The sequence below is a fragment of the Bidens hawaiensis genome, unplaced genomic scaffold, assembly GCF_021521415.1.
Source record: "Bidens hawaiensis isolate Kalapana, Puna unplaced genomic scaffold, B.hawaiensis_p1.1 tig00016566_1, whole genome shotgun sequence".
Classification (NCBI taxonomy): Eukaryota; Viridiplantae; Streptophyta; class Magnoliopsida; order Asterales; family Asteraceae; genus Bidens; species Bidens hawaiensis.
In genome coordinates, this window is record NW_027492521.1 from 358,727 (window position 1) to 430,815 (window position 72,089).

At 36.6% G+C, this 72,089-nt stretch overlaps 2 protein-coding genes and 1 pseudogene across 2 annotated transcripts; all 3 read right to left on the reverse strand.

The window, feature by feature from the left end:
* Positions 1-25,448: 25,448 nt before the first annotated feature.
* LOC143551788 (uncharacterized) lies at positions 25,449-26,274 on the reverse strand. The gene is made up of 2 exons (XM_077042145.1): positions 26,116-26,274; positions 25,449-25,655 (listed from the first exon to the last, which is right to left on the reverse strand). The coding sequence occupies exons 1-2, from the start codon at positions 26,272-26,274 to the stop codon at positions 25,449-25,451; spliced, it is 366 nt and encodes a 121-aa protein (XP_076898260.1).
* Positions 26,275-38,876: 12,602 nt separating this feature from the next.
* LOC143551795 (pectinesterase inhibitor 3 pseudogene) lies at positions 38,877-39,629 on the reverse strand (annotated as a pseudogene).
* An 835-nt stretch (positions 39,630-40,464) lies between these two features.
* LOC143551797 (respiratory burst oxidase homolog protein E-like) lies at positions 40,465-45,527 on the reverse strand. The gene is made up of 13 exons (XM_077042147.1): positions 44,757-45,527; positions 44,450-44,609; positions 43,483-43,531; positions 43,277-43,390; positions 42,766-43,188; positions 42,311-42,694; positions 42,124-42,219; positions 41,927-42,042; positions 41,654-41,824; positions 41,215-41,566; positions 41,002-41,130; positions 40,829-40,907; positions 40,465-40,748 (listed from the first exon to the last, which is right to left on the reverse strand). The coding sequence occupies exons 1-13, from the start codon at positions 45,337-45,339 to the stop codon at positions 40,639-40,641; spliced, it is 2,766 nt and encodes a 921-aa protein (XP_076898262.1). The 5' UTR covers positions 45,340-45,527; the 3' UTR covers positions 40,465-40,638.
* Positions 45,528-72,089: the final 26,562 nt, after the last annotated feature.

The following is a 72,089-nucleotide window of genomic DNA, read 5'->3' on the forward strand; positions in this document are numbered from 1 at the left end:
GAAAGTTGATGAGGTTGTGTATGTTGAGCAACCTCCGGGTTTTCCTGACCCAGACTTTCCAGATCACGTGTACAGGTTGAGCAAGGCGTTGTATGGATTACATCAGGCACCTCGTGCCTGGTATTCAACTTTATCGGATTACTTGCTCGAGAATGGTTTTGAAAGAGGGAAAATTGATAGCACGTTGTTCTTCAAAAGAGATGGAAGCGACTTCCTGCTGGTACAAGTCTACGTGGATGACATTATATTTGCTGCGTCAAAAGTCTCCATGTGTCAGGAGTTTGAAGCTGTCATGAAGAAAATGTTTGAAATGAGTGCTATGGGTGAACTAACTTTCTTTCTAGGATTGCAGGTTGATCAGATGAAGGACGGGATGTTCATTCATCAGACGAAGTATGTTCATGATGTGCTCAAGCGCTTCAAGATGGAGGACAGTTCTCCATATGATACTCCAATCTGCGTCAATCACAAATTGGGTGCTGAAGTAGACGGTGATGCAGATGTGGACCCAACTCAATATCGGGCAATAATAGGTTCTTTAATGTACTTAACTGCATCTAGGCCTGATATAATATTTGCTGTTTGTCTTTGTGCACGTTTTCAGGCAAATCCAAAAGAATCTCATTTGAAAGGTGCAAAGAGGATACTGCGGTATCTCAAGGGCAAGCCGAAGCTGGGGTTGTGGTACCCGAGAGGAGGAGACTTGGAGCTGGTCGCTTACACAGATTCTGATTATGGAGGGTGCAATCAGAGTCGGAAGTCAACAACTGGAGGATGTCAGTTTCTTGGTGGCAGATTGGTGTCGTGGCAATGCAAGAAGCAGACTTCAGTCGCAATTTTAACCTGTGAGGCAGAATACATGGCAGCATCCAACTGCTGCTCTCAGGTTCTTTGGATTCAACAACAGTTGCACGACTATGGTCTGAATTTCTTACTTACTCCTATTTGCATTGATAACACAGCTGCTATCTCAGTAGCAAACAATCCCGTGAAACATAGTAAAACTAAACACATTGACATACGTCATCATTTCATACGGGATTGTGCTGAGAAGAAACTGATAATGCTTGAAAAGGTGGATACGCTTGATAATTTCGCTGATTTATATACTAAAGCATTTGACAAATCCAGATTTCAAAAACTTATTGAATTGAATGGGATGATCAATCCCGAGTAACCATGCTTTTCTTGTGATTTTAAAAAAAAAAAAAAAAAACGTCACTAATCGCTTAAAAATATGTCGGTTACATCAGTTTGAAGGACTTGTCTTCGGATATGTTTTGGTCCTCATTTTCCACTTGTGGATTTTGAGGATAGCCATTAACCAGATTACTGATAGTGACCGGAGCGGTTTATGATGAGTTTTTCATTCTTTCGCTTAAAATTAGTCGATCATACTTAGTTAGAAGGACACATACTAGTATGTGGTCGGTCCAGCTGATCCATTGGATCTTCGGGATAGCCGTTTACCTGAAGACTTTGTTTTGGTCGGGGCGATTAATGTTAAAATTTTGAAAGAAAAGGGAAATGAAATTATTTTTCAAGTCTGTTACTTCGTAAGAAGTTCGTTAGCTATGTTTAACAGAAAATTGATCCAACCTTGGAAAATGATAGATATACTAACTTTGTGTGCTTAACTAGTGAAGTTATTAGGCTTAAAAGGCTTTAGGACAGTCATTGTATGTCATGGTAACTTTTTATGGTGCGTAAAAGTAGACGTGATACAAACTAAATCTACTTGATTTTATGTGGAAACTCCTTAAGAGTTTTGCATGTCTTCATATATATCTTTCCGAATGATAGGCAGAAAAGCGATTACCCAGTCATACACGAGCCCATGTGTGTTCTGATTCCCGTGAAGATAGTGTCTCAAGATACTGCAGTGATCCAGATTCGGGACTTGCAGTTAATTTCTACTTTGAAGTCTATGTATTGTGTAAAAAAAAATATTTGGAGTTATTGAAACATATTAGAGATGACAAAATCAATACTTCACAATCATTGAGTAAGAGAGAAGAACGGGAAGCAGATCAAGAATACTTACAACTTAATTAGACACTATGGGTCGAAGTCAATTCGGGGTGACTTGGGGAAAGCCAAATATGCTTTGAGGAGAGATAGGAGGCATCAATATTTCTGAGTTGTTGCCCACTTAAATTTTGAGGCATAATCAAACCTAACTCGTATCACAGAAACGATGAAAACCACTTTAAGTTATACCTGCTTACAACCTGTCTCTATATGTCATAATACAGCTAAACACAGATCTATGTGACAGTCACGTAATTAGTATGATTCCTGTTCGGATCTTTTCTAAAACGTGGCAGCCCCTAACTAGACTGAAATTTGATCCCTTATACTTTAAACTTTTAAAAGTTTTTGTACTTAGATAGTTTTATGATTTTTTAACTGGTTACTTAGAATTGATCATGTCATTTATTTCTTAAAGGGAAGTTTTAAAGAGTTAATTGAAAAATGTTCAAATTATAAGGTTTGATTTTGTAAATATAGGCGATGTCTGTATAACTTCGCCCCTATATAAGGGTTTTCAAGAGTCACAACAGTTCATTATTTGAAAAACCAGCGAAGTTATCCTTGTTTATCCAGCGAACTTATATTATTCGTTTACACAGCGAACTTATACTGATCCTACGTGTTATCTTGTTCTTCGATTTCAAACCGATCTAAAGGTTGTTTGGGTTAGTTTATCACATGTTAAACACTTTGATGTTAATCTAAGGTTGTTTCAACAACCGGTTAATAACCTCGAACAACCGACCTTTAAACCCGAGTTCAAAACTTGTTTTACATGTTCATGAGTAAACTGGTCGTTTAGTTATCCTTAATATCATGTGTTTGAGCCTCCTCAATCGTCAAAGTTAATCGAAACACCGGTTTTCCGGAGTTCGATTAAACTTACTGTCGCCGTTTCAGATTTAGGCGAAGTTATCCGTAACTTCGCCTGAAACTTAAATTCGCCTGAGGTGATGTTGTGGTGAGGCGAACTTAAAGATGAAGCGAAGTTGTTCCCAACTTCGCCCCAATCTTTAACTTCGCCTGGAACCTTTTTAACTTAATAATTTTTAGTCGAACTTAAGGCTTAAGCGAAGTTGTTCCCAACTTCGCTCAAACTTTAACTTCGCCTATACAGTCTTTATCACAACTTCGCTCATGGTAACAAAGCGAACTTGTGCTATGTCTTTATGTTGTTCTAACTTGGTTCGTTTGATTGCAGATATGGCAGCAGTAGCTGGTGCTGGAGGTGCAGGAGGAGACGATGGTGACAATCAGAGACAATTTTTCCCGGGTCACAATATGTACATCACTTTAGACCCGGAGGCGAGCGGTGTGGACGATTACCGCGAGATCATAACTTTCCTCCTACGCTCAAGGATTTTTCATGCCATCACAAACACTCTGCCGATATCCTTACCAAATATCGAAGACTTCTGGCAGACGGTCGAATACGACTGTTGTGTTGAGCCCCCGGTCATGCGAGCGACTGTGAACAATCAACAAGTTCAGTTCAATTCTGAACAGATTCGGGTGGCATTACGGTTTGGAGAAGAGACGAGGGACGACCCAACTGAGTTTGTGGCTCCGTTTCGTGATGGAGCGTTTCTCCGAATGGGCTATTCTGGTCCATTAGACGATACACAAAGACGGAAGGGTTTTCTGCTTGATCAGTGGCGCTTCCTTATGCACGTCATGATAGTTTGCATGTCAGGAAGGAAGGCGGGCACGGATGGTATGGGTGCGACCATGCAGTCTGCAATGACTGCACTGACTTACAATAAACGCTACAGTTTCAGTCAGATGGTCTTTTACGAGATAGACAGACAGAGAAGGGCGATGTCTCGGGAGCGGTTCATTATGTACCCACGTTTCATCCAGATGATATTGAACCATGTGGCTCCGAATCTACCTCAGAGACGACCGATAAGATACGTGGAATCTGTGAGCAAACGTATCTTTGCTCAATACCGCACTTCGAGTGCGAGGAGCAACCCTGAACGTCGTCCAAGGCATACTCCACTGTTTGGGTTTTTAATCAACCCAGAGTATGTTCCTGCTGGTGGGGACGAGTTCAGAGATCCTCAACCGCGACAGGCAAGAGCAACTCAAGCTCCACCTGCTGTGCCTACTGTGTCGGCTGCAGAGGATATAGATCTTGATGCTGTCTTTGGAGGTCAAGGTTATTTTGATATGGATCAAGTTGAAGAGGTGCAGGTCTCTGCTGCACAGGGTTCGGTTATGAGTGTTACTAGAGCAGCTACGTCGATGGCTGACTCATATTTGGATGAGATCATGGATGAGGGGAGACGGTTGATGGTGTCTCGAGAGAGAACTTTTGGGAAGAGAAAGAGAACGGAAGATGATGATGAGTCAGAAGAGGAAGAAGATATACATAAGCTGATAAGAAGATCAAGACGGGAAAGGACATGTGATGGCATGGGAGCTGGAGAGACTTCAAGGATGGTACGTTTTGCTCCGGCCTCACTGTCTGGTATGTCTATCTTTCCTACTTCTGTACAGGTTACAAGTACAAGCGCTGCGGATGTTCCCGAGGTGGCTACATCATCTGCTGGCATTCCATCTACCACTACCATCCAGACGTCGACTCCGGAGATTGTGTCTCTACCACCTCCAACGCTTACTCAGTAGGTGGTAGCTGCACGATTTGTAGAGTCAACGGTCGTCACTACTGCAGGGTTATCAGGTATGGTACCACCTGCGGTTACGCCTGCTTCTGATGTCTCGCCTTCGCCTATGTCAGACTCATAGAGAATAGCTTCACTAGAGCGGATCGTGGCAGAGCAATCGAAGACTATTCAACGCCTAGTGGAAGCAAATCAACTACAGTCATCCATCCTGGTTGAGCATGGGAAAATTATAGATGCCTTGAAGGAGTTCTTGGCATCTCAGGGGGAGATGAGCTGTAAGGGCGACGAGCTCAGGACGAAAAGAAGAAATGACCGAGACGATGATCCCAATGCATCGAAAGATGCAGGTGGTGAGCTGCCAAGAACTTCTCAAGCTCTTGGTACTTCCACAGCTGAGGGGGAGTCTGCCGACGCGGCTGGTGGTTCTGGTGGTGATGATGTGGTGTTGGTTGATGATGACGTGATTGATGCGTTGAAGGAACTTGACGATGATATGTTCAGTGACGATGTGTTATTTGATGAGGATGTGCTGCCGTGTGAGGAGATTGAGAAGATTGGCGCACAGATTGTGATTGAAGATGGGATAGAAGAGGGGGAGATAGTAGAAGAAGACGTTGAACACGAGATCCCAGATGTTGAGAAAGCCGACATGGGTACTGAGATGGATGAGACTGAGTGGGAGGAGCAGCCTAGGTGGAAGGAAGGCTGTGCTCATTGGTTTATTAAGACCAAGAAGCCTGCTGTTCCAGCCATGTTCAAGAAGAGTTATAACATCAAAGGCTATGCTGAGTCGAAGAAGGGAATTATCTGTTGGATATATGATGAACAGATAAAGTTGTTTGTGGTGAAGCGTTATGATGGTATTCAATACTTCAAAAGAACCCTGAGATCTCTCAATACGTTGCCGGAATGTAAAGTGAAGGATTTGGCCAGGTTGGGCCTGATAAATAGAAGTGACGACAACATGGCAAGAGTGATTGGGAAGATCGTGTGGAAAGAAAGCATAAAAGAGAAGAAGTTTGAATTATTAAAGCCACAGAAGGGAAAGCTCGTGAAGGATACAGAAAGGGGAATGAGAGCAGATGGCAAGCCATGGATGGTGATAAAGTACAAACAGATCCGATGCATCAAGTAGGTTCCAATGAAGACTATGCCTCAAGATGTGTTGAAGAATCTAAAATGGTGGTACGTTGATTGCCAGACTGCTGAAGCCGTGATGGAAGACGAAGATGAACAAGAAGTGCTGAGGGTGTATGATCCGATGCATCTTGTTAACTTATCGAAAGCTGATCTGCAAGTGTTGAATGAAAAGAAGATATTCTATATTCCTGCTTGGAAGGATGAAGCAAGGAAATATCAGCGAGTAGTCACGGTATGTGTTAGAAAAGGAGTGCACGCGTGAAGATACAGGATTACGAGACAAGAGCTGAAAGATCAAGATATGAAGCTACTGCCAAGGGGGAGTCTGTTGGTGCATAAATGTCAGTAGTTCATATGTCTAATGTCTGTAATCGAGTCTGTAATATTGTTTATGTATTTGTTTGTTTAAAGCGAAGTTGTTGACAAGTTTGCTTAGGCGAACTTGTTAACCAAGCGAAGTTGTTGACAAGTTCGCCTAGGCGAACTTGTTGAACAAGCGAAGTTATGGACAACTTCGCCTGAGGCGAAGTTGTCGTGTATTTATATAGGTTACGGTTACTGTTACGGGGTTGGTTTTTAGAGTTCAAGTTACGTGTAATTCAGTGAGTCAAGTGACGTGAGGTCGAGAGTCTGTAAGTATCACATGTTGAGTTATTAATATAACGTGTGTTTGTTCGTATCGTATTCGTGTGTTTGTGTTCTACGTCCGTAACGATCTACACAGGGATTCCGCACCTGTGTATATCGGGATATCTCGTGTGATCCGTCCAGGGAACCTACAATTTTTACAAAAATGTATAGATATAATATAAATAGAAATGTAAATTGAAAATGAATAATTTACTAATCAATTACAAATATTAGGATTAATTAAAATCTTAGTTTTGGAAGGAAAATAATTGTGAAAATTAACCAAAACATGGCAATTGTCTACAATTATTTTGCTTTATTATAATACTAGGGTATAGCCCGTGTTACACACGGGTGGAAAAACATGTCAACAAACATAATAAATTTAAACAACAAATTCAAGCAACACAAAACTTCTTCAAACTTTCGGACCAAAACGTTAACCATTTACATTGTCTAGATATTAAAAGTTAAAAGTTACAATAAGTTAATGTACATCAAACAACCAAAAAACATCAACAAAAGACATAAACATGTTCTTTCATATTAAACCACCATCAACTTTTTCAAACATTCTATCAAAAGAAACTCATTTTGCTTCACCACCTGAAAATATAATAAAACAATAGCATCCAAATTAAATATACCATAATAACATATTTAATAATGAATAACATTTGAACCTTAATAAAGTTGTTTTTATTAAAACAAATGACAACATAAAACATCTTTCTAACTTAAAAAACTTATTAGTTAAAATGAGTGAAAATATAATACGTGTTTATTATACATTATTGAGAAATTTAGTTGCATTAACCTTTGTGAAATGTATATTAATAATTCGTTGAAAAAATTACATGGTTGTAGCAAAAATATTGAAATTTGGAAGTAGTTATGATGGAATATCTATGAAAAATACAATATCGAATGGTAAACTTATAAGTGACCGAAATATAAATTTAAATTTGGTCTTCCATGTAAAGATAGAAATAATTTAAAATATCTTGATTCATGGGAATAAAAATATTAATAAATTATTGAAAGTTTTCATATTTAATAATATTCACTAAATCATATGTGCCGAATAATATTTATAAATGATGATAAAACGGTTATTTAATTTATGATATATTAAGTATTGATTATTATAAATTATGTCAATTTGAATATTGTGTTCTAAAATAACACGGTTATTATTTTAGTATTACTTAATAATTAATATTCACGTAAATTAAAGTAAGATTACATAACAATTATGGCAAGTATTTTTAGTTTGACATTCAGTTTTTTTAATATTAAAATGATAACTTATTCTAGTTAATGCCAAATCACAAAAATTAAAATAAAATCGGTTCTAGTTTTACTAATGACTAATTAATTTAGAAATAATTACAAAAATGAAAATCAAATCGGTTTATTTGAAAACTTAAAAAAATAATAAAAGGATTTTGAAATGAGTTTAAAATTATGGAGAGTATTAAAACCTTTAAAACTCTGTTGAAAGATTGGTCAATTTCCGAATTTAAAAGGAGTTTAAATATGTTAATTAAATTTTACAGTTTTAAGTTTAAATATGGTCTTCCATGTAAAGACAGAAATAATTTGAAATATCTTGCTTCATGGGAATAATAATATTAATAAATTATGAAGAGTTGTCATGTTTAATAATATTCACTAAATCACATGTGCTGAATAATATTTATAAATGATGATAAAACGGTTATTTAGTTTATGATATATTAAGTATTGATTATTAGATATTATGTCAATTTGAATATTGTGTTCTAAAATAGCGCGGTCATTATTTTATTATTAATTAATAATTAATATTCACTTAAATTAAAGTAAGATTACATTACAATTATGGCAAGTATTTTTAGTTTGAAAATCAGTTTTTTTAAATATTAAAATGATAACTTATTTTAGTTAATGCCAAATGACAAAAATTAAAATCAAATCTGTTCTAATTTTACTAATATAACTAATTAATTTAAAAATAATTACAAAAATGAAAATCAAATCGGTTAATTTGAAAACTTAAAAAAATAATGGAAGGATTTTGAAATGAGTTTAAAATTATTGAGAGTATTAAAACCTTTAAAACTTTGTTGAAAGATTGACCAATTTTCAAATTTTACAGGAGTTTAAATATGTTAATTAAATTTTGCAATTTTAAGTTTAAATATGGTATTCCATGTAAAGATAGAAATAATTTGAAATATCTTGATTCATGCGAATAATAATATTAATAAATTATGAAGAGTTATCATGTTTAATAATATTCACTAAATCACATGTGCCGAATAATATTTATAAATGATAATAAAATGGTTATTTAATTTATGATATATTAAGTATTGATTATTATAAATTATGTCAATTTGAATATTGTGTTCTAAAATAACGCGGTCATTATTTTATTATTAATTAATAATTAATATTCACGTAAATTAAAGTAAGATTACATTACAATTATGGCAAGTATTTTTAGTTTGACAATCAGTTTTTTAAATATTAAAATGATAACTAATTTTAGTTAATGCCAAAAGACAAAAATTAAAATCAAATATGTTCTAATTTTACTAATATGACTAATTAATTTAGAAATAATTACAAAAATGAAAATCAAATCGGTTAATTTGAAATTCAAAAAATTATGAAAAGTTCTTGAAATGAGTTTAAAATTATGGAGAGTATTAAAACCTTTAAAACTTTGTTGAAAGATTGGTCAAATTTCGAATTTAAAAAGAGTTTAAATATATTAATTAAATTGTATTAAAACCATTAATACAATTTATTGAGTTTAACTATCCTTATTAAAATAACTAATAAGGATAGTTAAACTCAATAAATTGTATTAATGAGATACTTAAACCTTGTTGCAAGTAAGACTCGGAAATTTATTAAGTTATAAATTATTCATTCGGTTTTTTTAATAAATAAGGAAAGTTAAAACATATAAATTGTAATAATGGGATAATTAGGTTATTATTTCGGTCAAATCACAAATTAAAGAATGCGTTTTTAAAAATGAAAAAAAAATAAAAACATAAAAAGGGGTTGTTTGTTCGGTTTTATTAAAAAAATAAGGAATGTAAAACTTTATAAAGTGCCATAATGGAATTCTTAAATGTGTATAAATCTAAAAATATAAACTAATATGATGGTCAAAAAAGATTTAATATGAATGGTCAAATACTTAAATCGGTCGGAAATTTATTTAAGTTATAACTTATTTATTCGGTCTTTTTAACAAATAAGGAAAGTCAAAAAATATAAATTGTAATAATGGGATAATTAAATTTTAATTTCGGTCAAACCACAAATTAAGGAATGAGTTTATAAAAATGGAAAAAATTAAAAACAGGGTTGTTAATTCAGTTTTTAAAAAAAATAAGGAATGTCAAACTCTATAAATTGTATTAATGAGATTCTTCAATGTGTATAAATCTAAAAATATAAACTAATATAAGATTGGAAATTATAATGAGATTTTAAATTAGACGGAATATTTGTCACTTAATTGGAAGTTGACAACAACAATAGAATAATGATTATATTAATATAGGTAATTTAATGTACATTATAATCTTACAAATAAGAAATATGCATGAACATTAAAAAAAATATACATCAATATTAAAAAAATTAAAAAAAATGCATCTTATTAACTAATGTTCAATCCATGCAATTAGTTTATATGAGTCGGAACAATAACCTGAAATGATAAAGTCAAATATTAATAGTCATATTATGGAAATTTTAATTATAATTTTATAACCAGAAAATTTGAATGATCTTACCGGAAAAACGAAATAGTGATAATGACGACTGTATTCGCTTTTTATTTGGTAAAATGAAATATTCCGACATCAATCGGGACAATAACCTGAAATAATAAAGTTTTGTTATAACATTGATATTATGGAAGATTTGAATTATAATTTATAACCGGAAAATTTAAATTGGCCTTACCAGAAAAATAATAATGATAATGTCCATGGATGAAGCTGATTTTTATTTAGAACCTAGAAGCAATGTTTTAAAAACCGGTATTTTACTTATACCGGATTGGACTAAAAATTGGTACAACCGGTTGAACCGGGTTATACCGGGAGGTTCAACTGTTGAATATGTTACCTTATAATTTCCTATAAATTCAACTTCAACTCCAAAAATAACTCAAAAGTTAGTGATTCTATAACAAAAAATAATCCAAAAGTTAATATATATTAAAAAAATAATACAAAGGCACTTGGTTTAAAAAAATAGTCCTAGAGTTTACACGTTTGAATGTTAATTGTTGGGTTAAAGGTAATTGTGGAAAACTATGGGCCACAAATATAAAAAATTTCTCGTACTTAAAACCGATTTTCCAGTAAAAACCGTTATTTTAGAAAAAAAACCGCTGGTACGATGTTTAAGCAAACCGGCCAAAAATACCGGGCTCTAAATACCGACCTGTTGTGCAAAATTCGGTTAAACCGGTTCAACCGGCCGGTTTGAACCGGTTTTTAAAACACTGCCTAGAAGAACAACATGTAAAAGAAAAAAACAGGAAAAATATAAAACTTCAAATAAATATTAAACAACCATCGTTATAGGTATTGTTCCAATATAACACATGAACGGAAAAACTTACCGGAAAAACGTAAATACCTAGAAATATTAGCTTCATCGTTGTTTTTGATTTAGAACCTAAACTACAATGAAAATAAATATAAAAAGATTAGGGGTGTGTTTGGCAAAGGGCTTTTAGAAGCTTTTTAGGGGCTTTAAGCTACAAGCTTTTAGAAAAAGCTCCTATATAATAAAAAGTATTGTTTGGTAAGAGGAGCTTAAAGCTTTTAGAGGATGAGAAAAAGCTCTAAATTGAAACGCTACTATTGGTAGCGTTTGAAAAAAAGCTCTACAAGCTTTTACATTTGAATTTACAATTTTGGTACTTGAACTTATATCAATTTTTGTTAATTTATATAATAGTTACATATTCAACCCTTATTCAAAACTAACTACCCCCATGACTTTTTTAGGAGCTATAACTTTTTCACACGTTAATAATTTTTTAAACAAATTACATCATAAAAACGAGCTTTATTCTCTTTAATTTGAGTATGATATTGGTATACTTCTTTAACTTTAAAAAATTAACATCCTACGTGATTATCGGTTATGATCGGTAAAAAGTCGAGTCAGATGAGCTCGAGTCATGTGTAAGACCAAATTAGGAGTCGAGTCAGATGAACTTGAGTCATGTGTAAGACCAAATTAGGAGTCGAGTCAGATGAACTTGAGTCATGTGTAAGACCAAATTAAGGTCAGAACGAGTCGATACAAAAATGATTAAATTAGTTCGATTCGTGTCGGTACGCTTTTGAGTCAAAGGGGTCAGGTCAGAACATATTTCAGATTAAACAGTGCATGTTCAGAAAGAGATTCATATCAAAATATGTTGGTTTAAAAAAATTATCTATTTGAAAATTACTATATATTTCAGCTTTATTTCTTGATTTTCGACATCATTTACAAGCATACTACTTTTCATGACGTCTACATTTAGGTTATGTATGCACTGTCATCAGGTGAATCATGTACCGACACTGATTATGCGGTTGATGTTAGGTTGTGTGCCCATTCCGCCGCACCACGCAGGCACCCAGCTAGTTTTATTAAAAGCTTTTGCTACTCTGCTAAACACCTAAATATTTAAAAGCTACAGCTGACAGCTTCTAGCTTCCAGCTTACAATTAACAGCTACCAGCTAGTTTTGCCAAACATACTCTAGATCTACAATAACCGGAAAAAATATGATGTTGCCGGGAAAAGATATAACCTTGCCGGAAAATCATATAACATTGTTGGCCATTAGAGTATAATATATAACCTTACCGGAAAACGATTAATCTCGATCTACATTACCAGAATATAGAAGATGGTGGATGGTGGAGTTAGTAAGCCGAGAGAGAGAGAGAGAGAGAGAGAGAGAGAGAGAGAGAGAGAGAGAGAGAGAGAGTGAGTGAGATTAAAATGATTATGGTGGAAAATCTTAAGATTTAAATAAGTTTTTTAGTTGTTTGGTGAACATGACACGTGGCATCATAATAAAGAGGACACGTGGCAGCATAATAGAGAATCTGAGAATGGAAATTTCCTGACTGGATTGTCAATATGGACAACCTAGTAGAAAGTCATGTGAAGGAATGGTTTTGCTTTAATAATACATACAGATATGAAGATTTTAAAAAGATTCTAAAATGCTATAGCATGTTCCATCGCATACTACACACAATTATGTAAAGATATTATCACTGACTATACCGAACATGAAGATTAGATATCATAGTTAATCTTAATTTCTAAAATCAATGATATAGATCCACATATTTTTTTAAGGGTGGAGGGTGTGGACCACAGGTAATCCGGGTTGAGACGGTGTTAATCCGGGTTGAGCATTAACACTGTCGCCACTCTCATAAACGTTGTTGGCTGGTAATGAATCCGGGTAATACTATCTGATGAAAGGACTTGGAATAGTTGTTCAATGGTTTTATTTTTTATCACTGTATCTAATATATTTTTTTCTTTCTCATTTATAAATATCACATACACTCTCCATTATTTTTCTATTCACTATCTTACTTACAACTAGGGGTGCAAACGAGTCGAGTCGAGCCGAGCCCGAGCTCGACTAGGTTCGAGCTCGGCTCGTTTAACTTACATATAGCTCGAGCTCGGCTCGTTTCGAGCTCTATTTTCAAAGCTCGAGCTCGGCTCGTGAATGAATTTTGAAGCTCGAGCTCGGCTCGGGCTCGACTCGTTTACTATTTATCAATTATTTTTTATATAATTATAATTATTTTATATATTTTTTCTATTATAATTTTATGTATAAAAGAGTATATATTATTCAGTTATTTTTATTTATTTTTTCATAACATTATATTTATTAATTATTAAATATATATTTTAAAAAAATTATATAAATGCCAGGCTCGTTTAGGCTCGCGAGCCTGCTCGAGCTCGATAACTAAAGCTCGGGCTCGGGCTCATTTATTAAACGAGCTTATTTTTAGGCTTGAGCTCGGGCTCGGGCTCGATAAAGCTCATTTATCAAATTTTTACTATTTTTCTTCAAAGCATCACTTTATAGAGCAACCAAATCTCGAATTGAGAATTAGAAGAGAGACACAAACATGGAGCTATAAAGAAATTACATTAGCAAAGGCTTGGGTCCATGTTTTCGAATACTTGGACCCTATGAACTAACGAACATTGGTTATTACTTAAGCCATAACTATTTTGCGTCAGAGAGAGGATCAAGCGATCGTACCGTGCACAAGTGTGTTTGAAATGACATAGTATGACGAGACAAATAAACATTCGTGATAACGGCACATTTGAAGTGAAGATGAGAGTTAAAAGTCGATGGAATTAAGAATAGAACTTTTATGTATTTTTTTTGTGAATAAAGTATTATTTAATTATTTATGTGTTTTTAAAATCTATGCATTTTTATCCATTTTTGTGTTTTTAAATTTATAATTTATTATTAAATTTTAATTATAATTTAAAATTCTTTGGGGTAATTGAAAGAAGCACTCAGTTGACCTCTTAACTTCAGCAGTTAGTCATATACTCATATCTTGGGATAATTTAAATGGTTTATGATCCTAAAAGGATGGGAGCAGATTTACGCGGTGCGATCTTGAAAGTGGTTTTATTGAGCACGTGTGTTAATTAGGCAAAAATCGTTGTGGTCATTTTGTGAGATAGACCACACATGCTGTTTAATGCATACATGGTGACGTGAGGATTCTCACTTAGTTTTCTTTCCAGAACCTTTTCAATTACCTCTTTACCTCACTGTAAGTTTTTTTTTAAAAAGCAAATATATTCTAAAACAAAGGACTACTCACAAGTGTATAACGAGAAAAAAAAAATCAAGCAAGAACAAGGAAAAATAACCTGCCTTACAATGGGTATGGTATATTGTCACCGCGCGATCTGTTATACTCTCTTCATCATGTATTGTCACATATCCATGCTAGGTTGGTGGTGTCCTACGTGACCATGTATTTATCATCTATCTTTCTCATCGACACTGGGTTCGCAAGGACCACTATTATTTGAAAAACGAATTATTGGAGATGTTCTTTATTGTAAATTCTGGCCGAACCACCTAGCTAGTTAGCTATTTATAACAGTGAATTATATATTTTGTCCTTTTGAGTGTATACCTCATTGTAGGTTGGATCTTTAATCCTTAATAATCACACTGAACATCCTTAAAGGATTTGTAGCAAATTACGTTCTTTATTCTACCGATCAACTATTTAGATCATCAACTCGATCAAGGCATGTAAGGGAGTGAGGGAGAGAGAGCGAGAGACTTACGATGAAATTCTAATTAGAGGGGAGGAAACATAGCATAAATGCATATGGGCCTGGATTTAATTACATAAAGAAACGATCTTTAGATTAAAGGATGAAATTTGTTATATACCTTTACGTTAGATGTCCAGTGTAGTTTTTTTTTTCTTTTAGCTAAAAGACCAATATTAAGGAAGAAAAATGTGGCAACTGACAAGAAGCAAGAAGTCCAACAGTACAAACAACCGAAAAACACACCAACTAGAACCATAACAAAATTCAAACTATATAAGAAAATTTTCAAAATTAAATTTACACCAGTTCTCCTATTCCAAACCCAATTTTTTGCTTCTATGATTGAACCACAAGAATGATCAGGATGTTTAATGTCATTAACCAGCTTATCCATTGACCCAGTTTTATTGTTAAAGATTATATAATTTCTTGGTCAAATCTTCCAATAAGTGACCACTAACTCTTATCTCTATTCTTCTTATGTTTTGTATGATAATCTAAAATATCTTTTTAACAATTTAATTTTTTTTATAGGCGAGCATGTAGATATCTATGGATGAGTGTGGAAACTAAGGGTGCAAACGAGCCGAGCTGCTCGCGAGCTACTCGAGATCGGCTCGTGAGAAAGCTCGATCGAGTCGAGCTTAAACGAGCCTAAAAGAAAGCTCCTTTAATAAACGAGCATGTGCCCGAGCTTCACTTATCGAGCTCGAGCCGGCTCGCGAGCCTAAACGAGCCTGTCCTTTATATATTCTTTCTATAAATATATATATTAATATATACATATATAATTAATAGTTATTAATTGATATGTATAATTTTATGAAAAAAAAACTAAATAACATATATATTATTCTATATATAAAGTTATAATGAAAATAGATATACAAATATAATTATAAATGTGTAAAAAAGTAATTAATAACTATTAAACGAGTCGAGCCCGAGCTGAGCTCAAGCTTGAAAAACTACGAAACAAACCGAGCTCGAGCTTTATAAATAAAGAACAAAACGAGCAGAGAGCTCGAACTCTGTATAATTTAAACGAGCCGATCTCGAGCCTGATCGAGCTCGGGCTCGGCCCGAATCGTTTGCAACCCTAGACTGGAAACTATATCTTCCCCACAAATAAATCGAAATGCGATATTAATTTAATTATTCATTTGTTTACTGTGAACCCGTCTTGTGATATGTATGCCACGGGGTACAACTTGACCAAAAGCCCCCAACCAATTTTGGACCCATTGAACTTTTTATTTAATAATCTGATTAATTACCCTAATAATGGGATGAACCATGAATGCAAATATGCTATTTGTTAGTTTATACTTTTATTTATAATATTTTTTCACAATTCATTAAATCTTATGGTGCATTTTTTTTCTCTAATCAACTACATCTCATATGATCTCATTAAAAAAAATAAAAAAACCTAACCCCCCCCCCCCCACCCCATACCCCAAAACCGCCAAAAAAAAAATTTTCATACCACCAAAAACCTAACACTAAAAGCTAGATTAAACCCAAAACTAAACCGGGATATTATTTTGTTCTGAACGAGGAATGCTACATAAAGATTTTGTTTTTTTACCTTCTTTTGCATTTTTTTTGTTTTATAATTATTTTAAACTTTTTTAAAGGAGTTTTTTTTTGTCTTAGAAAAATGATGCGATGTATGTGATCAATAAGATGGAAGGAGATAATTAAGGGCTAGGAAGGGATTTCTCAGTTCATCACATTTTTAGAGTTCTCTTTTGAACATGTATATGTATGTATGTATACATGACATGAACTCAAATGTATGTATGCATGCATGCATGACATGAACTCAAATAACCGGGTTGACTCAAAATTCAGTGGTTCACATTCGATTTAAAAAAACAAATTCGTTTGGACAAGGATCCATTACAAGTTTATGGTTGTGTTTGTAAAACTTTAAATTCGGCTCTGTGTTTCCTACGCCTTAATGCAGGGTCAAATTCCACATTGTTAAACAATTATTTTTTCTTACGACGGCGACTTTCTTTTGTGTTGTCATCATATTTCTAATTTGATTCTTTGAAGAGCTCCGTTATCTAACTCTGGACAGATTATGTTATTAAAACCGAGCTCACGCTGGCTTTAGAGTTGGCTTGGGCATTCCTAAAGAAAACCATACCGCCGGCTGCCACTTAACAGTTATTGTGTCACCACAATAGTAGAATTCTCTACACATGTGAGACTAAAACCCAGGTGAACTCGGGGTCTGAACTGACAAACTCGTAAGGCCTAACTCAAATATTTCATTGTCAATATCCATCCAAAATGTCACACGTGATTGACGAACTTTGGTCTCCATAGAAGAACCCAAACTTTCTACCACTAAGCCACAAATAGGGTATGATTGAACAATTATTTATCTTGGTTTTTTCTCATTTTAAAATTTTTATACTATGAATAATAGTAAAACGATAAAAATATTCATAAAGAAAACAATTGATATAAACCAAACTCTCTCCCTCCTTCCCTCCCTCCCTCCCTCGGATTTGTTTCCTTATGAAGGTATAAATAACTAAATACACACCAACAACAAACCAAACTAATTAAAGATGTCTATAAAGATGGAAAAATAAAAACCCAACCTTAAAAATTCCGCACCACATTCTCTTCTTCAATCATCTAAGAGCATTTCCAGCTCATTATCTAGAGTTGTTAAACTCATATAATCTGGGGTAATTTTGAGAAAAACCCATTAAAATCACCTCTCCAATCCATTCTCTATTATTTATAGGAGTTATATGGCAACTAAAGTAAAAAAACCTAAATATAAGGTCTTATTTTTTATCCATACCATAATATATCAACTATCTCCCAAGTATCATATACTATATAACAAGACAAAAGAAAAAGTAATTAAAAAAAATAATTTATGGATATGAATAGGGAATAGAATGTGTAAGATTTTTGAAAAATGATAGATAAATTTATAAAATGGTGTCTTTTAGTTAAATATAGAGAAATATATGGAATATGATGAGAATGCTCTAAATTAACTAAAAATCATAATTCCTTAAATTTATCTAAGATTTGTAAAAACCTCCTACATCCCATCTGATATAATAATACGGAATGCGTAGGGGATTGCTAAATATACCAATTTAATGTAGTTTTCCATATAACTCTGTGGATAAAGGTCAAGGTTTTAAGAATGAGTCGTATGAGTCTTTTTAGTTAAAACCTTATTTTTTACCCTTTAAACTTAAAAATTTTGTAATTTACCAACTTCGATTTCGGTGCCCGTAATTAGTCATAAATCTAGTTGCTTGTAAATCATAAGACAAGAATAAACATATTCACTAAAGGTGCAAAAAAGGACCCTCTTAGCCATAAATCTAGTTTCATGTGTCATCAAAACTCAAAAGACACATCATCATCAACACCCTCACCTACCTCAAGATGTCTATAATTAAGGCAAAGTGAAGAAAAATTATTGTACTACATGATTTTTGTTTTTGTTCATTATACTTCATAGATAGTAGGCGTCTGTAAACAAAAACTAGTAACTTAATTTATATAAATTATAACAACTTAAACTCTAAAGTTCATTAAATATGAACGATCTAGATAGTATTGTCTCAAAATATTGATCAAAAAGCGTCTATAAATATGTATGTAAAACATGTATAAATGATGATACATCATGTACTAACTTTTTCAACTATAATATCCTCATCATCTAGGTTACCTAGCTAACAAGTTTGGTTTGATTTTGGTGGTGGTTGGGAAAGCGTGTTCTTCATGAAACTAGCCACATTAGCTTGCGCATCCTATGATTATTTTTCTCTAGCCGTGACCACGCTTCCTTCCTCCCTAGGTTGCTTAGAGACTTTTGTTATATGCCACTTTCGTCATAAGAGCATACGTATGGAAATATTTTATTGAAGGTTTTCTCGTTTTCTTCGTCTAATGGATCGTCTTCCGAACTTTCTCTTTGGCTGTCACAATCCTTTTTGCTTGTTCCTACCTCCTCTATTTCTCCCAGTATTTACCTCTCTCTTTTTGTCATTACGAATCTAGTTTTTGGTAAACCGAGTATTCCCATTTCTTCCAGCATATAGGGTTTGGCCTTGATGGTCTAGTATAACTTTGGTTTTTTATTGTGTTATTTTACTAGTTTTAATTAGTTTCCGGTGTGAACAATGGTACTTCGTATGAGTTTATGTGTTTCAAGTCATTGAATGTTAAAGATGCTAATTTCGGACTTGCACGAGAAGGGAATGAAGTCTCGGGAAGATTAGGGCGTGATTTGGAGTTGAACAACGAAAATAAAATATAATAAAATTTTTAATCTGTCGTTAGCTCGTGAAACGCGAGCTAGAGAGAAGAATTTCCTAGCTACACGCAAGGGAGCCAGGAATGTGTCACGACTCTTTTGTCCTTCGTGACACGCAAAGGACTACAACTTATCCCCTCGCTGCACACGAGGGATCCCGATTACGGAAAACGTTAAGGCTTGACCTATATAAACCATTTTATGAACTCTAATTATATATCTTCACTTCTAGCCATCTTGGGGATAGCACGAGGTGATTCCGATAGCCCCGTATCATCTCTAACCACCATCGGGGTTGTAGTTCATCATCCCGAATCTATAGGGGAAGCTTAATCGAAGAATATGTGCGGCTAGTCTCTTTCGAGACATTCTCGGACGTAGAGTATTGTATGATTTTAGTTTCTTTCATGTTTATTACTGGACTTTATGTGATTGTTGATTGACGAACTATGCTTCTTGATATTTAGTATTGTTAGACAAGCGTTCGATTTAGGTTTATTTCAATCTGGACGTTCACTTTGTCAATTGTAGTGATACTTGTTCGCATAGGGTTTGCTGATTATTTTTTATTTAATAAAGCATACAGTTGTCCTTAGCTGAGTCATGATGTAAACGAACCTTTAGTTACCACATGCGTATGTGTCACAATTTTTTATGCCTACGATTAGAATTTTTTAGTAAACAAAAACAATATTTTTCAATTGATAATTAGTTATTGTTCAATAATGTGAAATAGTTGAATGATTGTGCTTGAATCTTGGTTGTGATTTGTTTCCTATCAACTATAAAACTCATTTAACTAAGTGCATCCAAAGCTTTTTTTTTTTTTGTAAAAGAAGAACTTTATTAACAGTAATAAAGGGATCTAATTACAATAGAGGTAAGCGGGAAACAAGTTATGCCATCAATCCCTTTTGAATGGAAAATCTGATCCTACTAAAAACAAAGTTATTGTTTTTCAGCATCGATAAGTTACAACTGTGCATGACCCACTGAACTATTTTCAGAAATGTAGCAGCATCAGGGGCAAGTGACCCAAATGTATCGGAAGCAAAAAGAATGAAGGTGTGTTGATTGTCGACACAAGCCTTCGTGTGCTTAGCAATTTTTCCTGATATTGCCTTTAACACGGCCTGCCTAGCAGCAAACCCGATATCCCTAAGCCCAACAAGAGGGGACACTCCAGTAAGGTCCACACATGCATGCTTCCCCCCGCCCATCCAAACACAAGAATGTCTATTGGTCGGAGAGTAGACCTTCCTTCACGTAGATCTGACAAGTTACATGTTTTGTAAATAGCTTAGATAAATAGACAAACATATAATGTTGACCACACACTCCTCTGGATTCGATACCTGACTTACCCTGTCTATAGATTAAGTGGGCTTTTGCATGATTGTTACGACATGGCCATCATGCCTCAGACTTAATAGATACACCAACTAGTTATTTTGTCAAGGCTTATTGTCCAGCAAAGATGTTCAGGAACTCAGTTATACTCGGCCGGGTTACCTCACCATGGATAGCGGTAACAAAGCTATGATATGTAACATTTCAGATTTTTCTTTTTGTATTCTTGTAATCGTTACCCGACCCGTTTAAGGGTTCGGATCACTCGTTTAATGAACACATCTCATTTATTGAGTATTTAGTTTGTTATAGCTTTATTATTTATTAAATTTAATTAATATTTTATCAAAAACCAAACCCTAACCCACGCCTGGTCCGACCAGACGGTCCATGTGTCCGACCCGACCCAGCACACCCCAAACCCCTTCAAAATCTTCAATTCCCGCTCCTTTATGATCAATTAAGTTAGGTATTTGGCATATTCCACCGAATCAACGCTTAATCGACATCCAATTATAGATAAAACACGTTAATTCGTCTGTAAATTGATCAATTAGTTATATTAAGCCCCAAACAAACCCTAACTCGTGATATTATATAAACACTTCGTTATGGATCAATTAAAGTTACAGAAACCTCCTCCTCCCCGTCGCCAACGATTCCCCTAAACTTAATTCCGTTTACAATAACATCTTATCACCTAAATTAACCTACTTCTGGCCGCAACTCATTTGATCAATTTCACCATCTTACTAGTTGTTATAATTCGATTATTAGGTATGGTTGGAATCATGATCTGTCAGAGGACAATAGCCCTAAATTTGTTTGATCGAACATGGACCAGATTATCCAATTGGATAATCTAGGGTTCATGTCCCTTTAAACATACGTTTATAGATTTTCGGGTCTGCAATGTTAACAATTAGTTAAGTTGGCTCAGTTGGTTGGTCACATGTGTAGCAAGGGTTGGGTTGCGAGTTCGAACCCGACCCAGCCGGTTTTGGCATTCATTTTTGTTCTTTTTTTGTTTTTGTTAACTTTATTTAATTGTTTAAATTCCTTTTAACAATTATTATCCGCTACACAAATAAACATTTAAATATTATTATGAACAGACACATTGAATCATTTTCCCGTCATCCTAAAAAAACCGGTTTTACTAGCATTATATTAACATTATTATTACTATTAATGTTTATTATTATTATTATTTTTATTAGTATGGTTACTATTATTAGTAATATTATTACTATTGTTTAACTATTATTATTATTATTATCATTATAAATATTAATTGGAAAAAAATTCATAAATAAGTATCACCTTTATCAAAAAAATCTTGAATATTATTTAAACTTAAATATTCCATTTAAGTTCCACGTTTGTTTATTTCCTTATACTTAATAATCCTCTAAACAATCAAGTTCGTGATAGATTCTAAAACTTCTTAAGTTCGTTCCATATTAATTCGTTTATTATATTAAGAACCTTCGTAGACGTAGCGCGAGGAGTTTGATTGCTTTTATTGTATTCTCATCCTCATCAACGCTTTTACAAGGTAAGTAAATACACATCCCCGGTTTTAGCGTTTTACATTTTTGGGGGCGTTATGCGTTCAAAATCAACTTATTGTTTTCACTACAATTCCGTTATATGCATAATTGTAATTGCTCGATTAGTTGTTACACGTGAATATGACTATGTGTTTAGTTTATGTTGGTTGGTACATCATCCTCATTAGGATGATCATATGTTGTCGGAGTAAACCGTTATCAATGCGATTCGGTTGAAAAGACAGCTTTTATTTATTGTTTACTAGTTGTAGAAATTTACGATTATTACATGGAATTGTCATTTTATTATTATATATACTCAAAAACTGTGGTTTACTTGTTCAACGTTATGTTGACAAAAATATATATTTTAACGCATGACGTAGGTAGCCTTATTGGATGAATCAAGTATTGGAAGTTAGATGATACCTTAGGTTGCTTTGATGAATGAAGAACACATTTGTTTTAAGTTATTTATGGTTTGAATTATTTATTTGTAACTGTATTTTTGAGACAATGTTTGTGCTTTTGAAATTTGATATATGAATGAATAATTTAGATATTGACACATGTATTTTACTTAATGTCTTCTGAGCTATGATACAATATTGTCGCGCCCCGGCATGTTCTGCCGTAGGTTGGGATGTGACATGATACTTCGACCCTAAACTCCGGATAAGTATTCGCTTCATACCGATATCATTAACCCTAGACTGTTGATCGAGCGCCTCGATTTCACGCAAAAAAATTTGTTTTTTGGATGTATTGTAAGATTGGAGGATCATTTTGGGAAGCCGTCATTAGTTCGCCTTCGACTAATTACAACCGAGCATCGTTTTTCTTATTTTGAACAAGGTTTCAAACATATCACACACTAGCTTTGTCTATTCTAGGTCTTGAATATGGTTAAGAACATCTTCGAATGTTGTGTTGATGATGAACATCGCATAACCCACTTTAACATGCATTTCCCAATACAACTGCTGATATCGTTTGTTGGTTATCTCATGTGTCGTTCGTTACATACCGTAGATCTTGCCCTTCAAGATAGGATTTGATCCATGTTGTCCTTTATTTGTATTTTCTTTAGGTTCAATGTAAGGCCCCGGTCCCGGTGCCCTATTTTAGCGCTGGATTTACTCATAAACACAGTTCTAAATATCATAGTAAATTAAAACTATCACGGAAACATCAAACTTCAACCATATATTACATAATCATTCAAATCTTTTCATAAAAATCACACTCTTGTCTTTTAACATAATATAAAAAATCATATTTAAACATCATAACATTCTTTTCAAAATGTCAACCTCTTCACTAGGGGTGTGCAGAATTTGAGTCGACCCGAAAAAACCCGAGAACCGGACCGAAAATTACCCAAAACCGAACCCGGGCCATATAAACAAACTGTTCTTCGGTTCCTATATTCTTCAAAATTCGGGTTCGGGTCGGTCCTCGGGCCTGGACTGAAGGTAACCGAAATTTTCAAGGCAGAACCGAATTTGATAGATCCAACTATGTAGTCCAAGTAGGTATTTCGCTTCAATGGAGATTATGATCAGAAGAAGAGGCATAAATTAAAAGAAGACAAAATATGTTAAAAAAATAGATGTTGACTATGTCTGGAAAAGAGAGATTAAAAAGAAACAAAATCATAATGCCTGAATCGATGTGACTATATGTCTGTAAATTTAGTTTATTTTATTTAAATGAAAATCAAGAAATAGTCATCATATTTATACTAAATCCACATGCTTCGTGACATTTAATTATCAAATATATTATTATTATTATTATTATTGTAACTTAAACATCAAACATATTGAAAAAAATATTATAATTTAGATGCTATATAAATTTACATATAAATTTGGATTTTAAACTATAATATATTAAAATTTTAAATCCATTTGAAAAATAACTTGATGGATTATTGGGAACACAATTAGGTGAAGAGTCAGCTTTATCTTGGAAACAAATATTGAGAATAAGCCATTTATTATATTCCTTTTAATATAATAACTTTTTTTTATCTAGATAAAACAACATTCAAACCTTTTTTTCATTACACACTGTATTTTCTTTAGTGTTCCCAAAGCTGTCTTCATCCTCAACATCGTCTTCTTTATCTCACCTTTTCTACTTCCTTCAACCTGCAAGAAAATACATGCTTCAAGTGCATGGAATCCAAGTAAAAAGTGTTTCATTTCTCGGTCTCGGTCTTATGCCCTAACCGATGAGACCGAAACCGAATGTGGCTGAAACCCGAAATGCTCAAACAGGTCGGGTCCTCGGTTACACATTTCATGCACCTGTCGGTCTCGGGTCGGGCCAGGTTATACCCGGTTCGGTCCGGTCTTACAACAATGTGCAACCCTACCCTTCACTCCAATGTCACGTGTCTTCATTCAAGCTAGTTACCTCAGCCTATTTATCTACGTGCATACTAAAAGTCAACTAAGCTAAGTGAGTTATAGTCAGGGTGTGTTTGGCATTCCTTATTTAAGGTGAAAAGAACTTATAGTGATAAGTTGAAAATGTATTGTGACTTTTTGATAAGGAGTTTTAGAAAAAGTGTTTGGATTAACATAAGTCAATAAGTTATTTTTTAAAAAGTGTTTGGTTTAACTTATTGATGTAAAATGACCAAAAATAACATTTTTTACAAGTGAATAACTTATTTTTAAAAAGTGTTTGGGATTACTTATTTATACCATTTTATACCTTTTTCATCTCTAGCATATTGAAAAAGAAATTACAAAATATACATCATAAATTTTTTTTACATATATAATAATTTTTTTGATTAAACCATAATAATACTACATTCATAATGTTTAAAAAACACCAACAATGCACAATAATAACAAAATAATGTCATACTATATCATCATGCAAATGCGAGTCGTCACAATCCATCCTATATAAATAGAAAAGAGTCGTCACCATCATCATGCAAACGATAACACAAATATAAGTAGAATAACACATATGGTCAAACGATAATGTCAAACGATAATACAAACATAAAACATAGTACAACAACACATAATGTCTAACGATAAGATAGAATGTAAAACAACTAATTAGTCTTCAGAAGTAACTTAAGGAGCCCCATCTTCGATTCATGAGTCTTTGGATACATAAAAGCATCACGGTTTTGCTTTTCGATTAAACACGCAATGCACTTAAATACTCATCGGAACCTTCTTCGAAACCAGGAAAAGTGATGACAATGCTCATGCAATCTTCAATTGTTGGGTAGGAGGCATTTGGTGGAAAAGTTTGTGTGCTTTTTGTTGATAAGACTTTCATTACGCCATCTATCTTTTCCTCCAAAGATGAAGCTTTGCTCTTGGTTGAACGCTTGTTGGCAACATCATTAGACTTCTTCCTTTTACCCGAACTACTTCAAGCAAAACTAGCAAACAAAGGCACATTAACACCCAAACTTATTTCATCACTGTCTCCCTTGCCCTCTATATTGCTATCCTTTTGAAATTGTAATGGAGTCATAGCTTGATCTCCTACGACAACCGAATCCCGAAACAAAGGAGCATAATGCGTTTCAAATATTTCCAAGTTTGCATCCCTAAATTTAACAAAGTCTTTATCTACCTACAAGATAAATTAGATAACATGAACAAATATAGTTTATCTACCTACTGTTACTATACAATATACCTACTGTTACTACACAATATAATTTTCAACTTTCTTTTTTTCTTTTTATTTTCTTTTACAAACAAAGATGGGTTATGTTGATGTTGATGTTGATGTTGATGTTGATGTTGATGTTGATGTTGATGTTGATGAATTATGAAGTCATTATTTTTGTTTTTTAAAAATCATACAGCAAACCATTATGAACTAAACAAATAGTTAAAAGCCATTATGCATTCATGCATTCAGCAAACAATACAGTTTATAGACCATTATGCATTCAACAAAGTCAATTTTTTTTACAAACCATTATGCATTCAGGTTTGACCCGATTAACCCGAAACTCGATCGGGTTGACCCGATTAACACCCCTAACTACAAATGATTAAAAAAACAGTAGGAGTGTAGAACTTACCTTTATTTTTTCATCCCACCACTCAGGCGAAGCATCGATTAAACTTCTCGTCCTACCAATCCCCGTTTCATGCCTCATCAAGCGGTCATAAAGCTTCCATTCTTTTTTCATGACGTCCCATTTGTTTTTAATTTGTTTCTCATCAAAGGTTATGCCCATTTTTTCATGCATGGTTTGAACTATATTCTTCCACCCAATCTTACTAAAGTGAGTACCGGGTCTATTCCCTTTTCTAAGTTCAAGCAAGCACGCATCGATAAACTCCTTGAACATATGATTACCCCACAAGACTTTTTTTTGTTTTTCGTAGTCTTAAGCATACTATATCCATGATTCATACACAAAAACATCCAATATACCAAGGTGAACACACATTAGTGAATATAAGAAAACAACCATGGATGAATGAGCAAACAACTAACATATGTCATTGGTACATTAAAATATGAAGTTTTAACTTGAGTATAGCAAATAGATCATGAACACCTAAGCTTTTTTACATATGAACATGTGTCATGCATAAAGATTATTTGCAACAAAACATAATATGCATCTAATAACACACCATAAATATAAAATCTAATAAGACTAGTTAACTTAAATCCATAAACATAAACCCCAATGCTACTTAACTTAAATCCAATACTACTAAAATCACCAAAACACCAAGCATGTTTCAACTGAATAACTTGCAAACGAATTTAAACACCAGTTACAAGCGAATCAAACGGACTGAAAATCTATATGTACAAACCTGGTGACCTGTGTTTTTCAAATTGTACACCACCGTGTGTTTTTCTAATGGAAGAAGATGAGGCAGGTTCATATTAATAAGGGGCATTTTAAGAATGAATTCAATGTTACTAGGGGTATATGAGATTGGCAGATAGATGAATTCAATTAATCGATGAGTTTGGTGTGCTTTTGGGGAGCGAATTCAATGATCAATTAGGGTTGAAGAGAGCTGGGTTAATGAACGGCAGGGAGGTAGGCGGATGTGGTGGGTGGGTGAAATAATGATAAACAGGGGAGATGTATAGGATCTGGTGGAGGGTGGAAAGGGTATTTTAAAACATATAAGGAGATAAGTTAGGACATCCCAACTTATTCAAAACCCATCTTTTAACCTTATAAATAAGGAGAAACCCATAAGTTCTTATAACTTCCCAAACACTAAAATGGAGAAAAAAGGACTTATTCAATTTCATAAGTTATAAGGAGAGAAAAATAAGGAATGCCAAACACCCACTTAATCAGATAACATACATTACATTCACATACTATATTCTTACCATCCTTTACTTTCTTCTATACATTCATTCATTCATTCTTTCAAACTTTCATTCTTTCTTTTATTAATCATACATAGTGCATACATAACTATCTCTACGTGTTAAAGAGCATTTTGCCTTACATACCTCAGATATATTAGGGTCCGGTGCTCTTCATCCTCGAATATTATTAGGTTCCGGTGCCCGTCATCCTCGGATATTATTAATGTTTGGTGCCCTTCTTTCCATACAACCATACATACAATTCATTACATATATTTTTATATACTTCGTAAATACTCTTAAACTTTTCTATTTCATTTATCAAACATTCACATATTATACACTTACCACTTAAGATAAGTGTATTAACTAACCACATCAAGTATGCATACAACCCCGAAAACATAACTAAAAAATGGGGCTAGAAACTCACATGTGTCCTGTTTCTTTCTGACTTTGTGGTCACACCTCATCTAAGCTGGGCACGACTAACTGTGTAACAATTAACAAGCATCACTTAACTACTCCTAATTATATCATATTTCTAGGTTAGTGAAACCCCTAGCTAACAAGGTCTGGGGGCAGCGCCCCTGACAACGAGGTTCTAGGGGCGGCAGCCCCTAATAGGGTCCAAGGGGCCGAGCCCCTGGCTGGGGTTAAGCTGGATGTGACATCCTAAAAATTTTAATTATGAATAAAGGAAGTTATGTTTAGTGATTTCGCGTAATTAATTAATATCGGGTAGGGAGCGGGTCTTGGACGTGGATTAATTGAGATGGGTTAAATGAGAATGGGATTTCAGGGATATAAATACCCCCAAAATCCCAAAATATCTTCATTTTCACCAAACTCCCTAACACCCCAAAACACACACACACACCACACGCATACCGCCGCCGGCCGGCCGAGCCAAGGGAAGAGTCGGGCAGGTCCGAGAGAGAGCGATTAGTGTACTAGCAAGTAAACGAGATCCAAACAAGCCCAAAAAGGTATGATTCTTGATCTTTGAAGTTTAAAGATCCAAGCTTTTTTAGTGTATAAGCGACCGAAAATGGTCGGGAAGCGTAGTGGGTGATATTGAACCATAGCAAGGGTGTTAAAATCGCTCAAAATGCTGGAAAGAAACCGAACAGCGGCTGTCTGGGCAACTTCGCCTGCATCTGGGCAACTTCGCCTTCAAAGCGATGAACTTCGCCTGCAAGCTAAGTTCGCCTGATGAACTTCGCCTGCAAGCTAAGTTCGCCTGATGACAACTTCGCCTGAGGCCAAGTTCGCCTGATGACAACTTCGCCTAAAGCCAAGTTCGCCTGATGACAACTTCGCCTAAAGCTAAGTTCGCCTAAGGTTCAACTTCGCCTAAAGCCAAGTTCGGCTGATGACAACTTCGCCTAAAGCTAAGTTCGCCTAAGGTTTAACTTCGCCTAAAGCTAAGTTCGCCTAAGGTTTAACTTCGCCTAAAGCTAAGTTCGCCTAAGGTTTAACTTCGCCTAAAGCCAAGTTCGATTAGGAAGTAAACTAAAAATCTAATAAAAAATGTGTTAAGACAGTTAATGGAAATAAAATTTTTCCAAGCTGACCTGGCAGCTCGACCCCAGCCAGGGGCTCTGCCCCTTGGACCCTGCTAGGGACTGCGCCCCTAGACCCCGCTGCCAGGGGCGCTGCCCCCGGACCCCCGTTCGTTATGGGTCATATAAAGATAGACATACATTATGAGAAGTGATAGTTAATTGATACGTATACTTGTTATACAGTCAGCCGTGCACAACTGAAGAAAGGAATTACGAATAACGGTGAACGTAACCGTGTTCAGGTGAGTTTCTAGCCCCATTCCTTGTTATGTTTTCGGGGCTGTGTGCATACTTGATGTGTTGTTAATACATTTATCCGAAGTGATAAGTGTATGCCCTACGTAATATATGTGTTATGTAAGAATGATTGCTTGATGGTACGTGAACGATCTTCGGATATTGCACGTACTGTCAGGTTGTAATGCTATGTATAAGGTAAGTATAATATGAATGCTTATGCGTATGAACGTGATAGAGATAATAAAAGAAGGAAATAATGATGTATGGTCGTATGGTTACGAAAAGGGGTACCGAGCCCTAATAATACTCGAGGTATGATGTATGGTTGTATGGTTACGAAAAGGGTACCGAGCCCTAATAATACTCGAGGTATGATGTATGGTTGTATGGTTACGAAAAGGGTATCGAGCCCTAAAAAAATACTCGGGGTATAATGTATGGAACGAAGAGGGAATCGAACCCTACTAATATTCGAAAACTAGGGACCAGACCCTTATAATATCTGTGATGTTAGGGACCAGACCCTTATAATATCTGTGATGTTAGGGAATCGAACCCTTTTAATATTCGAAACTAGGGACCAGACCCTTATAATATCTGTGATGGTAGGGACCAGACCCTTATAATATCTGTGATGTTAGGGAATCGAACCCTTCTAATTTTCGAAAAATAGGGACCAGACCCTTATAATATCTGTGAGGTTATAGGGCGAAAGGCTCTTTAAAACATATGATTATGTATGTAAAGAAAGTATGAAAGTAAAAAATGAAAGTAAAAGCACTTAAGTGTGTATGAAAGAAAGTTAAGAGGTTAAGTATGAAGTGTAAAGAATGTATTGTATGATTATGTAATTAACTAAAACTCACTCAGCGTAGCTGACTTTTAGTATGCACGCAGGTGAGTAGGATGAGACAGCTGGCTTGAGCGGGGACACATGGCAGAAGAATAAGAGCCTGGCATCTGAAGACTTACGATGTTTTAATTTTAATGTTTTAATGTGAAAGACAAAGGACGTTTTGAGACAAGTTATGAAATATTGTAATGTTTTATGAAAGTTTTATATTCCGCGTAAATGTTTTAATTAACTCTGATATTTAGAACTGTGTTTATGAGTAAATCCAACACGAAAGTAGGGTTACCGGTAACGGGGCCTTACACTGGAGTTCAAACCAATCGATTCGAGTTTTCAAACCAATCGAATCAAGTTTTAATTCGATACGATTTGTTTCTAATTCTGTTCAGTTCGTTCTTCCAATTCTATTCGAATCGTTTCCAATTCGATTCGTTTTCCAAACAAATCAAGTTTCTCAGAACTCGATTCAAACATGGTTTTTCGTGTATTTCCATTCTAATCACTTTTTACATCCAGTCATGTCTGTTTAACTGATAAAATGAGTCCCAGGTCATAACAACTTTTTTTACTCATTCTAACATGTTTCAAACATCACTTGTTTGTCCCGTTTCGTTCCAAACAACTTGTTTACATTAAAGTTTGCATTTTATTAGCACAAATCCTAGGGCAATCTGACCTAAAAAAACTTAACATTTAATCTAAAACATATCATTTTAGGTCACTTCTTGCTTCGGGTCTGATTCAACACGTAAATCTAGACATGTTTCTTTGTTGTTTGACGAAGATCTAACACAAATTCTTCTTGGTTCGGATTCGAATCTGAGCCGAAATCAAAGAGGAGTGTTTGTGTGTGTTTTTGAATGTGCAGGGATTCAAAGTTGGTGGAACGAGGCTTTCAGGGTTTTATGGAGGTTTAAGGGTGTTTATATACTTCTAAGCCCATGGACCTAAGGCCCATCACCGTCCCTTATTCCATCTTTTATTGTCCAAGCCCACACTCTATTATTTTTATTTAACTTAACTAAATAATAACACACCATTTAGTAAACAAAATTCTTTTATTTATTATTATTAAAAGTAGGATGTCATATTCAGCTTCCTAATTCCTCCTAAAACTTGTAATTCTGCCATAATTTTAGACTCTTTGATCTGGGATTGGTTCTTCGTTGCAATCAATTTCTTTTTCTTGCCTTTGATCGGTTTCTTCAATCACCAAAAATGAGCGTACCCATGATCGTTTAGGCTCTAGGTCTTCGTGTTTGGTTTGTTGTTCTTGTATAAGGTCTTAGAATAGTACCATCAATCAATTACAAGTAACTCTTGATCACCTCTTCAACCAAATTGCTATTACGAACTTTAAAGGCTCTAATACCATATGTTGGAAAGTGAAACAAACCAACCGCAACACCCACTTCTGCTTCTAACATGAAAACGATGCTCAAACATGGGAGTTACTCTTTTCTTTATGAATAATCAAACGAAAACTTACAATGAAAAGAAAACATGCCTAACACTAAACTTAAGGAATAATAAAAACAAGAATTAGGAACTTAAAAAACTCTAATTATTATTATTATTATTATTATTATTATTATTATTATCATTTTATATATAATATAATACACGACTTTGGTGTCGCAAGTACCCGATTAGGCCACTTGGTGGCACCTTAGTGTCATTTTTTTGTCTTTTTTAGTTCCAGTACATCGACCAAATGTTTTTTTCCGGTACCAACGACCTAATTCGCACTGACTCACCATATTTTATTTTAGTTCCAATATCGTAATAAATATAAAGAAAACTGACCAATGCCAAATTTGTTTTTGTTCTAAATAAAATACACTCCATAAACAAAATAAGTTATGCACCAAAATTTACTTTTAGTCCTTAAACTAATGATGTCCTCCAAATCGCGCATTCGAAATCAACTCCAATATAAAATTGTTTATGACCCCATTGAAGAGTGAAAAGACAAATAATATCCATTCCATGTTGAGGCTCGTCACCACCAGTTACCAACTTATGCTTTAGTTTTAAAAGGCTACCATCCCAATTCCCAAGCATTCTTGTTTAATGACTGACCCTGGCCATTTATTAAGTTATGGCTTGTAGGGGTGCATCACTTACCCAAGACTTTAATTTTATTCAATGGTAATTGATGTGGATCAAAAGATCTAAGAAACATAGTAAATACTGACAGCTAGTGAACATGAGATAAAGCATCTGCAACTACATTTTCACTCCTTTCTTGGATACTTTCTGATGCAATAAATGCTTCAAGCTATGTTGATCATTCATTCTTAATAATGAATCCATTCAGAACCAAATAACGGTGCCAATGCTTGATCACTAAAATAACTGCAAGCAACTCCTAGACATAAATAGAATATAATTGCTGCCTTGTTGATATCACTCAACTAATGAACAAACAGTGTCGGGTGATTGTTCTACATGAGAACAACACCAATACATTTAGAGCATGCACTTTTGTTTCCAAGGTAAACTTTTTTAAAATTCGGAAGAGCTAAAACTGGAGCCAAACTCATTCCATGTAAAATCATGAACTTCATATAATTTTACTTTCATTTTTGTTATTTCTACCATTTTCAATGTTGTCCTAAGTACTTCTTCAATCGATTTCTCCATTTCGTCTACCGATGATTCTAATCTAATTATTCACCTTCCATGTTCTTTGAGTGCTTTCTCCAATTCTAGATTGCGAGTATCTTTTCTTGAGATTACTATACTTCAATTGGTGCCACCTTTGTTGCCGGTGCAAGTAGTGTTCTAGTACCGCTCTAATGATAGGGGAGAAAGAGAACTCTAGAGAGAGCGTAAGAGACTCTTAATGTTTTTTTCTGATACCCTTTACAATATTGTTGACTGACTATAAGTTATTAGTTCATAAACACTTTTATGGTATTAGAGTTAGCTTTAAACTAAAATACAAGTTTATTAAGTGTTACTAAAGTTATACCATCACTTCCTCCATATTAGATCAAATCGAGTAAGCTCATAAACAAAGTTTAACCTTTTTTGATTGTGTTTTATGTTTTCAGTTCCTTTAATCACTAATTAAGCAATGTAATTTCCTTTCATTCACTTCCATAGATCAATCCACGAATATAAGTTTCTGAAAAAGGGGTTCGAAATGTCACCCTAACTCATCAGTACTCTGAGAAGCATGTGCCTATCACTCCAACAATAGGACCAAAGATGAACTATAGAAATGATTCATATCATCAAGTGTACCAATTCTAAAGCATATCAAACAATTATTTCATATTTGGCATTGTGTTAATAAGATGAAGGGAAAATTAATTATTTGATGTAAAAATGTTAATACTTTCTATAGGTTCAAAAATATTCAAATACTAAAATCAATCCTAGATCTATGTTCTTTTTAGGTCATAAAAGTTTAAAACTGCAACAATATTCGTATCTTTATGGTCTATAATGTAATATGAAAACAATACTCCAATCAAACATGGCACACAACATTAAGACTTCAATTCCTTACTCAAGTTGCATGATTCAAAGTATATGACACCACCCACTATGGCACTGGGCTAATACACCAGCCCAATCAATAGCCCAACAGGAAAAGACAACAAGAAGTCTATTACATATAAAATCCTTAATTTACTCATACACCTGCCCAGTCCGATAAATTGTGTGTGTTATTATTTGTGTTCATATTGCTTCGGGACTTGAGTAACCATAACTCACACCCACACCCACACCCACACCCACACCCACACCCACACCCACACCCACACCCACTGTTTAGTACGTAGTGTAAATTTACTCGTTATTCATTTGAAAATTTTGAGCCTCTGAAGAAACACGAATCTAATCTTGTATGGGATTCGATATATATTTTCACCGGATATGGATTAACGGATAAATCAGGTTGAAGTGAGTAGAACCTGGCTAGATCCAGATCTAATTGTAAGGCCCCGAACCCGGTAGCCTTACTTTAGCATTGGATTTACTCATAAACACAGTTCTGCAAATTCAGAGTTTATTAAAACTTTCGCGGAAACGTTAACTTAAATCATTCATTACAAAACATTAAATCATTTCTTTAAAACCATGATAATAAACATCATATTTAAAACACCATTTCTTTCATCTTCAGATGCCAGCCGCCCAATCCGTGCCATGTGCCAACCTCATGCTAGCTTTTTAATCATATTCACCTGCGTGCATACTAAAAGTCAGCTACGCTGAGTGAGTTCTAGTTAATTAGGCGACATACAATACATACACATATCTTACATACATACATATCTTAACCTTGTATAAATATCCATAAGAGGAACGTCACATAATATCTATTAAAAGAACCATGGCTATTGCCCATGCTATATATATATTCCATAGAATGACGCTCTGTATAAATTCTCCATAGAAGGACGCTCTATACACTTCCATAGAAGGAACATCCTATATATTTACATAGAAGGAACACTATGCTTTCTATTAAAGGAACACTATGCTTTCCATTAAAGGAACACTGTACTTTCCATTAAAGGAACACTATGCTTTCCATTAAAGAAACACTGTGCTTTCCATAGAAGGAACACTCAATATATATTATCCATAAAAGGAACTATGTACATAATTTATTATTTAATATCCATATAAGGAGGCAATCACTATACTTGGAAATACATGCAATATCCGAAGATCGTTCACGTACCGATAAGCAATCATCTTTACATTACATACAATATTCAAATCTATATTTATAACATGACAGTACGTGCAATATCCGAAGATCGTTCACGTACCGACAAGCAACATCTTTACATTACATACAATATTCAAATCTATATTTATAACATGATAGTACGTGCAATATCCGAAGATCGTTCACGTACCGACAAGCCCTCATCTTTACATTACACATAATATTCATATCTATTTTATTAACCTGACAGTACGTGCAATATCCAAAGATCGTTCACGTACTGACAAGCTTTCATTCTCATTCAAGACATATATAGATAACATATAAATCATACATGGCATACACTTACCAATTTAGGGTAAGTGTATTAATTATCACATCGAGTATGCACACAGCCCCGAAAACATAACAAGGAATGGGGCTAGAAACTCACCTGAACTCGGTTACGTTCACTGTTGATGGTTACTCCTTCCGAGAGGTGTGAACGGCTAACTGTATAACAATTACACGTAATGATTAACTATCACTACTCATATCACGTTTCTAGTATAACAATAGCCCACAACGAACGGGGGTCCGGGGGCAGCGCCCCTGGCAGCGGGGTTCTAGGGGCGGCAGCCCCTAGCGGGGTCCAAGGGGCAGAGCCCCTGGCTGGAAAAATTTCTAATTCGGATTTTAATTTATTTTCTAATTTGGAAAAATTTTATTTTCATTAACTGTCTTAACACACTTTCCATTAGGATTTTAATTTATTTTCTAATTCGTTAACTCATTTGCTATAACGAATTAAGTCTGATTCGTTAACTAATTCGTTACTCTAGTTCGTTATCTTGTCATCATTAGGTTTCGTCAATCTGATTCGCTATCTGAATATGACGTGATTCGTTGTTCTAGTTCGTTATATGAGCACCATCTGATTCGTTACCTTGACATCTGCTGATTCGCTAGCTGATTCGTTATTAGAATCTAACGAATGGATGAATAACGAATCAAGGGTTTATTCATTATCAAGTCACACGAATTAAGGGCTCATTCGTCAGGAACGCATAACGAATTACTATCCATAACGAACTTTCAGCTGTACTTATCCAGACTTTGACTCAGGGTCAAAGTCAAAATTGCCAAGAACACGAAATGGTCAACAGTTACCATATCTGCAATTAAACCCTCGTTTCTTAACCAAATAACACGATTTTGGTACCATTGAACTCGCAATCCAAGCGCCTACAAACCCTAACCATCAAATCGGCCAAGCATTCACGTTTAATGGGTGCGATTTGGGCATATATAGGTATGGCCCGTTTATCAATCGATTAACCTATCGAATCTTAATCAATTCTAGTGAGGTTTGTTGTTTTGGATTCATTTATAACATACTAAAACAGATCTATGATTTCCCAAACCAAACCGAACCTATATGAACGATTTCTATATATAAACGTACCTTAAACGAGTTGTTCTACGAACACGGTCAAGTTTGATGTTGGTTCAGCTTGTCACGACGATCTAGCACCAACTGAATCGGGTTTCCACCTTCGGATCTTGGCTCGGGATATTGGATAGTGTTTGTGTGTGTTTTTCAAGGTGTAGGCTAAGGTGTAAATTTGGATAAAATGGAAAGGATTAGGGTTTAAGGGGTATTTATACTCCCTTAAGCCCATGGACCTAAGGCCCATCTTTCCCGTTTGGTCCATAGTTAATCCCATCCAACAGCCTACTTATCCTATCATATTTTATTATTATTATTATTATCGTTAACCGAACGGAAAATTTTGGGATGTTACATTAATCATGCAAAATAGAATCATAATGTTACATTAATTATATGGTGCTCATATAATCATGCAAATTTTGGGAAGAACAAGGTGGAGAGTCTTCCCGTAACCACCCTCCGGCATGAATAAGTACTGTTCTTAAAGAGAGAGAAAATACAAAGTGCTTGATGTAATATAGAAAGTGTGAATGACCACCTCATGACGATAAGTTTGGTATTTATAGCCGGTGGTGAGGGAAGGTGATTGGTGAAGTTGTCTGATTCGTGGGTAAAAGAATGTGTCTTAAGAGTTTAATTTCATGTATGTTAAGTGTTTTTATATATCAAACACGAGTACTTTCAGTGGTTTTATGTTTACAGGTGCTCGGAGCTTAAAGAAACTAATTTGGAGCACCTAGGATGGCAAGGAATTGAGTTATGGGCAAAAATGAAGCAATCGGGGAAGTTTGGAAGTGATTCGTGCGCACCTAAAGTAAAACAGGCATATCCGGAGCTAGAAAATGAGTTACGGAACCCATAATATATGATTTTTTGGTTTCTTGACGACAAGAATATGAAAATGGCATAATGGGAGCCGTAAGGTACCGCCTAACGGTCGTAGCCTACAGACCTAGCGGCGTAGGCTACGGTGGCCTGGCCGTAGGCTACGGCTAAGTCTAACCGAAATTGCTTTTTGGGATTGTTTTCTTTCATATTTATGCCGGGATAAACCTTAAATCGATTATTCTTCATACCCTAGCCACCAAGGACGACTTTAAAGCAATTCTCACCATCTTAACACCTCTCAATCACCAAATCATCCATGGTTTAATCCTTCCAATCTATATTCGAGTCAATCGTGATGCAAAGGCAAGGCTAAACCACTCGTGACCATTTCAGGTGTAGGGTTTGCATATGAACTGATTATTCTTATGAACATTATATGTATTGGGATTTGGTTTTGATTAATCTTTTGGTTGATTGAATCTATATGTTTATTGGAATTGATTAAACAACTTTGCTTTTGGGACTTTCATTTATTATTAATTATTTGGTTTGTGTTCATCAACATTTAGGATTAAGTTCTTATCGTCATTGAATCGTTTACCATTAATCATTGGTAGATGCTAAGTTTTATATTAATGAACTGGTAATTAAGTCGACTGTGTTCAGTTGTGTTAATTCTTCGGATTAAGTTCTGTGAATCATCAAAACCAAACTACTGTGTCTAGTAATCATTTATCTATTCTAATACATGAATCATGTCTGTGTGATTTCTCGATTTGTATAATTATTGTAGTCAATTTATTGCATATCCCGAACCTGAAGCGTAGTCACTGTTTTCTTAAATTTTTTTACGACCAAATTAATTTCCAAACCGCTTGACATCGTCTGTCTGTTTAGTTTAATAATTTCATAAATTGTGAGTTTGATTAGCAATTTCCACTGATTTCCTGTGGATACGACCTTACTTACCCGTACTATTTATAGGTATTTAAGCTTATAAATACTTGTTTTTGGTTAGAGCACTACATCTACATCAGTGTCACCATCTGAAAGATGCTTCCTTCTACCTAAATGGACACGTGGCCGCTTTTGATATTAGGTGACAGCTAGCCATGTACATGGGTATAACAGAATGTACAGCTGGCTTCTCCTAATTGGTTGTGCTATCACGTGCTCTCCATAAGGAGGTAAATGTCACTATCAGGGAATATTTTCACCAATCTTCTAGAAGGAGTTAGCTGTAACTGTCTTTCTTTCATACAAGTAAAGTCATCTGTTTTATTAGTCCGCATGCGGGTGTCTTTCGCACCTGCGGGTGTCTTCTGTTCTTTACTAGAAGGGTACTTTGGACTTCTGTCTTTGATATACAATTTCTGCGAATATTGTGGATGATTTGCGGGTGCTATAAAATGACCCGCGAGTGACTATTATGAGTATCTTGAGTGACCCGCAGGCGTTCTTCAGCCTCCCTTCTCTCCGTTTTTGTCTAAATTTTGCCACTTACCTCGTTTCAATCTTTCCACCTCTAATTTGTAATCTTTGCACCTCTCTAATTGTAATGTTAACGAATTATTCTAGCATTTGTATTTCAAACATTACATGAGTTTGTTGGTGGGCCTAAAGAAAGACTTGATATCAAGGTGGCCATATTGAATTCATTTGCGTTTGTTGGTTACAACTCATAACTATTCAATATAATATTATAATTTGCAACTTTTCAGTAGATGTTGCAAGGTGTGAAAAATTATTGTACTTTATCAATAACTATGTCAGCAGAGTAAACCGTCTACTTTATATAAACACATTGTTTTATTTATAAAGAAATAACTACCTATATGCATACATATAACAAGCAAGAACATATATATAGCACAATAACCACTGGTTCACATGATTACATTACATATCAATTGATGATGATAATTATACAAATGATAATAGAATATGGCTAAAGCCTAAAGCATTCAATGGTGATCAAGACGATTGATGAGATAGAGAGCGTTACTCGTGACTTTAGCCACATTTGTAACCTTCCATTTAACATCGGACCAAACCCTTCCTTCGACCTCTTTGAATCCATCGAGACATGTATCTTCATCTGTCAATGCTGCACTGACCCATGTCTCGGCATTGCTCATTTGCCACCGGAACGTGCCTCTTCTAAGCTCCTTGAGTTCACCTAACGTTTTCCTCAAATCATCAACCGAGTCGGCTATCTGGCTAGCACAGTCATTCACCGCTCCTTTCTCCCTCTGGTCGGTTTCTTTTCTTAGGCCCGAAAGATATTTTGACGTCTTGGTGGCTCGGGATATGCTGACTCTAATAGCTGCTAGTGCCAGTTCATGCGGTGTGGTGACGGGTCCGTTGTAAATGGAGAGTGTGTGGTTGCAGACCTTAGGGAAGGTGGCATGCATGCATGATGATTGGACTAGATCTAGTGAAGGGTAAGCCATGATAGTTGCTATGGAAGCGAGAGCAAGAATGATGAAAAATATGCAAGTAGCCATAGCAGGACACTGTTGAAATGAAGCTAATTAAGTTATGTGAAGTTGAGAAGCAACTAAATAATATAACATAGCAGGACAATGATAATAAATTGTTAGAAAGGTGATGTGCTGGACATATATAAGACTATATAATATATATTTTTTTGTATAAGCATAGACTCTTAGTTGAACCAAACCCGGATATAGAAAGGGTTAGTAAATGACTATTGATGATTGTATAAATGGAGAAATGTGGTGTTGTATGAAATAAGAGGAAAGTACAACAATAGGAGAGGCTATGAGTTTACTCCTTTTAAATGCCCACCTATATTTGTTGGCCATTTAACAGTGGATTAATTAAAGATAAGATGGGTCGGGTCATGGTTAGGTTGGTTAATACTTCAAAATGAAATAGTTAAATAATTAATTAGTTGGATTATTATTCTTAGCCAGTTGTATCTTTATATGTATATAGATATGTGGCTGTTGGTGAGAATGGGACAAGGTGCCATAACTTAGTAGCAAATAGTTTGCTATTAATTCGATTGTTATATTATATCCATGCGACAGATACTCGTCCAAAAAAGAATGACGTGCCTCAAAGGGTATAAGACGCCAGATATTATGTGCAATAAGAAACTTTTGAGTTTTTATGAGCAAAATAAACAATACCGGTTGGTATGAGAGGCCGGATATTATATAAATGGTTAAATATGTTATGAAACAAAAACAAAAACAAAAAAAACACACATTTTTACTTGTTACATTAGTGTCATCCATGTTGTATGATCTGACCTAACCCCACATCATGTCATGTGTTCTGTCCTGATTTTGACTGGACTCAATTGTTTGAACATACAGTACATTAGACATTTGGGGTCCAATTCACATGCATTATGCATTCAGAAAGGCTAAATTCGTATGAACTAACCAAATGTCAGTGTGGCTCTCAGTTTGTTAAATCTTTTTATGACTAATTGGATAGAGCATATATCGTCGGTTTTTCATAATTGCATTGCTCTAATTATACAGGTTTACCTACACTAGCTGCTATATGGTATACAAATTTACATTCTTTTTTAATTCAAATTTATAAAATATATATATATGTATGTATAAGTACGTAGAACATCGCAATGCTTTAATTCAGAAATACTCCTTGTGAAACTCAAACCGAGTCGATGTCTTGTGACTCATCTCATATGATAGTTTCTTCAGCTCCTTAGCCAACACTGGCATCCCACAATAAAACACTCCTGAAAAATAAACAACTTTTCTCAACTTTGACTCACAGTTTGGTCAATCGATTGAATCGCGATTTTAGAGATTTGTTTACCTATGGTTGTATTTGGATGTTTTGATGCTACCTTGCTGAACACTTCTCTCCAATTCGGCCTAGCAAAATGTGTCCTTACCTGCAACAATATTTATGCTTTTTATTAGTATAATTCTAGCATATTAGATTAATGTAGCGTTAAAGCTAGTAGTTATTTATTAGGATGATCATACTCTAGTGCCAGATAAGATGTCAACTCCATGCTTAGCATGAGTAAGTGCTTGAACCATAGTGATTAAAGTTGATCTGGCATCACCCTCCTCATAAACGCTTGTAAGATAATTGTGCATCTCAATTTGACCCTGTTTCGGATGAATCACAATCATATCAATTAGTAGACTGTATTGACATATATCAAGATTTATACAAGTATGTTAATTAATTACTTTGTGATCCATTTCCGCGACTTCATTCATGACTCCTTTAAACCATTCAAACGAGCCGAGCTCCCTAGTGACCCAATAGAAATTTGCACTTTTAATCTTTCTTGATTTCTTCTTTTCATTTGATGATGCCATACTTGAAGATGCTACACTCGTAAGACTATCCCCCGACATACTCGTTTCTGTGTTTGAATCTGTTTGGTCTTCTACTGCCCTGTTATTGTTTAATAAGTCTCTAAGAATACTTATAAAAGGTGTAGCTCCGATTCCAAGCCCCACAAGAAGTAACACATCATAGTTCCTGTAGTCTTGCGCCGGTGCACCGTAAGGTCCATCCAACAGTAGCTTTGGTAACCTGCATTATTTACTTTTTTCACTTCACTTTTCTAATTTTAATCATACATATAAAAAACAGGGTTGATTAAATGCCGGTTGAAATTACCCTTTTGAATCAACTTCCCCTAGCTTCCTAAACTTGGCTCGCCCAATCGTGCAAGAAGATCCATGATCGTTGGTTAATACTTGCTTCAGCTCTTGTGTCCAGTCTCCAACTGTCCGGATGTGAACACTCAAGTAATCGTCTCCGGGTGATGAAGTTATTGAAAAGGGATGCCTGAAACATTGGTCAAAATTTTTATTTTATTTTCTTAAATCTCTGCACGCTATTGAAAATGATTGATAAAATGTAGACAGTATGTGATATATAGTTATATACCATTCGAATGAAGAGATTGAAGGGCATTGCAAAAATATATACTGCCCACTCCGGTATTTAAAACAATTCGGTTTTGACATAATTATGCTGAATACATCTCCTGGTAGAATGGAAACCTGTGAAATAAACATTGTTATCGGTATATTTGTGTTAATTGTTTGATAAATAATGTGTCTTCTTAACATATATATTCTCACCTTTATGATTTTAGGGGAGAAGTGTTCTGAGCGTCGTGTTCTTAGACTTCTCTCAGCCGCATATATTAAGATTGGAACTGAGATATACATCCATGTCTGTGAAATTGAAACATATGTTCTTGGTGAGAAAAAAAATGAAATTTATAAGAATTAATAATAACCTACAAAACGAAAGGAAATGTCTTACTGTTTTTTGAGTCCAGTTATGAACCAAGAACAAGAATGATCCATGAACCAAAAGCAATATGTAGACCAAACCAAAAAGATGATGCGAAAACCAAAACGCATTGAATCCAGTTAACCGGTTGAATGGTGATGGCAGCTTCAAAACATTTCTTCTAAAATACCGCGAAGCTAAGGTGAATGCAAATGACATTAATATCAGCATTGTGATCCCAGTCACGCCTTCAACCCCGACTATTAACTCCTTGTATGTCGGCTTCTTATAATGGAAATCCGATGCTATAAGAGCAAACTTTTCTGGTGAAGAGTTTACCAACCGAGGAAAATCACAAATCATATGGTTTCCAGCATGCAAGCCGATTCCAACAGCTATTGCAAAAGCAATTATCTGCAATTCAAATGGATTTTAGTAAGTTCATGGCACGCAAATAAACCATCATAAAGTATATTAACAATTACCTTGTGAAAATTGATATTGTCGTCAAAAGGGATGAAAAATCGAGCGCGTGTAGACCTTAAGAACGTTAACATGTTTCTGCAAACGGGTAGAAGAATAAGAGCCATATTGAGTTTGAGGGTTTCAGCAGCCCCTTTAGCAGTGGTCAAACAATACCCCATGACATGAAAAGCAGCCTTGTTTTTGTACTGCATAAATTTCCATGTAAATAAACAAGCCATGGTTAAAAACCATAGCAGTAAAATCCAAGTTCTTTGCCAGTTTTCTAACAAAATCCACTTTACACAATGAGTTAACCGATGGACAATGCTTTTAGGCTTTAGTGAATTCAAGTTTTGACTCCACCCGCCACTTGCTATGCTCAGAGGTCTACTGTAGTTCATGTAAGCTTCCCTTTGTAGTAGAAGTGTTTCCAACTGCCATAACTGAAAAATAACAGTTGTGTGTTATTTCTTAACAAATTTGTTGTAACTTGAAAGAGTGAGTTTTTATTTTCTTTTTAAGCTAATGTACCTCAATATAGCCAAGATTTTCGGGGTCTAGTTCTTCCATGATTAAAGAAGCGTATTCGTCGGCTTGTTCTTTCAACTTTGACAATCTGTTTGCCGCAGCGCTAAGCACTAGCAGCTGCATATATGAATGTTATGTTATATGAGAAATGCTTTTAAAAGGATTTTTGAGAAACAAATCATGTGTACTAAATAGATATAAATATGCACCTCTTGTATCTCATCCCGTGTGATTCTACCATCTTCGTTGCTGTCGGCCCTAGGTTTAAAAGAAAGAAGAAAGAATTATGAAAACTTACATAGCAAGGAACAAAAAACACAACTTGGCCAACTTCATCATCAGAGCATATGAAGAATATGGTTTAAAATCTTGAATTGGGTAGCAAAGTGATAAACACATGTGTCGGTGTAGCAAATGTTACATGTCCAGTACAAACGATGTTTTTTTCTGATCCGTGAAATCACCGGTAAGAGTTCTAACAGTAAAAAAGTATGGTTAAGTAATTTTGTTTTAGGTTTTAGATTATATGTCGTAATCTCAAAAGAAATGTGAGGTATGATTTAATAAAATAACTTGTATTGGTTGTGACTTGCTAACAAGCAAAGACAAGTCAAGATGAAAACTGTCACAAAAATTTATTCTTTAATAAAAAAGAATATTGATTATAGCATTATTATTCTAAACCCACAAAAACAATCATATACTCATATGCGGTAGACTTTATTATTATATTCCTTGTAGCCGGTTTGGCTACAGAACATGCCAAATGACCAAATTACCATAAACTTAATACTAATCATGAACACCATCAATTTAATTTGTTGAATGAACTCAAGGGCTAACTAGTAATTTCACATTTTAACAAGCTCGAAGAGCCATTGATTGTTTTGAGTTTTTGACTTTGATTTCGTTTCTGACTTTCTTCCTATTTGCCGCGAAATAGAATTCTTAAATCTTTTAACATTTTGTTTGTAAATTATAACATTTTCTTTTCTTTCCTATCAGGTCCGACTTGAAAAACCAGTAGACGCAACAACCAGGTAATTAGGTAAGACCTCTTCTCGAAGCCGGCTAGAGAGAAGTAACCGGGCTACCACTAAACCAGAAGGCAGTAATGACAACATTCTCAATATTCAGTTGACATCAATGAATAAAATGAGAGTTCAAGAGACATACATGTCGAAGAAGATTTGCAGACGAGCGTCAAAACTTTGACCTGAAATCTGTAACCAAAATTCATGAAGCTCCGCTTTCGTGATCTTCCCCAATTTCTGTTGTCGTCTTCTCGCCAATGCATCGAATACTCCCAACGCAAACTCCTTCGAATCCGCCATTCCTGAAAAAAAAACACAAACCGTAAAGTTTTAATGGGGCTGAAGCGCAACTTGTTATCTGTTTACTTGTCACTTAATTTATTATAACTGTTTGAATGATAATTTCAAAGTATTTAAAAAAAATCAAATTCTTCTATTTTAACGGTCACCTATGCATTCAGCGAAATCCTCCCGAGCTAATAATCCATCCTCCTTAGCAAGACACGCAAACCGCGCCTCGACGTTCTTCCACAGCTCGTTAACATCGGTACATGTTGTTTTGCTAATAAACCGGAGACCTCCTAGAGCTCTTTGTGCGCTCGATTTGGTTCGAATTAGTTGAGCTTTCTTTTTCCTAGCATCTCTAGACGCGAGCACTCGCTCCACTCGGTCCACACTCGCGTCTGAGGAAGAAGCACGCGACGAAGAGGACGTCAACCACGAGAATTTCCTACGAAGCCTGGACGAGGCGGCTCTAGCAAGCGGAGACTGTGAAGGAAGATGGTGATTACTAGAATTGTTATTGTTAGCCGTGGGAGTGACACTGCATAATATGATGGAATCATCTTCCAATTCCAACGTGACTTCAACTAAATCCTGATCATTGTTTCGACGTAAATCGTTAAGGAATATAGGAAGCATTGCGCCTCCGATTCCGTAGTCATTGGAATTGGAATGATCAAGGTCCAATATCCGGCTGAAGTTGGATATTCCATCCGAACCGCGGCTACTCACTGGTGACTCAGACCTCATGATTAGTTAGTGAATATGATTCTTTCAAGCTACATGAATTTGCATCAACATGTAAGGAATGGGATGAAAGAGTGGAAAAGGCCTCTCAACCGAAGCGATGGGAGCACACGAATTCAACGCTTGTGTGTTGAGAGTAGTTGAGTCTTGTTTCTTTAACCCCCTATCTTTTCCAACTTAATTCCACCTTGCTATTATAAATTATTACTATATATACAATACACCCACCCTCCCTTTCAAATTTTCAATATGCTTATTTTTGCAGAATTAGTCCTTCTGCTTTCTCATGTTTACTCTTTCTCCCCCCATCTAGATTTCTTGTACTTGATGATCGTAGTCATTGTACAACCAACCCATGTTTGTACTTTTAAGTAGTGAATCACCATGAGGACATTGTACCAAATCTTTTTGAAAAGGTTTAGTATTCATTTTACGATAGCTAAAATGCAACATGTAACATCATAATGGTGCATTTTTCGGATACATAGTTTTATCATCAATGTTTATGAAACGAAAATCAAAATATCACACAGTATGATACGAATTGAGTAGGAAACTGGGAATTCAAACACAGAAGAGCATTATAACAAACTTCACTAAATCAAAAACAAAAATCCATGTTTAAACCTACAAATCACATTGATAGTTGTGTAACAAGATAAAACTAAGTGAAATAAAAACATCATATAAGATAACTAAACAATTTAAAAGAAGCATTTGAAATATAGATTCTTGATACGTCCTCATCCCATAGTCCTAACTCCTATGTATGAAACCAGGTTAACTCAGGTCTAGCCGTCACTATCAGAGCCTATCCCCATGGGTTCTAGGATACCCTCCATTAGGACAATGCCTTATAGGCTATCGACATCATCCTCCCCAGCTTGGAAGAGAGTGAATGACCTGCTCGTCTTCTTCTTTGGTAGTATATAGTGGTGAAGCTTGGGTTTAATCAAAGGGGTGGCCGAAGTCGCGGTTTAGGTGTGTCTAGACTCAACACCTACAAAAATTTTCGAACAAAAACGCGAAAATTTACGCCACTAAGCAAAAAAAATGTTTGTAGGTTCCCAGCCGGATCTACACGAGATATCGCGTACTACGCAGGTGCGGAATCCCTACGTAAGACGTTACGAGTATAGAAAACAATACGATTAACACACGATAATCAAACACGTTGTATACCAACCTTAAACACGTGATACGAAGATCACTTGATTACAGACTCTCTCTGACTCGAATACACGAAAACTGAATTAATGATTTTAAGCCGTAACAGATGGCTTATATAATCACGTCAACTTCGCCTGGCATGTTCAGGCGAAGTTGTCACTAACTTCGCTTGACTAACAAGTTCGCCCATATCAGCGAACTTGTTAGCAACTTCGCTTATACAAAACATAAAATATTACAAACGCGATTACAGACACTAGACACTGAACTACTGACATCATGCACCAACAGACTCCCCCTTGGCAGTAGCTTCATCTCTTTAGCTTCAAACACGTGTCTTGTAATCTTCAACCTTGTATCTTCACGCATGCACTCATTCTCTAACACAAACCGACACAACTCTTTGATATTTCCTCGCTTCGTCTTTCCAAGCAGGAATATAAAAGATTTTCTTCTCATTGAGCACCTGCAGATCAGCTTGCGATAAGTTTACCAAATGCATCGGATCGTAAACTCTTAGTACCTCTTGCTCATCCTCGTCTTCCATCACCGCCTCAGCTGTCTCACAATCTATAAACCACCACTTTAGGTCTTTAAGCACATCCTTGGGCATAAGCTTCATCGGTACTTCTTTCAAACACCAGATCGGTTTATACTTCATGACCATCCAAGGCTTTCCATCAGCTCTCAAACCTCTATCCTTGTCTTCAACAAGTTTTCCCTTTTGTGGCTTCAACAGCTCAAACTTCTTCTCTTTTATACTCTCTTTCCATACAATTTTCCCAATGACTCTAGCCATATTATCATCACTTCGATTGATTAACCCCAATCTGGCTAAGTCTTTCACTTCATATTCCGGCAGTGTATTCAACGATATTAACATTCTTTTAAAATACTGAACACCGTCATAACTTTTAATCACGAAGAGCCTCAACTGCTCATCATAGATCCAGCATATAATCCCTTTCTTCGCTTCAGCATAGCCATTAATGTTGTAACTCTTCTTAAACATTGTAGGGACCGCCGGTTTCTTCGTTTTGACGAACCACTGAGCATAGCCTTCCTTCCACCTAGGCTGCTCTTCCCATTCAGACTCATCGCTTCCAATCTGTTCACTCAAACCTGCTTTCTCAACATCTGGTATCTCATGCTCCACATTCTCTTCTACTATCTCTCCCTCTTCTATCTCTGTATCAATCACAATATCTTCTCCAATCTTCTCTATCACATCACTTGGCAATACATCATCATCACCAACCAAAACATCATCCATCTCCTCTACGTCCACCACCACCACATTATCACCACCAGCTGCAGATGTCGACTCCCCCTGAGTTGTGGAAGTTCCAAGAGCTTGAGTAGTTCTTGGTAGCTCACCACTTGCATCTTTCGACGCATTGGGATCATCGTCTCTATCATTCCTTCTCTTGGTCCTCAACTCGTCGCCTTTACAGCTCGTCTCCCCCTGAGATGCCAAGAACTCCTTCAGAGCATCTATGATCTTTCTATGTTCTACCAGCAGGGACGACTGCATCTGATTCTCTGCAACTAGGCTTTGAATAGCCTGGGTCTGGATAAGATTCACCCTTGATTGTTCTGCCACGACCCGTTCAAGTGCTGCTATTCGTTCTGAGTCTGAGAGGGTTTCATCGAAATCGAACCTCATATGTGAAATGTCTTGAGTGTACTGAGGAGGGATTTCCGATGTCACCGGGACCTCAGAAGTAGAAATAGACGTAACCGCAGGTGGTATCGTCACCGATAGCCTTGCAGTGGCCACAACAGTCGACTCAATAAAGCGTGCCACGACCTCCGATGGAGTAACAGTCGGAGGCGGCAACGAAACGATCACGGGAGTCGAAAGTTGGAAAGTAGTGGGTGGAAGGCCAAATGTAGATGAGGTAGCCACTACGGGAACACCCGTAGCGCTTGGCCTTGTAACCTGTAGGGATGAGGGAACCATTGTCATACCGGATAGTGCTGGTGGAGTGAAACGTACCACCCTAGAGCTTTCACCGGCTCCTGATCCTGCACCTATCCGTTCCCTTCTTGACCTTCTTATCAACTGTTGTACCTCTTCCTCAAAGTCTGACTCGTCATCATCATCTGTTCTCTTTCTTTTCCCATGTAGTCTTTCTCGAGTCACCATAATCCTTCTCGCCTCTGCCACTTCATCATCAGAATCTGAGCCAGCCACCGTTGTAGCTGCCCTAGTAACATGCACAGTCGAGGCACGTTCAACTGGGACCTGAACGTTCTCCTCTGGATCCACCCGATCCATATCAAAGAATCCTTGACCACCAAATTCTGCATCAAGGTCCACTTCCTCCTCCGGTGACACAACAGGAGCAGCAGGTATAGCTTGAGGTGCTCCTGCCTGTTGTGGTGCCGGGTCCTTAAACTCATCCCCACGAGCAGGCACATACCCCGGGTTGATTAAGTACCCAAAGAGTGGAGTATGGCGAGGACGAAGCTCAGGTTTGCTCCTCGCACTGGAGGATCGACACTGGGCGAAGATCCGTTTGTTCACACTCTCTACATATCGGATTGGACGGCGCTGAGGAAGTGTTGGAGCAACATGATTAAAGATCATTTGAAGGAATCTTGGATACATGATGAACCGCTCACGCGCCATCGCTCTTCGTTGACGATCAATCTCGTAAAAGACCATCTGACTAAAGCTGAATCGCTTGTTGTATATCAGAGCAGTCATTGCTGACTGCATGGTCGCGCCCATGCCATCAGTGCCCGCCTTTCTCCCTGACATGCATACTATCATAACATGCATGAGAAAGCGCCACTGGTCAAGCAGAAAACCCTTCCTTCTCTGCGAATCCCCCAAGGGACCTGAATAACCCATCCTCAAAAATGCTCCATCGCGGAAAGGAGCTACAAACTCTGTCGGGTTATCCCTTGTCTCGTTTCCAAACTGCAGAGCCGCCCGGATATGTTCAGAAGAGAACTGAACTATTTGATTGTTTACTGTTGCTCGCATCACCGGCGGTTCGACTCTACAGTCGTATTCCACGGTCTGCCAGAAATCCTCAATGTTGGGTAAGGATATCGGCAGAGTTGTTGAAATGGCGTGGAATATCCTCGAGCGTAAAAGGAATGTGATGATTTCGCGGAAATCATCAACTCCTCTCGCTTCCGGGTCTAAGGTGATATACATGTTGTGACCCGGGAAGAACTGTCTTTGTTGATCACCTCCGTCATCACCGCCTGCACCACCTGCTCCAGCAACAGCAGGCATATCTGCAACAAACAGGTTAAGTTAGATAAACATCAAAGCGAATCACAAGTTCGCCTGTTACCATGAGCGAAGTTGTGATCAATTCTGTATAGGCGAAGTTAAAGGTGAGGCGAAGTTGGGAAACAACTTCGCTTCAACTTGAACTTCGTCTGATAATAGTTAAGTAAAATGATCCAGGCGAAGTTACGGATAACTTCGCCTAACCACAACATCGCCTCATAAACTGTTTCAAAATCAATAATCAGGCGAAGTTAAACCTCAGGCGAAGTTACGGATAACTTCGTCTAAACTGTAACTTCGCCGAATCCGAATCGGCACCAGTTAGGTTTATCAAACGACGTGTAGGTGATGAAATTGGAGATCGAGGACTCCGAAATACATGATTTTATGAAGTTTTAAACGTTCAAGTAGTGTACTATCACGTAAAAACACGTTTAAAATCGGGTGTTTAAGGTTTCAAAGAATCGAGGTCACGGAACGGGTCGACTCGACCTGTGATTAACATTAAAGACAATGATTATACGAATATAGAACCCTACACACCTTGAATCGGATTAGAATCGAATACAAAATAACAGATGATTTAGATCGATGATATAAGTTCGCCGGTCGACAGAGAGTTAAGTTCGCTGGTATTTTGAAAATAATAAATCTGTTTGACCTTAAAACTTCTTTATATAGGGCCACAGATGTATCGGCGAAGTTGTGGATAACTTCGCCTTATAGGCGAAGTTATGCAGAACTTCGCTGATATTACAATTTTTGAAAACAAACCCCATAATTTGAACAATTTGCAATTAGGTTTTAAAACATCCTTTAAAGTGTTAAATGAAACGATCAAGACCAAGTAACCAGGTATAAAATCAAACAATTACAAAAGTAACAAAAATTTGAAAAATTAAAGTACACGGGATCAAATTTCAGTCTCGACAGGGACTACCATGTTTTGGAAAAGATCCGAACAGAAATCATACTAATTTCGTGACTGTCACACAGATCCGTGTTCAGCTGTATTATGACATAAAGAAACAGGTTGTAAGCGGGTAATATACTTAAAATGGTTTTCATCGTTTCTGTGATACGAGTTAGGTTCAATTAAGCTCAAAACTTAAGTGGGCAACAACTCAGAGATTATGATGCCTCCTATCTATTCTCAAGGCGTATTTGATTTTCCCCAAGTCACCCCGAATTGACCTCAACCCGTAGTGTCTGATTAAGTAGTAATTACTCTTCGATCTTAGACTCTGTTTCCCGTTCACCTTCTTGTGTCTTGATTGATAATCATTATCATTATGAACTCTAGAATTTTTTTTTTTTAACTAACATGTATATACACAACTTCAAGAAGAAAATAACTGCAAGTCCCGAATCTGGATCACTGCAGCGTCTTGACACTCTATCTTCACGGGAATCAGAACACTCACGGACTCGTGTATGACTGGGTAATCGATTTTCTGCCTATCATTCGGAAAGATATGTATGAAGACATGCACAACTCTTAAGGAGTTTCCACAAAAAATAAAGTAGATTTAGTTAGTATCACTTCTACTTTTACGCACCATAAAAAGCTACCATGACATACAATGACTGTTCTAAAGACTTTTAAGCCTAATAACTTCACTAGTTAAGCACACAGAATCAGTATATCTATCACTTTCCAAGGTTGGATCAATTTTCTGTTAAACATAGTAAAGTAACTTCTTACGAAGTAGTAGACTTGAAAAATAATTTCATCTTCCGAAAAGAAAAATTTAACTTCAATCGCCCCGACCAAATCAAAGTCTTCAGGTTAACGGCTATCCCGAAGATCCAATGGATCAGCTGGACCGACAACATACTAGTATGTGTCCTTCTAACTAAGTATGATCGACTAATTTTCAGCGAAAGAATGAAAACTCATCATAAACCGCCCCGGTCACTTTCAGTCATCTGGTTAATGGCTATCCTTATATTCTACAAGTAGAAATGAGGACCAAACATATCCTAAGACATGTCCTTCAAACTGAGGCAACTGACATAGTTCTAAGCGATAGTGACGGTTTTTTTTTTTTTTTTATTATTATTTTTTTTAATCAAAAACACAAAGCATGGTTACTCGGGATTGATCATCCCATTCAGCTCAACAAGGTTTTGAAATCTAGTTTTGTCAAACGCTTTCGTGAATAAGTCAGCGAAATTATCTAACGTATCAACCTTTTCGAGCTCAATCAGCTTCTTCTCAGCACAATCCCGTATAAAATGATGACGTATGTCAATATGTTTAGTTTTACTGTGCTTCACGGGATTGTTAGTTACTGAGATAGCAGCTGTGTTATCAATGCAAATAGGAGTAAGTGAGAAATTCAGACCATAGTCGCGCAACTGTTGTTGAATCCAAAGAACCTGGGAGCAGCAGTTGGATGCTGCCATGTATTCTGCTTCACAGGTTGAAATTGCGACTGAAGTCTGCTTCTTGCATTGCCACGACACCAATCTGTCACCAAGAAACTGACATCCACCAGTTGTAGACTTCCGACTCTGATTGCACCCTCCATAATCAGAATCTGTGTAAGCGACTAGCTCCAAGTCTCCTCCTCTCGGGTAGCACAACCCCAGCTTCGGTTTGCCCTTGAGATACCGCAGTATCCTCTTCGCACCCTTAAATGAGATTTTTTTGGGTTTGCCTGAAAGCGTGCACAAAGACAAACAGCAAACATTATATCAGGCCTAGAAGCAGTTAAGTACATTAAAGAACCTATAATAGCCCGATATTGGGTTGGGTCCACGTCTGCATCGTTGTCTGAATCAGCACCCAATTTGTGATTGACACAGACTGGAGTATCATATGGAGTGCTGTCCTCCATCTTGAAGCATTTAAGAACATCATGGACATACTTCGTCTGATGAATGAACATCCCGTCTTTCTTCTGATCAACCTGCAATCCTAAAAAGAAAGTTAGTTCACCCATAGCACTCATTTCAAATCTCTTCTTCATGACGGCCTCAAACTCCTGACACATGGCGACCTTTGATGCAGCAAAGATAATGTCGTCCACGTAGACTTGCACCAGTAGGAAGTCGCTTCATTTTCTCTTGAAGAACAACGTGCTACTAATCTTACCTCTTTCAAACTCATTCTCAAGCAAGTAATCGGATAACGTTGAGTACCAGGCACGAGGTGCCTGATGTAGTCCATACAGCGCTTTACTTAGCTTGTACACGTGATCGGGAAAGTCAGGGTCAGGAAAACCCGGAGGTTGCTCAACATACACAACCTCGTCGACTTTACCGTTTAGGAACGCGCTCTTCACATCCAACTGAAAAACTTTCATCTCCTTATGAGCAGCAAATGCCAAAAACAGCCGAATGGCTTCCAATCTTGCCACAGGAGCAAATACTTCATTGCAATCAATCTCCTCTTGTTGATTAAAGCCTTTAACAACCAGCCTCGCCTTATTCCTGATAACAACCCCTTTCTCATCTCTCTTACATTTGAAGACCCACTTCGTGCCTATCGCATGCACATTTCTTGGTTTTTCAACCAAATTCCATACTTCCATTTTCTTAAACTGAGCTAACTCTTCTTGCATGGCTTCGACCCACGAGCTGTCCTTAAGAGCCATTTGATAGTTCTTTGGTTCAATCTGGCTGATGAAGCAGGTGTACAAGCACTCGTTGATTATGCCTGATTCTTTAATGCTTGTGTAAACACAGGTGTGCTTATTCAAGCTTTGTCTTGTTTGTACACCGGCGGACGGATCACCTATCACATTCTCCAAAGGATGATCTTTGTGAATTCTCGTAGTCGGAACCGAACTGACATTTAGATTATCTTCCAAGTTTGAAGATAGCTCATCCATGGTTGATTGATGTTGAGAATGAAACGGATTGATGAATTCCTCTTTAGTAGAGGCAGCAGGGGTATTGACAGCATTTGACGAGGAAGGCTGACATTCATCATACTGTGGTCTTTGCACCAAAGTGTCTTCCTCATCACATATCATCTTCGTAGCAATTCTTTCCTCAGCTTCTGCAAAATCCAGATAAGGTATGTTAAAAGATTTAAAGAGTCTATCATAGTCGAAAACCCCAGCGGGTCCCGTGCTTGGTTTTGGTGATTTGTAACTTGTGATATCAGTGTTACATACCACCTCAACCTTGCTGGTCGATGTATTAAAGACCTGTCTGTTGGGAGTCCCAACAACGTATCCGACTAAGATTCCTTCGTCGGCTACTTCAACAAATTTTGAATTGGTCTTTAATATCGAACACGGGGACCCGAATGGTTCAAGACCACTCAAGTTGGGTTTTCTCCCATGCATTAGTTCATAGCAGGTTTTATTTAATCTTTTAACAGTTAACACTCTATTAAGGATATAACAGGCTGTAGCAACAGCTTCAGCCCAGAACACCACGGGAGTTTCGAATCAGCCAGCATAGTCCTGGCTCCTTCAATCAAAGTCCTGTTCTTCCTCTCAGCCACTCCATTTTGTTGCGGAGTATACGGTGCGCTGTATTGGTGTTCAATCCCCTTCTGTAGGCAGAAGATCTCCATCTGATAGTTCTTGAACTCAGTCCCATTGTCACTCCTGATGTATTTAACTCTTTTTTCCATAATGTTCTCAACTTTGGTAATCAAATTTATTACCATCTGAACAGTTTCATCCTTCGACTTCAGGAAATATACCCACGAGTATCGAGAAAAATCATCAGTAATCACCAAGCAGTACGATGTTCCCCCTAGACTTTTTACATTCACGGGACCGAAGAGATCCATGTGAAGTAATTCTAGGGTACTGACTATTGAGTTGACCTTCTTGGTGTGATGGGATTTCTTGTGTTGCTTTCCCTTCTTGCATGATAAGCATTTGTCTTCGAAGTTGAAATTCTTCAAGGGAACTCCCAACGCAAGCCCATTTTTGACAAGGTAGTTCATCTTACGAAGATGAATGTGCCCCATTCTCCTATGCCATAATTCGGACTCTGATTTAGTCGCTTTCGACAAAAGACACGATTCTTCAGTGGCCATTTCAGTAGACCTCATATCCATGATATACGTATTCTTCACTCTCGGAGCCTTCATAACAATCCAGTCCTCTGGTATCTTAAAACCAGGATACAACACTATCGCCTCATTCTTCGTGAAATGCACGGTATAATCCTTATCACAGATCTGCGAAACACTCAGCAGATTGTGCTTCAGCTCTTCAACAAAGTTAACTTTCTCTAGCGTCATCTTCCCGTTAGTCACAGTCCCAATTCCTGTGATCTTTCCACCGCTCTCTCCTGCGAAACTCACTCTACCACCTTGAACAGGTTTCCAGTCTTGTAACAATTTCTTGTTACCCGTCATGTGCCGGGAACAGCCGCTATCCACAACCCATTGATTGTTGGCAGCCCTGTTCAACTGTTCCTGCACGATTAAAGCAGAATATTAGAATCTTGGGACCCAAGACCTCTTGGTCTTGGGTCGATACATCCCGTACCTTGGCTGTCCAATGTTAGTATTATAATCATTTCTGTGAGTCCTAACAGGATACCTTCTTGTGGATTGTCTATGAGGCCATCCAAACCGTCTTGAATTAAATGAATTATTAGTTATGGTTTGGGTGTTACCAGTGAAAAACTGAGATCTATTTCTTTGAAAACCTGGATTAGTCCATTTTCTGAAATTCGATGGGTTTTCAGTTTTATCATTAAATTGTTTACTGTTAGCTTTTTCCTCAGATTTTAAAGGCCTCACACCTCTGAATTTTTGCTTCAGAGGGCAATCAGCAACAAGATGTCCTTGTTTATTACATCTAAAACAACACCTGTTTTCAACTTTCTTATCAAAAGTTGCCTTAGGTGTTGAGGCCGTATTACTGCCCGTTTGTCTCACATATGGTGGGACATACGGGTTTAGTGGAGACTTCTTTTCAGATGTTTTCTTTTTCTCTCCACTTTTTGGTAACACTTCCTCTTGATTTGTCTCACACGACTCAGAAGACTTGTCCGAGTTAGATGAGACAGGACTCGGAGCAGAAATTTTAACACTTGCAACAGGCTTACTAACTTCTGGTTTTTTAGCAGTAACTGGAACTGGAACTGTCTGACCATAGTCAACATCGACAGATTTCTGATTACTAGGGTTAAAAGTGTAATTATGATTGAAAGGTGGTGGAACTTCATGATAACCAATTCCTCCCCTTTTTGGAGACCCTTGATCACTAACGAGGTGATCAAGTATAGCGGAGGAATTTCTGAATTGTTCAAGTTTCCTGTTAAGTTCCACCACTTTTACCTGGTGATCAGCTATCTGTTTTTCCCTCTCAGCTATTAGTTTGGTTTTCTCTTCTAGAACTTCATAGCTAAGATCAATAATGTTAATTTTTTCAGCAAGCTTTGCTTTAAGACTTTTAATATCTGTTTCACTAGCTTTAATTTTTACTTTGTAACTATTTTCTCTAGCTTTAGTGAAATGATGATCTTCTTTTAAAGTTTTATATTGCGCATCCAAACTAACAAACTGATCAGTTAGAGTTGTCAGTTGTTCAGACAGAAGTTCACACTTAGTACAAGGGAGTTCGGTACTTACCTCGGAGAGCTGGTCTGCTACATCTGCCATGTACGCTTCATTTTCGCCAGTTCCCTTCTCACTATCTGCATTTTCGATGTTTGCCAAGTTGGCCTGTTCAAATACTTCTTCAACATGCAGATTCCAGTTGTACTCTTCATTCTGTCTGGAAATCATGGCTCTATAGTCATTCCCACTACCACTTTGCTGTGTAGATCTATTCTGACTGCGTTCTACACGTTCATTCTTGCATTCTTTTGCAAAGTGGCCATTCTGCTGACAGTTGTAGCAGCGAACCTTAGACTTATTAAACCCTGGCCTCTTTCCGACAAACTTCCTGCCAGTCTTCTTCATGAACCTCTTTACCCTTCTCACTATCATGGCCATCTGCCACTGCAGATCCATCTCCTCCAGATCATCAGCATCGATCTGGTCATAATCTTCATCTAAAACTGCAGGATCAACGATCTTACCCTGAATGTAGTTCTCATATGAAGCAATAAAAGATGCATAAAGAGCAAACTGCTGTTCAGCAGATTTGACACTCATGGGCATCTTCGAGTAGTTGTTGTTTGAAACACTTGGGGAATAACTACTCTTGGTCGCTTGAGGTTGAGAAGCATTTGACCCTCCAGCTACATAGCACACATCACCGTTCATATTGAGAGATACATGTCCCTCATGTGTTGAGCTCGCGCCTGACTCTCCCTTAGAGTAATAAGCAGATGATTCCGTTTTCGAACTTGATCCGGAGTTAACCTTTGCCCCATACATACCCGGATCTTGAACCTGATCGGTAGGTGTCTCCTTTCGTACCATGTTCAGTTCAAACGTTCTCAGCTTGTTAACTGCTGTCTCAAGGTCATAGTCAGCAAAGTCTTTATCTTCTCTCATCAACACAGTATACATCTCCCATTTTGGTGGGAGAGCATCAAGAAGCTTCTCAACAATCTCATCTTCTTTGTATGCAATTGAATAGTTGCTGAGTTCAGTCATCAGATGATAATATCTGGTGATGATATCATCAAGTGATTCGTTTTTCAGATACTTGAAGACCGAGATTGGGTTTTTAGAAGTTTAATCTTCGAAGCACGAATTCCCACATTGCCCTCAAAACGGTTTTCAAGAGCTTCCCAAAGCTCTCTAGCAGTCTTATACTTTAGGAAGGTGTGAAGTATCTCTTGTGGAAGAGCCATTGTAATTGCTGCATGAGCTTTACTTTCTGCCTCATACATCTTCTTCCCTTCATCTTCCATCTCTTTGTACTTCTTGATCTGATCATGACCTTCATACTCAGTAGTAGGTGGAATGTAACCATCTTGTATACACACCCACATCTTGGCATCTTGATACTTGACATATTGTTCAAAACGATCTTTCCACGCTACATAATCCGTTTTCTTAAGCATCTTGGGTGCCTTTGTAGCTGAACCTGCTTCTACTTCCATCTTTACTTGTTCAGTAATGTTTATCGAAGACATCTTTCTCTAAACTCAAAGAAATCCGAAAATAAAAATTTTATTTTCAAACAGCACTGTTGGCGAAGTTGTGGATAACTTCGCTTAAAGCTTAACTTCGCGTGAATTTGTAACGTCGCTCACTTTCTTAAATTCGCTGGATTGGCGAACTTGAGAATAACTTCGCTTAAGTTGAGCGAACTTGGGAGGTAGGCGAAGTTGAGGGTAACTTCGCTTGAGGTAAGCGAACTTGAAGAGGTAGGCGAAGTTGTGGATAACTTCGCTTAACCTTATATCTTCGCCGAAACCCTAGTAACAGTGATGGCAACTTCGCTTGATGAACACGAAGTTTCTGCAGATTAGATTTCTGGGTTTTTCGAGGTTTGTGATGGTGTTATGGGTTGTTTAAGCTTGTAGGAGATGAGTATGACACAAAAACAGAAAACTCGTCCCGCGAATAGTCGAACGGAACGATTTCTATACCCGCTTGATAATCCCGAACCACACAATCGAGCAAAAGCTCTGATACCAATTGTAGGTTCCCAGCCGGATCTACACGAGATATCGCGTACTACGCAGGTGCGGAATCCCTACGTAAGACGTTACGAGTATAGAAAACAATACGATTAACACACGATAATCAAACACGTTGTATACCAACCTTAAACACGTGATATGAAGATCACTTGATTACAGACTCTCTCTGACTCGAATACACGAAAACTGAATTAATGATTTTAAGCCGTAACAGATGGCTTATATAATCACGACAACTTCGCCTGGCATGTTCAGGCGAAGTTGTCACTAACTTCGCTTGACTAACAAGTTCGCCCATATCAGCGAACTTGTTAGCAACTTCGCTTATACAAAACATAAAATATTACAAACGCGATTACAGACACTAGACACTGAACTACTGACATCATACACCAACAATGTTGGTAACCAAGAGCAAGAACAAAAGTGAACAACGATATTCTTAAACAAGTGTTTTACTTTATTCAGTTGAAATCAAACAGAACTGCATACATAAAAAGGAAAAAAAAACCTTGGCTTTATAGCCATATAATCAGACGTAAATAGACTAAAATTCAGAAATACTAGGAACACAACTCGGTCATAGTATGACCAACGTCTCTTATTCAAACTCAAAGACTTAGCAATTGTAACAAACTTTTGACTCAGCTTAATCCCTTGCACGTGCCTGATATATGTGAATTATTTTTTAACATCCTCCCTTAATGTACATTCTTTAACTCCAAGTAAGTATCTAAAATACAAAAACTTTTCTCTTGGGAGGTCCTTTGTTAAGACGTATGCTACTTGATCATTAGTACCACAATAGTCCAGCTTGATCTGCATTTGCTCAACCATATCCTTGATAAAGTGAAATTTCAATTCAATGTGTTTAGACTTGTTGTGAAGGAACATATTGTTTGATGCACATATTGCAAACTTGTTATCACAATAAATAGTTGTGGCACCTTCTTGTTTCCATCCTAGATCCTCTAACACTCTTCGTAACCAAATAGCTTGACATGTGGCACTAGTAACAACCACATACTCAGCTTCCGTGCTTGACAAAGCCACTGTTGACTGCTTCTTTGCATTCCAAGTAACTGCACGTCCTCCAACCGTGAATGCTTGAGCTAAAACACTCTTTCTAATATCCATGCATCCGGCCCAACCACTGTCTGAATACCCAACAAGCTCAACTTTCTTGCCACCTTTAGACTTCTCATACCAGAGACCAAACTTGCTAGTACCTTTCAAATACTTCATGATTCTTTTAACTGCTCCCATATGCAATTTCGAGGGAGACTGCATGAACCTTGACACATAACTGACTGTAAAAGCTATATCGGGTCTAGTAGTGTACGGTACATCAATCCTCCCACTATACTTCTATACATAGTCGGATTTACTTTGTCTGCCCGATCATTAATTTGTATCTTATCATTAGGATTCATGGGAATACTTTCTTCATTGCAATTACTTATTTCATGTTTTTTAAACATATAATCAACATACTTTTCTTGTGACACAAACACCACTTGATCAGTTTGCTTGATTTCTAGCTAGCCCTAGGAAGAAATGAAGAAGCCCAAGATTAGTCATCTCAAAACTGGTCATCATTCCTTGTTTAAATTCAGCAGTCAACACATTGCATGAACTGGTATATATAATATCATCTACATAAATGCATACATAGATAACTCTATTATTACTTGTTCTTTTTATGTACAATGTAGGCTCATTCTCACTTCTTTGATAAGCATCGTGAGTAAAATAAGTATCAATCTTGGCATACCAAGACATTGGGGTCTGCTTTAACCCATATAGCGCCTTGTAAAGCATGTAGACATGGTCTTCTTTGCCTTCAATCACAAAGGCTTCACGTTGATGAACAAAGATTTCTTCTTCAAGATTCCTATTGAGAAAGGCTAATTTCACATCTAGTTGGTACAATGACCAACCTAAGTAGGCCGCAATAGATAAAATCGATCTTATTATTTCAAACCTGGCCACATGAGCAAACGTCTCCTGAAAATCAATTCCTTCCTTTTATGAATACCCTTTTTCCACCAGTCTGGCCATATACTTGATCACATCACCTTGAGGATTCACTTTTAGTATTGTATAACCATTTAAAACCAATGGCATTCCTGTTGACATGAGGCTTAACAAGTTTCTATGTGTTGTTATGGTTTATTGCATTCAATTCTTCTTCCACAGCAGCCTGCCACCCCACCATTTTATAAGCATCATTGTAAGTCTGAGGATTAGTGGTGGACAAATCAAATTGACAGGACTGCATCACTTCTTCAAGGTTTCTAATCTTTAATGGTGTGGTGCTAGAATCTGTCGGAGAAATTCGAGAACTAGCATTAGTTGGAGTGACAAATGAAGGAGAGGGTACATCACCTTGATTTGAACTTTGACCAGCATCTGAAGTTGAAGGTGTATCATGAGCAGCTTCATCATCGTATTGTTCTTCGGAATCATCTTCTAACAACTGATATGATTCATTAACCGTCTTGCCTTTCCAATCCCATTGAGAATTTTCAAGAAACTCAACATCCCTTTTTGTACTTATCTTTTTAGTGAAAGGATCATACAACGTATACCCTTTGTCTGTAAAGAGTATCCAATAAAAATACACTTGACTGACCTATTATCCAGTTTCCTTGTCAACTGAGACAGAACTAGGCCATAAGCAATACACCTATACACTCTCATGTTATTTACCACATGTTTTCTATTCATCCATACTTCAAAATGTGTTTTAGATACAAGGGACTTAGTTGGTGACAAATTCAGAATATGTACTGCAGTAGCAGCAGCCTCTGTCCATAAATAATTAAGAAGTTGTTTTGTTTTCAACATGCTTCTAGTGAGATTTAAGACAATTATATTTCTCCATTCGGAAACCCCATTCTGCTCAAGGGTGTATGGAGCCGTTAATTCTCTTTTTATTCCATTAGTTTCACAAAATGTATTAATCTCCTTTAAACAATACTCCCCACCCCTATATGTCCTTAAAACTTTAAGTTGATGGCCACTTTGCTTTTCAACCAAAGCTTCAAAGATTTTAAACTTAGTAAATGCTTCTGACTTACTCTCCATGAAGTATACTCAACACATTCGAGAATAGTCATCAACAAATAAAATAAAGTACTTACTTCAACCCAAGCTAGATATTTGCACTGGACCACATACATCAGAGTGCACAAGCTCCAGTTTCTGAGAGGCTCTCCTAGTGTTAACGAGAAATGAGTACTTGATCTGCTTTTCCAAAATACACCCTTCACATAATTCAAATGGTTTGATGTAATGTAGCTCGCGTACCATACCTTTTTCATGTAGTGTCTACAGGCCCTCATGATGCAAATGCCCGAACCTAGAAAGCCAAAGTGTAGACACTTGGACACTCTTAGGTGACTTGGTGCATGGTTTAGCCTTTACAACATCAAGTAAGAACATGTTGTTAGGTGCTAACATAACCCTGATCATTTCTGATTGTGCTTCCTTACGCAAGATTGAGCAAGCACCATTATCATAATTTAATGAAAATCCCCTTCTTATAAGTTGTCCAACACTTAATAAATTATACTCTAACATAGGTGCATAGTATACATCACACAATATTTTAGAGTTACCATCACTAGTGTTGATTCTGATGTCACCTTTCCCTTCCTCTTTCACTTGTTTCTTGTCACCAAGATTTACATGAAGCTTGAATAAGTGATCGAGCTTTGTAAATCCTTCTTTAACCTCTGTCATATGGTTGGAACACCCATAGTCAATGAACCATAGAGTGTGTGACTATGAGTTGGCCATTAGTATGAATTCTTGGGACTGTCCTTCCAAGCTATCTTCATCAATATGCAAGAAACAGTCTTTGATCATCATTCTATACTTGTGCGTCTTCTTGTTCTGCAGCCACATTAACATATGCCTCATCATTATATCAGTAGTCCCTCTTTACTTGACCAAACCCGTTGCAATGGTAACATTGTAGGTCTCGACCTCTTTCTCCATACCTTCCACGACCTCTGCCTCTATACATTCCACGACCTCTACCTCGTGGATTGTTGGTCGGGTATTTTGTATATAAATATTAGTGTATTAATTATGTAGTTTTATTGAGTATACCATTAGAACTTTGGAGCGATGCTTCCTCTGCTTTCAGTAAAAATCCCAAATATGATCGAGGCACTCTTTCTCTTATAGCGCTCTTTCCTTCCCTTCGAGCTAGCCGGAATCAATCCATTTCTTTGGCCACCCACGACCTTGGCTTTTTAGAGAATCCCGCTCCTGTCTCGTAGGACTTGTAGCTCGACCCTCCTGGCCCAACCCTAGACACTCTAAGATCCTTTTTCAAACCTGCTCCCATTTCGAGTCAAGAGATAGATAAATAGACACATCCCATTTGATTTCAGCTTTCTCCAGACCTCGGGGAAAAGCTTCCTACGTGCTTTTGTATTTCAGGTCATTGATCATTAAAGATGCTAAATAAGAGACCTGTACAAGCATGGAATGATATCTCGGGTAGACCGGAGCATGATTTGATGTCTTGGGAAGTGTTAAAGGATTCGGTAAGAGTATGGATGAGAAATCATAAGCCGATTCTAAAACTGAACAAGATGGGTTGACAAAACACGACCAAGAAATAAAGCGGGCATATCCTGGGCTAGAAAATGAGTTACGGGGCCCATAATATATGAATTTTGGGTTTCTCAACGAGAGGAATCTGAATATAAGGTTTTATTAGGTCTCAATTTGCAACGGCATGAGGTTATGGCCATCGCGTATCGCTATGGACTTAAAAACGAGGAAAAACGAATTTCAGCCTATATGTTCTATTTTACGAACCCCGATCAAAGTATTCACTTCCATCCGTCTGGGGGACGACAAGGGGCGATTCCAGGAGCCCCGGATCACCTCCAATCACCTCGGGGTTCATAGTTCATCATCCTGAATCAATAGCTGAAGACTGATCGAAGATCATGAGCGGCTGGTTCGTCACGAGTCATTCCCGAGATGTACGGTATTGTGACTTTTCAGTATTTTCTCATGTTTTAAAGAACAAACTAATTGTAATTGTTTATTATTAATCTATGAGTATTGATATTTGGTATTGTTGTGCACTCAGTCGGTTTAGGTTTATTTCGATCAGAACGATTAGTTCGCCAATTGCTATGATAATTGCTTATAGGGTTGTTTTGACTAGTTTGAATATGATGAAGCATACAATTGCCCTTAGTTGCGTCACACTGGCAGGGACCTTTTTGATAACCAGTGTCGTGTGTTAGCGATTTTTGATGCCTAAGGTTTGCCTAGTTAGTCAATCTGATTTGATCGTTGACAATTAATCTGTTAAGTTAACATGAGATTACTGTTTAGTTGCATGCTTGAACCCTAGGTGTGATTCTATTCTCGTTAATGGTTAAACTCGTTTAAGTGTTTGTTGCTTCCAAACAAAACCTGCTAGTGTGATCAGCACTCGACAAAACTTCATAAGTGTTTCTTTATAATTGTTTTGTAAATATATTTAGATAAACGAACACACGTATGACATTGACCACATGCTCCTCTGGATTCGATACCAGACTTACCATGTCTATAGGTAAAATTATACCGTTTGTTTGAGCTTTTTGAAAAATAAAATCAAAAATACAAAAAGATTTTTCTTATTTTGCTTTTTTTTTTTATTTCTGTTCCATTTTACCTCGAGTATTTTAGCTAGTTTTGTAGGTTTTTTTAATAGATCATCCTGAAACCCGAGCACGTTGTGGTCGCTATGAGCAATGATGGTGATATTTGTTATTGTGAAGGCCCATATCACTATCGTGATTGTCCAGCGGTTTCACAAAATTAACAAGAGTGTTGCCATGGGAGAAGATATATGACGACATGCTATGAAGATGAAGATTATCAATCAGACATGGATGACCAATACGATCAAGATTCATATTATGAAAACTGTGAATCGGAGATGTCCCGTTTCTTCAGTTACCAAGACACAGTGGAATCCAAACTTGACAAATTGATAAATATTATGGTTAAGAATAACAAGAAAGCAGAGCAACAAAGGAAATCTCTCGAGGCTAAGTGAACTAATAAAAATAATGAAGAGATTATACACAATGAACCAGAATGGGTTGAAGATGATTATGAATATTCTCATGAAGAAGATAATTACGAAGAATATGATTATGAATATTCTCAGTCGGTTGATGAAGACCAACAAGATATTCTGCACTCCAAGCTCGATACCATCATGAACACGTTAATGGAACATAAGAGATGGATGATGGGAGAAGAAAAGGAATATGAGCTAAGACATGAAAGAATTTTCGCCTCGCTCAATCCGAATATTGAGGACTAAACTGAAATCAACCGAGACCAAGAGGAGTTGGCTAGTGGTACTGTGTCTGATGGTGATGAATAGAATGAGGTTGTTGATCTTCCAGAGTAAGAAAGTGAAAGTGTGATTCAAGTAGAAGATATAACTCCTTTAGAGTATGAAAAGCCTAAGGTAGCCCATGTGTATCCTATGCCTTCTATGGTACTTATTATTCCAAACAACAAGTGTGGGGATGAAGGTTTGGTAACGAATAACAAGAAAGTAAGCTTGCATGATATTGGACAAATAATTAAGAAGCGGCTTCACAATAATCATTCAAGTAGCATTCCAATCACTATAAAGCGGTTATGGACTTGGCATGTAAGCTACCGAGCGTTTATTGGAAAATCGGTAGGTAAGTGTGCACTTCGACCACCGTGAGGAATTCAGGTATTGTCGAGCTGTAGACATCAATTCAGCGCTTACCGGGAGGCAACCCAGGGTTTGTAAGTATCTTTACAATTTGTTTTCATTTTAGTTATTATCTGATGTATTTGATTTATTGTATATTTTGTTGTATTTGGAACTTTGTGGGTGTGGTTCTCTATAAACCCTCACGAGACCTCACTCGTCCACCCGTGCTACCGGGGGGTTTAAAGGGCTTGTTGCATACGCTAAATGCAATCGTGATTCCTACGAAAGTGAGTTAGGTCTTTTAAAGTTTTTAACTTGTTTAACAAAATTTATTATGAAACGACTTAATTCGGCTCGGTAATTGTTTCAATAAAATTAACAGAAAATCCTTTTCATAACTCTTGAAAGACCTATGTCTTACACTTGTGAGAAGATTGCTTCTACATGTTTCGAGATTTTGCAGGATTGGTTGTCAGTTTTGGTATCTGGGTGAGACGAGTGTCTACGAGGGTTCGCGAGCCGATTATTCCATTTCATTGTCGAGTATATCAGGTAATTTCAGTTTCATAATCTATTTTGTTTGTATTAGTTTAAATGTTAAAAGTGTAATTGTATAATTGCTAGTAGAACCATCACATTAGAGCCCCGAGTTTTAAATTGTTAAAAAGTCAATTTCAACCTCGTCCCTCAAATGTTCATTAATTGATAAAATATTTTAACATTGAGGACAATGTAAACCTCAAGTGTGGGGATGAGGGAAAATTTGAAAATTTTAGCCCCATAGTACCTCAAAGAGTGTTCGGAAACCAAAGTTGTTAACTGTTAAGTATTGCCATTAATGCAAAGTTATAGGTTTATAGTCATGGTTGGTTTTTCAGCTTCTCGATAGTTTTACTCACAAATGTTTTCAAAAAGAGAAGTTGAAAATGGGGTCGTTTAGGCGGGGATAACGAGCCAAGAGGACGAGTATACATGTTTCATATCGGCAACCCAAAATTCCAGACATATTGTGAGATAGCCCCTATACATAATACACATATTATATAATATATATATATATATATATATAAAGCATGTCTTATCATTTATTGAGGGAAACCAGTATGTTTTACAGAATTAGAATTTGTTTGTCAAATGCTTATCGAGATCTTAATACCACCACCTGTATAGAGATTAGGACTTTAGAAAAACCTTACATACACTTTTCCCCCACTAGGAGCCCACTTGGACCACATTCCTTTTCATTTACTAAACTGAGCATTACACACCACTTAAGCCTTGGCCTTCATTTTATTTTAACCCTGTGTGATGAAATCCAGTTCGTTATCGGGTTGTATATAGTTAGTTGTTGAGCATGGTACACAATGTACGTATGTCTCAGTTGAGTTGTAAATATGTGTTTGTCAGAGTTGTATTGTTATTCGCTTCAGTATATTGTTTATCAGTTGCAAAAAAAAAAATTGAAAAATTCAGCAAAAAGTCAAAAAGAAAGTCAGTTATGTAAATAGAAGTCTATTTATTTTTTATTAGTTGTTTGTGTATTTGTAAACTGGGTTTCAACCACCTTAGTCACTAAATATGCCTAATCCGCACCCAACCTAAGCCTTAGTAAAACCCTTAGTCCGACTCTTAATGCAACCAGTGGGTAATAGGTGGAGATAAGACTGGCCTGCAAGCTAATTAAGTTGTAACTCATATTTGATATTTCAGGGCATAGACATATACTGGCACATCTTTTGCTAGTCCTGATATTAAACGAGAGGAGTGTTGATAGTGTGAGGGGTATGGACATGTATGCCTTAACTGGAAACAAAGTACACTCGTCTGAGCGGCTTTATTGTTTTTAGAGTACCATTTAACCTTATATGTGGGATGTCAATCTAGAAAGTGTCAGTCTGGTAAACTGGGTATGACCTTAAACCTTACTAGTATTAATGGTGATAATTCACATACCTATGATAGAGGTTAATGTTTACTTTAGAGTTTGCTTGAGGGCAAGCAAAAGATAAGTGTGGGATATGATAGTCGGGTATTTTGTATATATATTAGTGTATTAATTATGTAGTTTTATTGAGTATACCGTTAGAACTTTGGTACTTCATACGTGCTTTTGTATTTCAGGTCATTGATCGTTAACGATGCTAAATGGAAGACCTGTACGAGCATGGAATGATATCCCGGGTAGAGCGGAGCATTATTTGATGTCTTTGGAAGTGTTACAAGGATTCAGGAAGCGTATGGATGAGAAATCATAAGCCGATGCTAAAGCTGAACAAGATGGGTTGACAAAACGCGGCCAAGAAGTAAAGCGGGCATATCCTGGGCTAGAAAATGAGTTACGGGACCCATTATATATGAATTTTGGGTTTCTCGACAAGAGAAATCTGAATATGAGGTTTTCTTAGGTCGCGATACGCAATGGCATGAGGTTATGGCCATCGCGTATCGCTATGGACTTAAAAACGGGAAAAAACGAATTTCAGCCTATATGTTCTATTTTCGAACCCCCATCAGGGTATTCACTTCTAGCCATCTGGGGGACAACAAGAGGCGATTCCAGGAGCCTCGGATCACCTCCAATCACCTTGGGGTTCATAGTTAATCATCCTGAATCAATAGCTGAAGACTGATCGAAGATCATGAGTGGCTGATTCGTCACGAGTCATTCCTGGGATGTAGATTATTCTGACTTTTGATGTGGGTATAATGATGCTCTCACAACTAAGCTTTAAATTTATTAAACAAGACTCCAAAAGAAACCACACAAAACCGGCAAGTGTACCGATCACTAATAGTATAGCACTATGGAAGTCAGAGTATCGAACACAAGGACACTTGAAAACGTTAATGATACTTAACCCTAACCAAGACTCACCTAAGAATATTTAAATGATTTTTAATAATTAACTACTTAACCTAACTTACTTTAACTAAATTAATTAGCTAGACTTAACTTAACTTAACTAAACACTTGAAACTTAGAAACTTAACTGCAATCGGAGAAAACGTCTACCTAGGTAAGAATCATATTGAAGGTATAATAAGATAATGGATTGAGGATTCTCACGACATCGGTTCTAAAGGATGACACAACTAAGGTTCGCTCAAGAAGGTCAGATCACCTCTCGGTCTCACTAACAAACTCTAACTTATCTTAGTTGATTTTAAGAACAAACCGGGAAAACAAATTATTAACGTGTTCTAATGCCGACTCACCTCTCGGTCTCACCGAAACACTAGCCTAATGGAAACGAATACTACGCAACCAAGGATAGAGGAACGATTCAACTTAACTTAAACTAGACCAACTAATCGCTCAATCACCCAAACCCGACAAGAACAAAACCCGCTCTCGCGCGATCTTAATTCTAACAAGTAAAAGTAATGAGACGAGTTTACTTCTTATCACCTCTCGGTCTCTAAGAAGGTGTTTCACAACTGATTTTATCTAATTAATTTACCCACTTATCCCTACGGTTGATCACCCCGCAAACAATCTCTAGACACAAAGTAAAGAGTTCAAACAAGCTAAAATCAATCAAAACCTATTCAATTAATCAAAGCAATAGGTATATGAGTATAACTAATAAATTCACAGCCACTAAACACAACCTAATTCAATGTTAAACCAAACTTTACATTAACAATTTAAGCCATGATGATCAACAATCCATATTACTTGCTAAAACCTAACAATAATCATCTAACCTAGGTAGAACTAACAAGTTTAGCCAATCATAATCAATGAACAATAGATGAAATAGATATAAATGATAAACATGCTCATATAAATCTGATTACAAAAGGTTTGAATGCTTAAAAACCAAAAACGAACTCACAAACGTTAAAATAGTCAAAACCGACAACCGAAGGATAAAAGATGTAACCGTAAGCTTGTCCTCCTTGGTTTCTCCTCTAGAGCAGGTGTGGGATGGCTGGAAACGTGAAAAAAATCGTTCATAGGCTTTTAGGGTTTATATATATGTTTAATCACCTCCTTCCTAATATAAAATAGGTTAAAACAAGCCCACTAGGCCCACTAGAAGACAAAATAGACGTGGTAGCTGATTCTTGAACATTCTTGGTAGCCTTGGGACATGTTGGAATCTACCACATGCTTCTTGAATGGTATGACCTGGTCACGTAGCTCAAACATGACATTTTCTGACGTTTTTCGACTTTCAGCTCGTTTATCTTCATTTTTACGTACCGGCTTCATCCGAGATCCGTTTTAACTGATTCTTTTTTCATTTGACTCGTTTTCTCGCTTTCTTCAACATGGGATCTATCACATACACAAACATGTAATTTAATGAAAGAATAACAAATTAATCGTTAACGTTTAAGCACAAAATAACATAAAAACTATTAGGAAAACATGTGTGTTTTACACCACATCAAACATCCCCACACTTAAACCTTTTTCGTCCCTGAAAAAGAAATCTACACAGGATCATAACCAAGTGAAAAACAACAAACTCCCAGATTATTAATCATTATCAAAACATAAGAAACAGCTTGACATATTGACCGCCATTGCCGATATTGTTGTCCACTTAAACCCAACCACCAGCCAATCAAGCCCCCCTTTTGCATTTAACATTTAAAGGCCAAAAATTAAGGCTACACCTACCCCATCTCAGACAAAGAGATCTAGAAAAACTAGAGTCAAAGCAAACTGGCTCGACAAATCACCATAAGCCAAGGACTCGTTGATAGTACTAATTAGATGCACTCGGTGAAATTTTTATGGATGAATGGTCATGTGGAGGTCGTACGAGCTATTCCTAAATATTATTGGACTTTGTCCTATATATTCCCTAAAAAAATATTTATTGACTAAAAACCTTCGAGCCCCAATAGTGCATCCTCAAAGTCACTATCCCCTTGGTAACACGTAAACCCTAAGTCCCGTCTAGTATGTGCATCTTTGGCCTCTTTTACTAACTTTAAATAATGCTTCTTTGGCATTTTGCAATACATAACTTTCTTCACAAGAATTTTGCTTTTCTTGAACAACTTTTGAGAATATACAAACATAACTTTCAATACATACTTTTCTTTTCTTTTTTTTTTCTCTTTTTTCTTCTTTTTTATTTTTTTTTTCAATCTTTTATATCACCCTAAAATATATAACTATTTCTAAGCTCGTAGAAAGATGGACATGTGGTGTGTGCTGGTTTTGAGTGCATCTAAGTATAACCATCTCAAAGTTTTCAGATTATGGTAATCCTCCCTAAGCATCGAAATTCGGTTTCACCGTTTTTCAAATTATTATATATATAAAAACTGCTAAAGAGGACTATCAAAGCTAGTTGGGCCTACCGACACATCCAAAATCAGATATGTGAACCATCCCTTCTTTTATTATTATATTATATATTTCAAAAGTTCCAAGAGTTCGTTAGCACATTGGTAGTAATATCATTTCCTGCTTAACGTAGAACAAAAACAATTTTCAAGGAACATTTTTCTTTAAAACTTTTTTTTTAAATATTAACTCTCAAGATTTTCAATATTCTTTTATTTTTCTTAAAAATGAAAACGTCAGTTCCCCATCCCCACACTTAAATTTCACATTGTCCTCAATGTGAGACAAGGAAAAGACAAAACTAAACATAAAGAAAAATAAAGTGGAACAGACTCCCCTGGTATATGTGATCATGCAAGTGTGCGGTGAATCATGTTCCTCGCCCTCCTATTCGAACGCAAGCTTAAAACTCCAGTGCTTTCTATCAAGCTATCACTAACGAACGAAAGCGACAATCCTTAAGCATATTGCATCCCCACACTTGTTTAAAACTCCAGCTCATCAACCGTCATCAACCAACCAAGGAATAACCTGCAAGTAAGAGAAGAAACACCTGGCAAAACTCGGAAATAAAAATAAAAATGAAAATAAAATAATAAGGAAAGATATTACCGGGTTGCCTCCCGGGAAGCGCTAAGTTTATTGAATAGTCTTCAGCCGGACTCGCTCCCGAAACCTCAATCAGGAGGCTTCTCCTTTATCCTCTTCCCATCGATGCACCTCAATACTCTCCTCTTACAATTGGTCGGGAAGAAACCAATTGCACAACTCTCATGGGCACGAACATATGAATTAAACTCGGCCCACAAACTCTTGAATCCCCCAAAAAATGATCCCCTAAAGTGAAACGGGAGTGACGAACTCTTTTGCACACCATGATCTCTAAGCCTAGATATTCTCCTTATTCTTTTAGCCAATTTTTTAAACCTCAACACGTCCGTAATGCAGATTGAGTACGGTTCATGTTTTGGTTTTTCACATTCAAAGTGCAATGGTGGAAAGACTGATTCACCAACCACCTCATGGATCTCCTCACAAGACTCATTCTTGATCCCCGCACTTGGCTCGTTATACAATAGATCCTCAAGCAACTTTAAATCACCAAGTGGGTCAAACTCTCCTTCATCCATAATGGAAAAATCCACAGACTCTTCACCAAACTCACCCATGAACTCGTCCTCCCATGAGGGAACATACTCCTCTACTCTCTGCTCCTCCATTCCGGTATCTTCAATCTCACTCAGGGTTTCAAAGAAAGGTGGATTCAAAGGTGGAATATATTCCAAATCCTTTCTAATGGCAAACAATACATCGTCCATTATTGATTCCAATTCTGGGGTTGGCTCTAATATATTTCCCGATAAGTCTTTATACCCTAAAAAGTTCCCCATTTGATCATATGCAAATTGGTATGGAGGAGGCTTTGCCACAAGTGATTCCCATGGAGCTTTCCGTGCCTCGACTTCTATCCTCCTTCGCTCATAAGCATCATGTACCCAGTGATCTCCGCCACACACTTTGCACCATGGCGTTCCAACGTGTCGTCCGAACATATTTCCTTTAAAGAACACTCAAAAGAAAAGGATCACGGGCACCAGATAAAAATAGAATAAAATACTAAAAATAAAATTAAACTAAAACTAAACTAATTAAAATAACTAATCAAATCTAAATATACGAAAATAAAATAGGTAAATCCCAACTCTGGTCGTTCTCAATACGCCTCAAACCGTGTCCCCGGCAACAGCGCCAAAAACTTGATG

Coding starts and splice junctions, on each gene's coding strand:
- LOC143551788 (XM_077042145.1), bottom strand. CDS start 26,274: ATGGGCATAACCTTTGATGAGAAACAAATTAAAAACAAATGGGACGTC. Junction 25,656..26,115: donor GGTGGGATGAAAAAATAAAG/GTAAGTTCTACA, acceptor TTTATCTTGTAG/GTAGATAAAGACTTTGTTAA.
- LOC143551797 (XM_077042147.1), bottom strand. CDS start 45,339: ATGAGGTCTGAGTCACCAGTGAGTAGCCGCGGTTCGGATGGAATATCC. Junction 41,131..41,214: donor TCGCGGAAATGGATCACAAA/GTAATTAATTAA, acceptor CATCCGAAACAG/GGTCAAATTGAGATGCACAA. Junction 40,908..41,001: donor ACATCTTATCTGGCACTAGA/GTATGATCATCC, acceptor ATATTGTTGCAG/GTAAGGACACATTTTGCTAG.